The following is a 51,630-nucleotide window of genomic DNA, read 5'->3' as shown; positions in this document are numbered from 1 at the left end:
GTCACGTTACGAATCGGTTAAAATTCGGTTCGACCAGATGGTTCAAACGGAAAATCAAATTGGTTTTTTCCGGTTGGAAAGGTTATTATATAAACTATTATTATTATATTATTTAATTTATTTTCTTTCATTAGTTTTACTCTTTACTGATACAATCTCTCTTTATCTTTTTCTTTCATTTCCTGAAATAGAGAAGCTCAAAAGAAGAAAGACGACTTTTCTTAGATCTCTATAATCTTTTCCTTAACTCACCTTAGATCTAAGATTATTCTTCAGATCTTTAACTGTTCTTTAGATCTACGGTTGTTCGTTAGATTTACGGTTGTTCTTCAGCTGGAACTCATCGGTAAGTTTATCATTTTTCATAGTATTTCCGATAATGTGTTGGTTTATCATTTATGAACAACAAAAAAATCAATATAGGACTGATGTATTTGAGTTTAGAAAAGAATAAGTGCTAAGAATTAGAAATTTTCAATTAGGGTTTTTCAATTTAGTTAGGTACTATAGAATTAAGGTTCTTCAATTTGATGCATGTGTTTGAGTTTACTGATTTGCTTATTGGTTTATTGATTTACTGACTGCTGATTGGCTTCAATTTAGTAATCTAGATGACATATCTAAGTCGGATACATGTTAATTATTAATTAGTAATTTAGATGACATAACTAAGTCGGATATATGCTTATTGGTTTATTGATTGGCTTCAATTTATTAATTATTAACTGTCTGTAGCTGTTTTTCAAATCTTTAATATATGTTAATTATTTATTAATTTGTTTGTTTAATTATTGATATATCCGAATGTCAGATCTAAGTCGGATGCAACCTGGAAATATGCAATTCTACTCGAGCATATGGGTAAGAGATCAATTCAATGCACATTTTGTGAAAAAACTATTTCTGGTGGATGGATTTCTCGGTTCAAGCAACACTTAATGAGAATAAAAGGAGATGTTGCAAAATGCAAACAAGTTTCAATTAAAGTACAGGAAAATCTTATAGGCTTAAATTATGAGGATCTCAAAAAGTTGAAGGAGAAGTCGATAAATTTAAAGAGTTTTGATAGTGATGAAGTTACAATGCCTGTGTCAACTTCAAAGAAAAGAGGTGTTGACAATGTTTTTCAAACATGGTGTTTCTGATCATTCTCAACCAAGTATTTAAGTTGCATTACAAAGTAAGGAAAGATGGCATGACACTAATTTAGCTTGGGCAATGTGGTTTTATGATACTGGAATTCCATTTAATGCCTTGAACTCACATTATTTTCAAATAACGATTAATAAGAGTATTGCAATGGGTCATGGATATACACATTTAACATATCATGCTATGCGTGTTGGATTATTGAGAGATACCAAAAAATCAGTGGAGTTGATTGTTGAGGATTATAGGAAATGTTGGAATGACACGGAATGCACAATTATGACAAATGGTAGACAAAGGTCTTTGATCAATTTTTTAGTCTTTTATCCTAAAGGAATTACATTTGTCAAGTTTGTTGATGCATCGGGTTTCATCTCAGATGCTTCAACATTGTGAACTTGTTTTTTGAGATTGTTGAGTGGACGGGTGTTGAAAATGTTGTTCAACTTGTGGCTGATAATGGAGCTAACTATAAGGCAACTGATAAATGATTGAGTGAAAAGTATATGACCATTTTTTGGTCTCCATGTGCTGCACATTGCATCAATTTGATTTTTAAGGATATTTGTGAGATGCCTTTGATGAAATGACAACTAAATTGGGGTCTAAGATTACTATATTTGTGTGCAATCACAAATTGACTTTGAATTGGTTGAGAAAACATCCCGGTTGGAATGAGATTGTTAGACCCGTTGCTACACGCTTTGCTACTACTTTTATAGCACTTCAAAGTTTGAATGACCACATGGCAGACTTGGAAGTTGGAAGCTTTGGTCGTATCTCAAGATTACTCAAAGTATTTGAAGATGTCGAAGGGTATAGAAGTGAAACAAATTGTATTGGATTACAAGTTTTGGACCAATATTGTGATTGCTGTGAAATTGATGGCTCCATTGATGCGTCTATTGAGAATTTGTTACGCTGATGATAATCCTGCAATGGGATATGTTTATGAAGACATGCGTAGAGCACGTAAAACAATGAAGGATATATTTTTGAATAAAAAGTGACTTTATAAGCCTTATACTGATATCATCAAGTCTAGGTGGAGAGGTATGTTTTGTCAACCGATTCACATGTTAGCATATCAATTGAATCCCACCTTTTAGTATTATCAGGACACTTACTACAAGAAACAAATTATTATTCAACCTATACTTGATTTTGTAACCCTACAAAAGAGGATAGGTAAGATAGATGGGAAAATGTTATTTCATGAAGTTGAACACTTTAAAAAATCGTAGATTACCATCTTTTGCACATGAAATGGCGCTGGATATGTCGAAGTCTCTAAGTCTAGGTACTTATAAATTTTGCATGTAATTTATAACTTTGGTATAAATAGAAACATTTTATCTCTTATGTTTATCTATTATGGATAATTGAATATCATTTTTAACATATGCATGGTGGAAATCATTTGGAGGAAGTACCCCAACTTTGTAAATGTTCGTAATTAGATTTCTCAGTCAAACAACATCTTCATCAGGTTGTGAGCGTAATTGGAGCACATTTGATTGGACTCATTCAAAAAAGAGATACAGACTAGAGCATGAAAGACTTAATGACTTGGTCTATATTCACTATAACTTACGTTTGCAGAATATGTATGAATGCATTGTCAAAAACTTAATGACTTGATGAATATCTTATGTTATTACTAAACAGTGTTTTAAATTGTAGGTGCAAACGTACAAGACAATTATATGATCCTATTGATTATGAATCAATTGATAAGACGGAATTTTAGGTCATTGAACAAGAACCAGAAGCAGATATTGGTATAAATGAACTGGAAACAATGCTAGAGGAAGCACCCATTTGTGTTAAAGAACAAGATGAAAATGTGAGAGTAGGTTTGTTTGTGTTGAGTAACCTTTCTGTAGAGTAATATAGAATGAGGCACATGTGTTAACAATCCAAGTTGTTTCATTTGAAGACATGCTAAGACAAGAGTCTTGATATTTAGAATCATATGTTAGTTCACCATCTGAATCATAAGTAGATGTATCTGCACTCTACTTCTTCATTTCTCTAGGCTTTACCGTACCCTTTACTTTAGAATTTTTAAATTTCTAGTACTCGTTTTCCAATGACCCATTTTGCCACAATAATGGCAAGCACTGTCCTTCGGAGCTCTAGACTTGTCCCTACTCGAATCACTTCTATAATCCTTTGATCTTCCTCTATCAGTCACCAATATATCAGACTTAGAAGGTTTATTCCCCTTTCGAATATCCTCATCAAGTAAGGAACTGGTGACAAATGTCATGTTGACTTTACCATTGGTGATGTGTTGTTGAGAGTGATAATAAGTGTCTCCCAACTTGTAGGTAAAGATCCAAGAACTAAGGTGTCGTTCGGATTCATGTTATTTTAAAAACCCAAAGTAATTATTACCAACATGGTCGTACATACTATTTAATACTAAAATAATATTTTTATTAGTATATTGTATATATCTTGTTACCTTGTTTAGATTCCTAGATTAGTGGGTTACCTTGTTTAGATTCCTAGATTAGTGGTTTACCTTATTAAGAGTCTTTTGACTAGTATATATTGTAACATTGTTTATCAATAATAACCACGGGATTAATCTCTATCATGGTATCAGAGTAAAGATCCTCTCAAGATCATCAATCGAATTTTTTTTTCTCTTCCTCCCACCTTGCTGCCTCACGCACAAACTTCTAATGTCTGTCCCACCTACTAATTCAGACTCCTCCTCCAATCAAAGTCAGACGCCCACCACCATGTCTGTTTCTCAATACCACTCTGCTTTCTCTGTTAACAATCTCCGCTCCATAATTCCTATCACCCTAGAGATGGGTAGCGAGGAATATCTCTCTTGGGCAGACCTTCTCGAAAACCACTGCTTGATTCACAATGTTTACGAACATCTCAAACCAAAAACTCCCAACGCCTCCGAAACACCTTCAACATCTTCCGAGACCGACTCTCTTCTGTGGAAACGCCTTGACGCCCTTGTCAAGCAATGGATATTTGGAACAATATCCAAGGATCTACTAAACACGATCCAAAAACCTGGTATGACGGCTGCTCAGGCTTGGGAACGTTTAGCGAATATATTTCAAGATAACACAGGTTCTCGCGCTATGTATCTTGAAAATAGGTTTTCTCAAATTCGTCTCAATGATTTCCCAAACATGAGTGCTTATTGCACTGAATTGAAGATGATTGCGGATCAACTTGCTAATGTTGATTGCCCCGTTTCTGAAAATCGACTGGTGTTGCGTCTACTTGGGGGTTTGAATGAAAACTACGAAACAATCGCCACCATAATAGGTCAAAAGAAGCCTCTCCCATCTTTCTACGATGCTAGATCTGATTTGCTCCTTGTTGAAACAAGGAAGGATGAATTCGTCCACACAAACACCTCTTTTATTGCCTCGGACGATCGTAGCCAAGGCCGCGGAAACAACTCTAGCCAATCAGCCCGTGCTACCGGCCAGCAGCAGCAGCAGGGCACCTCTAGCGCGCAGGAACAGGCCGGCCAGGGCCGAGGACGCAGCCAGCGCGGCAGAGGACGCGGTCGCAACACCAGCCGCACATACCACCAGCAGCAGCAATTCTGGGCACCTCCTGGCCAACAGCAATGGGCACAGTGGGCGCCTGCGGGCTGGACAGCACCCCCTTGTCCCTACCCGACACAACCGATCTGGCCGCAACAGCAAAGCGCCCCCTGGCACGCATCTGGTCAACAGCAACAAGGCGCCTCCTGGCGCGGTTCTGGCTATCAGCAGCAACACACTCGGACAGCAGGAGCAGGCGTACTCGGTTCTCGGCCACAGCAGGCCTACATGGCTGAGACGAGCCAGCAGCAGCCCCAAAGTTACGTTGCAACCGATATCAATCAGGCGATGCACACTTTATCCCTTACTCCGCCTGACGATACTTGGTACATGGATTCGGGAGCAACTTCACACATGACACCCAACTCAGGTAGTCTCTCGCCTTATTCTAATTTAAATTGTGTTAAAAATATCATTGTTGGGAGTGGACAGGAAATCCCGATTCGCGGTATTGGTAAAACTAACTTAAAACCACCCTTACCACCCTTACTTCTGAACAATGTTCTACATGCTCCCAAACTCATTAAAAATCTTATATCTATTCGTCGGTTTACTCGTGATAACAACGTCTCTGTAGAATTTGACTCACTTGGTTTTTCTGTAAAGGATTTCCAGACGGGGAAGGTTATCATGAGGAACAATAGCTCGGGGGATCTCTACCCACTCTCTCTGTCGAGCCAAAGCCAAAAACCCCCAACTAATTCTTCGTTTACTGCAATTTCGTCAAATTTATGGCATAATAGATTAGGACACCCCGGTGTCGATATTTTGCATTCTCTCAATAAATCAAATTCTATTTCTTGTAAGCCCGTTTTAGGGTCTAAACTCTGTGAGTCTTGCATCTTTGGTAAACAAGTTAAGTTACCATTTACCAATTCTGTCTCTTATACTACTTCCCCATTCGATATTATTCATAGTGATTTGTGGACGTCGCCTGTGCTAAGTACAAATGGACATAAATACTATATTCTGTTTCTTGATGATTACACAAATTTCCTTTGGACTTTTCCAATTGGAAACAAATCCCAAGTATTCTCCGTCTTCTCTACACTTCAAAATCAAATTCAAACACAATTTCAAAAGCCCATTAAAACAATCCAATGTGACAACGGAACTGAATATAACAACAGTCAATTTCGTACATTTTGTGACAAAAATGGTCTACAATTTCGCCTCTCTTGCCCCTATACTTCTCCTCAAAATGGTAAAGCAGAAAGAAAAATACGCACCATAAATAACATGATTCGAACATTGCTTACTCATGCTTCTCTCCCGTTAAATTTTTGGCATCACGCCCTCGAAATGACCACTTATCTCCTAAATATTCTTCCAAATAAACAAATTCGAAATTTCTCACCCACTCAACTTCTATATAACCGAACTCCTTCTTACTCTCACCTAAAAATTTTCGGTTGTCTTTGCTATCCTCTTCTTCCTCCAACCACTATTCACAAACTTCATAAACGCTCTACCCCTTGTGTCTTTTTAGGATACCCCTCTAATCATCGCGGCTACAAATGCTACGACCCAGCCTCAAAAAGATTTATCATCTCTCGTCACGTCATTTTTGACGAAACAAAATTTCCCTTTTCTCTTGTCCAAAACCCAAACTCAACTCACCCATCTCAATCCGAACCAATAACCATCCCAATACACATCCAAACCCCGCCCATCACCGAGTCCATTTCCCCACCAAACAACACTCCATTACCGAGCCCATTATCAACTCAACACACTCCACCAAACCCACCATCACCCATCACCACTTCACCAGGCCCAAACCCAAACACGACCAGCCCGTCCACAAGACCAAACCGTCCAAATCATTCACCAACCATCATCAATCCAACACGGACAATACGAACCCGCGCAATGGATGGGATTGTCTGTCCAAAACGCATTTTCAATCTAAACACACTCACATCTCCATCGCCTATTCCCAAAAACCCAAAGTTAGCTTTATCAGACCCGAATTGGAAAGCCGCCATGGACGATGAGTTTAACGCTTTAATTAGTAATAAGACTTGGGACTTGGTTCCGCGTCCTCAGGGTGTTGATATTATACGATGCATGTGGATTTTTAAGCATAAAACTAACTCTGACGGCTCTTTTGAGAGGCATAAAGCCCGTCTTGTTGGTGATGGCAGGTCTCAGCAGATTGGAATCAATTGTGAAGAAACCTTTAGTCCTGTTGTCAAACCAGCCACCATACGAACTGTTCTGAGCATTGCTTTATCGAAGTCTTGGTCCATTCACCAAATGGACGTCAAGAATGCATTTTTACATGGTAATCTCAACGAAACAGTTTACATGCATCAGCCTTTCGGTTTTAGAGACAAAATCTTTCCCGACCATGTTTGTTTATTGCGCAAATCTTTATACGGCTTAAAACAAGCTCCTCGTGCTTGGTATCAAAGGTTTGCAGATTTTGTCTCTACAATCGGTTTTACACATAGCACGACTGATCATTCGCTTTTTATCTATCAACATGGGTCCGAAATTGCCTATCTACTCTTGTATGTTGATGACATTATCATTACGGCTTCGTCTGATCAGTTACGTCAGAATCTCATGAAAAGCTTAGGCGCAGAATTTGCTATGAAGGATTTAGGTAAATTAAGCTATTTCTTGGGAGTTGCTGTATCGTATACTAAGGATGGACTTTGTCTTAGTCAGAAGAAATATGCTGAAGAAATTATTGATCGTGCTGGAATGTCTACTTGCAAATCAACACAAACGCCGGTCGATACAAATGGCAAACTTGGAAAATCAACTAGTCCACCAGTCTCTGACCCCACTCATTACAGAAGTTTAGCCGGAGCACTACAGTATCTTACTTTCACACGTCCTGATATTTCATATGCAGTCCAGCAAATTTGCCTCCACATGCATGATCCGAAAGAGGCTCACTTGGCTGCCTTACACAGAATCATTCGATACTTACAGGGTACAAAGCACTATGGCCTTCATCTTTACAAATCCTCACTGTCTACACTCGTTTCATATACTGATGCAGACTGGGGAGGATGTCCAGATACCCGTCGCTCTACATCTGGCTATTGCGTCTTCCTAGGCGATAATCTTCTGTCTTGGTCGTCAAAACGGCAATCCACACTTTCTCGTTCTAGTGCTGAAGCTGAATATAGAGGAGTTGCCAATGTTGTCTCCGAATCCTGTTGGCTTCGCAATTTATTGTTAGAACTTCGTATCTCATTGGACAAAGCCACACTGGTCTACTGCGACAACATAAGTGCGATTTATCTCTCCCAAAATCCGGTCCAACATCAACGTACCAAACACATCGAAATGGACATACACTTTGTAAGGGAAAAAGTAGATAGAGGTAAAGTTCGCATTCTTCATATGCCTTCTCGTTTTCAAATCGCTGACATATTCACCAAAGGACTTCCGCGCATACTATTTGAAGATTTCAGAGACAGTCTCAGCGTCCGAGAATCTCCCGTTTCGACTGCGGGGGTGTATTAGTATATTGTATATATCTTGTTACCTTGTTTAGATTCCTAGATTAGTGGGTTACCTTGTTTAGATTCCTAGATTAGTGGTTTACCTTATTAAGAGTCTTTTGACTAGTATATATTGTAACATTGTTTATCAATAATAACCACGGGATTAATCTCTATCAATTTTCCCGTTGTTCCCTTATGTATCCCTCCTTATTAATTGCAGTTTCATTTTCCCAGATTTTCATCTTCTTCCTTCATATCATTTATTATCAATTTCTAGAATATTCTCTCTCAATCGTCTTCTCTCTCTATATCATTCATTACATATTCATCTGAATCTAAGTTTTCTCCTGTTGTTCGTTCATTCATTTAATACCTTCCATCTACCTTTATTTAAAATAGATTTGAAGATCTTAAGTCTTTATATTTTTATTCAATTTATCCACTTTTCAAAAGCTTAAGTCTGCACCGAGTCTCTGTATTTTCATTCAATTTCAACTACCTCCATCTTCAGCTTTCATTTTCATAAGATCTACTTCAAAGGTTTATAAATTACTTACATTCTACAGAAGGTTTTACTCACCACAATATTTTCTCTTTCATTATTTTCTGCCACTTGAAGATTTATCACCGCTCATTTCTTCTTTCATCTAATTCAAATCACAAACAAGGTTAGTATTTCCCTTTACTTTATCTATATTTTTTATCTTCTGCCGAAAGATGAAAGGTTTATATTATTTACAGGTTAGTATTTCCCTTTACGAAGATTTAATCACGGCTCATTTCTTCTTTCATCTGTTTCAAATCGAAAACAAGGTTAGCATTTCCCTTTACTTTATCTATATTACTCAGGATTTCTAAATTTATCTGTATTTCCCTTCACTTTATTTATATTTCAGAATTGGATATAGATATTTTTAAATGATAAATTATAGGTTTCTAAAAGTTTGTTTTATATGTTGTTCTATTTGAAATGAAACCCTCTCATGAGTGAAAACACACTCGGTTTTACAAGGTTTTTTATGTTGAAATAAATTATATTTGTGTGTACTGTTTATATTGAAATTAAATTATTATGAAAATTAAAAAACAAAACTAACTACTAATTTTTTTCATAGATTCATTGTATTTTTTTTAAATAATGTATTTGTTGATAATCATTGTTTGGATAAACTGTATTATTATTTTTTATTTAGGTTAAATATGAATTGTTTCATTGTTTGTATTAAGAAAATATCACTTTGGAAACCACCCGGGGTTAACAAATCAAACTTTGCAAGGTGGGATTCATCTCCAAAAAAACTACATTTTTTCTTGAAATATTGTGTATGGAGAAAGAAAAAATGATAGTTGGACAGCCATGGCCAACCAATCCAACGTATAATGTCTTGATTAAGGCATTTTGGGATAAATATATGATTTATCATACAAAAGAGCAATTCAAGAACCACTTTTCTACTAAAAAACATCTTTGGTCTGAATTATGATGGGCTACACTCCAAACTGGCCTAGGATGGGATCCGATACCGAATATGATTGATGCGAGTGATAGTTGGTGGGACTATGTTAGGGTAATTATTTTTTTATTAAACATTTATTGGATATGTAATTTTTTAGATTTTAATATGTTTGGTATTTTTTGTAGGAAAATAAAAAAGTTTTGTATCAATATAAAGGAAAGACAATTCCAGACTATGCTTTGTTGGAACGTCTTTTTGCTGGTGACCGTGTAAATGGTAATTATATTCATACTCCTTTTGAACCTCTTCCATTTACATCTATTGTCTAAGAGGGATCAGGTGACTCCAATAAGTCATTAGAAAATCAATTCATTGACCCTCAAGATGGAATTCGTGTTGAAGCAACATAATCTATTACTATGTCTAGTGGTAAAAAAAAGGGCAATGAGTTCATCTAGGATGAGTAAAAGAATCAAAAAAGATTCCTCAATAAAAAGACTTGAGAAAGTATTTGTAAATCTCCTAGATAGGAATAAATAAATGCAACAACAATCCTCGCCACAATATTGTCGGCCAGATTCCGATTCAAGTTCTCTCCTTCGATCATTTCACCTACTTCAATGAAAAAGTGTTTAAATATTCTGCTTGGACAACTATGCCTTCAACGTGGGTCTGAAACCTTCAATCATGTATCTCATATTTTTGCGGTGAATTCTAATTTTATTAAAACTTTCTTAGAGCTTAAAAATAATGAACAAAGATGGAGTTGGATCAAGCACGAGCTTAAAGTTGCAAATATTGTTGACTCAACTTTCGAACAAAACCACTCAAATATTGGACTTCATGATCTGAATTTTCCACCAACTCAACATTGATTTCATAGTTTATCTTGTAGTTTTTAAAACTCGTGACTTATTTTTTGTGATATATTATAATTATATTTTTGTGATATATTATAATTATATTTTTGTATTTATAAACTATATTAGCGTATTTATTTTTGTGATAACCTTTATTAGTGTAATGTAAGGTGTATATTTATTTTGTTAAATGAAGATGAATTACTTTAAGTATTATGTTATGTTAGAGTATAATTATTTGGAACTGATTTATAACAAATTAATGATGATATATTAAATGACTAATAAAATAAAACAAAAAAACTCAATTCACAAGTTATTCATTCATTGAATATATCTGTATAATACTTTGTAATTATGTACATTTCAAATAATATACATTATTTAATCACATAGACAAACAACAATACAGATATAATCATTTTATCCTATGGACTAAAAATACATAATAATTGAGATAATATTTACATTTCAAATGTTATCCAATGGACAAACAACAATAAGTACATACATTGTTTAATCCTAAGGACCAAAAGTACATAATAATTGAGATAATATGTACATTTCAAATGTTATCCAATGGACAAACAACAATAAGTACATACATTATTTAATCCTAAGGACCAAAAGTACATAATAATTGAGATAATATGTACATACATCATTTAATCCAATGGACAACAAGTACATACATTGTTTTATCTTATGGACAAATTAAAAACAATAATTGAGTTTTTACCTATAAAGAACACATTCATCCGTTTATCTTTTATGTTCATATTTTCCTCTTCACAAATCATAACACATCTCTCTCTTCTTTGTTGAGTTTTTTTTTCACGTCTTCTTTTTAGTTATTAGTATTTCTGAGTTGTTTTACAAAATTAGAAAGAATGAACAATTTAGATGAAATTAACACGAGTACTTTATCTGATGATGATTTTGTAAATTATTTGATTGCAATTTGTTTTACGACGTTTGCGGAACATTATTTATTGAATGAGCAAGTTCAACGTTTACCTAAAGATCTGTCCACTCGTGGTGCTAAAATTGTACAAGTTTTAATGAATAATGATAATTCATGTTTTCGAGCTGTAAGAATGAATTGTGAATGTGTTAGACGATTGATAAATCGTTGTGTAACACATTACAATTTAGTTGGTGGACGTAAAATTTCAATTGAAGAGGAAGTATTAATCACTTTAGTATATTTTGCCCATGGTGGAAGTATGGGAGCGGTGGGCATCTTTTTTGGTCATTCGAAGTCTACGATGTCTAAAATCGTATCAAAAGTGTTAAAATCATTAGTACAACTATACACGGATGAGATGAAACTCATTGATCAAACACAAGTACATGCTAAGTTCACCATCACTAACATTTGAAAATTATAAAAGGTAAGTATTTTTTGGTTTTTCACGTTTAATAATATTAGTTTCTTTGTTTTATATATTATTAATAAAAAATCATTTCATGTCTAGTCTTTAATAGAATTGTACTAGTGTTATTGATGGCACTCATGTACGAGTACATCCTAAGGCAAGTGAGTCACTAAATTGGCGTGGTCGAACTGGTTATACAACTACAAACGTCATAGCGATATATGACCACAATATGTTATTTACATATTTTGTCGTTGGTGCTGAGGGTTCTATGCACGATTCATCAGTCCTTAACAAAGTTCGGAATAATCCAATATATAGTTTTCCGCATCCAATACCAGGTATATTATTCACTTTATTATTTTAATTGTCAAATAAAATATGCAACATAACTTATGAATTATTTTGGTAGGTAAATATTACCTAGTTGATGCAGGCTATAAAAATATGGTTGTTTACATGGCACCATATCGTCATACCCCATATCACCTGCATCAATTCCCGTCACAACAACAACAATCATATAATGCAAAAGAGGCGTTCAATAAACAACACTCGTCCATCAAATCTGTGATTGAGAGAACTTTTAGAATTTGGAAAAACAAATGGCACATAATATTTTATTCGGGTTCTCTTCGAGGATTTTCAATTGAAAAACAATTGAATATTATTAATGCAACTGCGGGATTGCATAATTATATCCGAAGAAATATGATAGAAAAAATTCCCATTAATTTTGATAGACATCGAAATGAAGGAAAAATTGGGACTACTAATGACGATTACATGGAAGACGAGGAAGATGAAAGGTATATTGAACCAAATGATGGCATGAATACTTTTCGAGATGAAATTGCCACACAAATTTATTGTTGCATTAATGAATCTTAACATTTACTATTTTTTTTTAGTATTGTTCTCGTACAATCAAAAAGAAAATAAATAATAAAGTATTAATAATAAAATTTTGTTTCATTTTGAATTTATTTTTAAGAATTTATTAAATATAATATAATAAATAAAAACAAGATGCATTTATAATAATATAGTAAAATAAATGAAACTATGCCTTAGTAAAGAATATAATAAAAACAATATGTATTTATTAAATTAATATAGTAAAAAATAAATGAAATGAAAAGAATAATTTTTTTATTATAATTTAATATTAAAATATGTAGTATTTAAAATATAATTTTAAAATAAAAATGGTATTTTAGTATTTTGGAAATTGTTTTAAATGATGTGATGGATAAGAGGGGATTGATTTGAAAAGTGATTTGGTGGAGATTAAAAAAAAAACTTACAAGAACAAGGCCTAAAAGTGTTTGCACTTCATCAGCAAAGTTTATCTTCATACTACTCACCTAATTCAAAATATTTTGAAATTCATTAAGTGCTCAACAATTGATTAATTATCAATGTACTTCAGATTCACCAGTCTTCGTACTAGTGTTGCTTTATTCCCTACTGACCTCCCAGCGTAGAGAGTTTCAAGTTTGCTTCACACATCATACGTCGTAGTCTCGTTCTCAACATGGTGCACAAGATTTACACCAACCTAGGAACGAATAATGTTACATGCCTTTCTATTTATCTTTTTTCAATCAGCCTTTTTTGTACTCTCAAGTTTAAAACTCTCATTTTCAATTACTTCATTCAAATCATCTGATAGATCATTAATCAACCATTTCCATTTCCTATAGTTTGTACGATTCAGACTCACTATATTAGGTCTAGATTTCCCTATTATTACTGTCTTAACAATTGACGAAAACTCTAGAAAAAAACCAATTGATCTCCTCTTTGAATTTCGTCAAGTAACCAGTAGAGTACTCTGCTCCAATCTTAAAACATGTAACCAATCAATACTGCTTTGATACCACTATCGGGCAACAGGTCTTCTTAGAAATCAAACATGTAATAAATTAGTTTCCAATTCGTCTATGACGAACAACAGATTTACCAAAACTAAAATAGAACAAAACAATAATAACACAATATACGTGGTTCGGTCAAAATCGACATACGTCCACGAGAGGGATAAGTTTTACTAAATCAATGAAATGTTAATAGTAGAAACTTACATACACTACTCTCAAATGAAAGAAGTGATTACACTAAGAATGATTGGTGTTGAGTTATGGAGCCTACACTTATAATAAACTCTACATTGTTAATTAGAATTTATTGGGTTTTCTTTTTGGTTCTGGGCTTGGGCTTGACCAAAGTTATTTATGTTTATTACCTGAATGTTTACCCTTATAAATATGTGATTATTAAGGGTTTACATGGTTAAGACATAATTTTAGAGAGATAAAGTATGAGGCAAAAAACTTTGTATTCATTTTTCTTCTTCATAGTGAAATATGGTGGTGGTTGAAGTGGACGTAGCTCAATTTGAGTGAACCACTATAAATTTGTGTCTTCTTGTGTTTTTCTTTCTTGTATTTTTACAGATTGTTTCAAACAGATCAGATTTGGGAGATACAAATCCTAACAACTGGTATCAGAACAGCTAGGCTAGATCTGAGCATTAGAAATGATGGCAAGTGAGAATAGTATAGAACATGGGATTGGAAGATTCGATGGGACAGATTATGCCTTCCGGAGAATGCATATTGAAGATTATCTCTATGGAAAGAAGTTTCATGTTCCTTTAAGTGTGAAACTAGAGAAGATGGATGAAGCTGAATGGAAACTCATTGATAGACAGGTTTTGGGAGTTGTCTGATTGACGCTAGCCAAGATGGTTGCTCACAATGTAGCAAAGGAGAAGACCACCATGGGTCTGATGAAAGCTCTTTCTGATATGTATGAAAATCATCTATTAACAACAATGTACACTTAATGAAAAGACTCTTTTACTTAAGAATGGTTGATTGTACTTCTGTCACTATTCATTTGAATGAATTCAATACAATTGTGAATCAGTTGTTATCTGTTGAGATTGATTTTGGGTATAAAGTTAGTGCCATAATTTTGTTGGCATCTCTACCAAATAGTTGGGAACCTATGAGGGCAGCAATTAGTAATTCAGTTGGTAATGCTAAACTGAAATTTGTATTCTTGTTGAAGAGGTTCATAAAATTGATTCTCGTGAAACATTCAAAAGTTCTACTCTGGATGTGGAAAACAGGAGTAGATGTAATGATAGAAATTTCAACCGAGGTAAGAGCAGATCTATGTCAAAGAGCAGGAGGAGTCAGTCCAAGTCTAGGCGGACATTTGAGTGCTGGAATTGTGGTAAACAGGGTCATTTAAAGAGGAACTGTAAAGCACCGAAGAAAAACAGTGATGATAAAAATGATGTAGCCAATATTGTTACAGAATATTTCACTAATGCATTACTTTTGTCTGTTTATAGCCCAATAGATTCATGGGTTTTGGACTCAAGAGCGTCTTTCCACACCACTACTCACAAAGAATTAATGGAGAATTATGTGGCTGGAAACTATGGGAAAGTATATATTGCAAATGGTGAGTCACTGGATATTGTTGGCATTGAGAACATCAAATTGAAGATGGCAAATGGTTCTGTTTGAAAGATTAATAAGGTGAGACACATTCCAGGTTTAATGCGCAATCTAATTTCTATTACACATCTTGATGAAGAAGGTCACAATTTCATTTATGGAAATGGTGCATGGAAGGTGATTAAAGGAGCAATAGTTGTTACTCGAGGTCACAAAACTGGAACGTTATACACGACTTCAACTTGTAGAGAAACGGTTGCTGATGTAGTTGATGACTCGAAGAACAGTAAGTTGTGGCATTGTAGGTTGGGCCATATGAACAAAAATGGATGAAAATTCTTTTGAAGAATGGACAGATTCCAGAACTGAAGTCTGTTGAACATCAGTTATGTGAAAACTGCATTCTTGAAAAACAGAAACACGTGAGTTTCTTAAAGATTGGGAAGGAGCTCAAGAAAGAAAGACTAGAGTTGGTACACACTGATGTGTGGGGACCTGCACATGTTTTTTCTATTGGCGGATCACAATACTACGTGATGTTATAGATGATTCGACAAGAAAGATATGGGTATATTTTATGAAGCACAAGTCTGAAGTATTTGTTATTTTCAAGAAATTGAAGGCTTTGATTGAAAATGAAACAAATACGAAAGTTAAGTGTTTGAGATCTGACAACGGAGGTGAATATATCAATTCAGATTTCAAAGAGTATTGTGTTGTGAATGAGATCAGTATGGTGAAGATTGTTCCTCGAACGCCTCAAGAGAATAGAGTAGCTGAACGAATGAATCGAACATTGAACGAGCGTGCTAGAAGCATGAGATTGCATGCAGGGTTGCCTAAAACCTTCTGGGAAGAAGCTATAAATATTCCTACCTACTTGATAAATAGAGGACCCTCTATTCCTCTTGAATTCAGAATTCTTGAAGAAGCCTGGAGCAATAAAAAGGTAAACCTTTCTTATTTGAAATTGTTTGGTTGTTTATCATATGGTCATATTAATGAATGTGATAGGAGCAAGCTTGATCCAAAGTCTAATAAAAAAATTCATTGGTTATGGTGATATCGAGTTTGGTTATCGTTTCTGGGATAATCAAATTTGGAAGATCATTCGTAGCAAAAATGTTATCTTCAATGAACATGTTCTCTATAAAGATTGTGTTGGGAAGACATCAGATAGTGATTCCAAGTTGGAAGAGACCGGTACAGTCGATTTGAGAGAATTTTTAGATTAATATATATTGACTGTTGAAGAAGAACAATGTGTTGATGAAGATGAAATCGTTGAGAACGTGGCCCTAGAGGCAAATCAGCAAACACCGGTTATACAGTTGAGAAGATCATCAAAGAATTGAAACCTAGTCGAAAGGTGGTCTCCATCTCTGAACTATATATTGTTGACAGATAGAGGTGAACCTGAATGCTATGAGGAAGTAATACAATCTGATGATTCGGTTAAGTAGGAGTCTGCGATGAAAGATGAGATGCACTCTTTGACGTTGAATCAGACTTGGGAGCTCACTGAGCTACCAAAGGGAAAGAAAGCACTTCACAACAAATGGATATTCAGGATTAAAGAAGAACATGATAAAATCATGAGGTACAAGGCAAGATTGGTTGTGAAAAGATTTCAACAGAAAGAAGGTATTGACTATAATAAGATCTTCTCTTCAATAGTTAAATTGATGACAATCAGAACTATTTTGAGTTTGGTTGTGAAAGAAGACCTTCATCTTCAACAAATGGATGTCAAAACTTCTTTTCTTCATGGTGATATAGATGAAGAGATTTACATGCGACAACTAGAAGGATTTGAAATCAAAGGAAAAGATTAGCTTGTGTGTAAACTTCAAAAAAGTCTGTAGGGTTTGAAACAGGCTCCAAGGCAATGGTACAAGAAGTTTGATAGCTTCATGAAAAGTAACAATTTTCTAAGGTGTGAAGTTGATCATTGTTGTTATATCAAGAGGTTTGATAAATCGACATTATTCTACTCATCTACGTTGATGACATGTTGATTGCTGGAGAAAGCTTGTGTGAGATTAACAAGCTCAAGAAAGAGTTGTCTGAAAAGTTTGCAATGAAGGATTTAGGTGCTGCAAAACAAATCCTTGGGATGAGAATTTTCAGAGATGAAGAAGTTCTCAAGTTTTCACAAGAAGAATATGTGAAGAAAGTTCTTAGCATGTTTAACTTGTATGATGCAAAACCAGTTACTACCCCTTTAGTTAGTCACTTCAGACTATCTAAAGATCAGTCGCCTTCAATAGAGGAGGAGAAAAATTACATGGTCACTTTTCGATATACCTTTGTTATTGAATGTATTATGTATGCGATAGTTTGCACAAGACCAAATATAGCACATGCAGTGGGAGTTGTTAGCAGGTTCATGAGCAACCCGGGTAGACAACATAGGAAAATAGTAAAGTGGATACTACGATACTTAACCGGAAGTACATGTCTCGCTTTGTGTTTTCAAAAGACTAATATGGGTTTGGAAGGATATGTTGATGCTGACAATGGTGGTGATGTTGATAGTAGGAAGAGCACAACAGGGTACATTTATACTCTGGGAGGTACTACAATCAGTTGGGTTTTAAAATTGTAGAAGATTGTTGCTCTTTCTAGTTGTGAGACAGAGTATATTGTTGTGACAAAGGCTGCTAAGGAGATGATGTGGTTACAACCCTTTTTACTAGAATTGGGTCAAGACTACGAGGGAAGTGTGTTGCGATGCGACAGTCAGAGTGTCATTCATTTGGAAAAGAATTTTGTTTATCATGGAAGGACGAAGCATATACAGGTTCATTATCATTTCATTCGGTCAGCTTTAGAAGATGAAGTATGAGCTCTTAAGAAGATTCCCGGGAGTGAGAATTCAGCTGATATGTTAACGAAAGCTATGACAAATGAGAAACTGAAGTTGTGTGCAACTTCAGTTGGTCTTCTTCGTTAAGACACCGAATGGAAAGCCACTACCGATCGAGAGATGATGAAGTTAGTCTCCAAGTGGGAGATTGTTGAGTTATGGAGCCTACACTTATAATAAACTCTACATTGTTAATTAGAGTTTATTGAGTTTTCTTTTTGGTTTTGGGCTTGGGCCTGACCAAAGTTATTTAGGTTTATTACCTGAATGTTTACCCTATAAATATGTGATTATTAAGGGTTTACATGGTTAAGATAAAATTCTAGAGAGATAAAGTGTGAGGCAAAAAACTCCGTATTCCTTCTTTTTATTCATAGTGAAATCTGGTGGTGGCTGAAGTGGAGCTCAATTTGAGTGAACCACTATAAATCTGTGTCTTCTTGTGTTCTTCTTTCTTGCATTTTTACAGATTGTTTCAAACAGATCGGATTTAGGAGATACAAATCTTAACAATTGGAATACTCCACAATCAAAAGATTCATCAACCTCTCTCTCTAGATTAGCCAAAGAACAAAGAAGGAATTATAAAACCCTAAATCTATTCACTCTCTCTCAACCTTAATGTATTAAGAGAAAAATACCAAAAAATATATATTTATACCCTAACCCGTTTTCATAACAGAAAACTCTAACCCGTTTACTTACCCGAAAGTTAAAACTCAACCCAATGACAAGGAACACCTCAACAATAACTCCATGTCCCAAGACCACGACTACATCTTTAACTCTAGAACAATTCTTATGGAAAAGAAGCTCAACATCTACTCAAGCTAGTCAGTCAAACATTCAAGGTAAATCATGGAAGACGGTGAAATACCTCCCGAAAAACCTGAGCACAAAATTAGGACATGATCTCTTGATCATAAGCAATGATCTAGGTCCCAAGAATGCAACTAAAGCTCAAAGTCAAGGACGATGCTCATGGAAGAAGAATTGCAACGTCTACTTGAGCTAGTGAGTCAAACATCCAAAGTAAATCATAGAAGAATATGAAGGATCTCCCGAACAACCTAAGCGCAAAATTTCTTCTCATACTTGATTGATGGTATAATTAGAAGTCTAAAATGCCATGAATGGAGAATTTGGAGACGATTAACCCTTCGTAGGATTGCATTTGCATATATACATTAACACCATTTGTATCGAAAATTTAAAAATTTAGCATTAACAAACATAAAAAAAATGATAACAACATCAACAAAATTAAACTCTAATTTTACACTAAAGACACTAAAAAAGATTATGAATGAAAAATAACTAAAAAAAAAAAAAAAAAGAAAATCATCAAAATAATAAATGACAATACTACAGCTTTCATACTAAGTGGTTTTCTAATAAAATGAAATGCTAGTTCATACTCTTTGACATCTTTAAAATAAAAACTAATAAAAATGAAAATCTGAACAAAAACAAATAATTAATAACCACGAACTACGTCAATGACCTAATCCTTTGTTAAAAGATACATAGACAGCTTATTCACTAAGCCTGGTCTAATCGTCATTTTTATTTGTAAAAAAACATAAATTCCTATGTCAAGATCATAAGCATTTTTCAGAAAACATTAATAAAATATGAGTTATAGGTCTCGACTATTGAGTAACAAAAATCTCTTCTCAAGGATGGTTGGTTTTTTAGGTTATAGATATATTTATTAAAATTTGAATTTCTAAAATAGGTAAGAATTATTAAAAAAAATTCTTCCCCATTTCCTTCCCACAAATTCATTTGTAGTTCATTAATTTTTTTTAATTAGTGACAAATTTAAATATATTACAAAAACATAAACTGCTATTGAATTCTCACAATTTCCCGCTATTTCAATCTTCCCTCCTTCCTTCCTTAGAACAACTGTTCATTTCCAAATCTCGCCCAAATTGGATAGAAGAGAGCTCAAAAACCACGACTATTCAAATGGCGCAAGCGGCAAGACTCAGCCTCCGAATGCAGAAAGAGCTCAAACTTCTAATCACCGATCCTCCTCCGGGCGCCTCTTTCCCTCTTCTCTCTTCCTCATCTTCCGCCGCCGCCGCTCCCTCTCTCACCTCAATCGATGCTCGTTCGTCTCTCTACCCCTGTTCTATGTTCATTTTCATCTTTTTATATAAATTCTCATCAAGTAATTTTCTATTTACTGTTTAGAGATCCAAGGTCCCGAGGGAACGGTTTATGAGAAAGGGCTATTTAAGCTTCAGATTCGCATTCCAGAAAGGTATCCTTGTTTTTCTTTAACTGCTAGGGTTTTTATCTACTTTATCTGTAGACGTGCAAATTATGTTATCGATCGAATTGAGGTTATTTATTCTTGCCAGGTACCCCTTTCAGCCTCCAATTGTTACCTTTCTCACACCGATCTATCATCCGAATATCGATGGTGGAGGGAGAATTTGTCTTGACATTCTCAACTTACCTCCCAAAGTTAGTCACTTCTTTCTCACTAAGTTTGATAAACCTAAAGTTCATCATTCTTGCTCACTTGTTATTTCTCTGCCTTTATTGCTTTGATAATTATCAATAATAATCTTATCAATTCTATCATACAGCCTTTGATAGTAAACCCCCATGTTAACAATGTTTATATGACGAGTAATTTGTTTATACTCAACATTATTGATCCTTTTAAACCCTTAAAATTATAATCTTGATATTGCAAGAACAGGGAGCGTGGCAGCCATCATTGAACATTTCAACTGTGCTAACAAGCATAGGGTTGTTACTGAGTGAACCCAATCCTGATGACGGGCTGATGTGTGATGCAGTAAGTGATCTTTACATAACAGTTTGATAAAATGGCTAATGGGAACAAAAACGGTGATCTACATAGTAATGATGTGCAGAGCAGGGAGTACAAATATAACAAACATATATTCGACCAAAAGGCCCGGGATATGACTCAGAAACATGCTATGGCTGGAGGAAGTGGAAGCGGCTGTAGTGGCGTTACAAGCATTAAATCAAATGCAAGTTCTCTATTATCTTGTTTCAACTCAGATGATTATGTCTATATCTGATTATTAAACTAAACTAATTTATGCGGTTGCAGATAGAACCTATCAATACAGAAATTCAGAAGTCCAATGATTTCAGTAAGAAGTGCTCTTCTGGTTTGGAAATAGTTATAGAGAACAATACAGATGTTAAAAGACCGACAGAAGGATCATCAGAGAAGTTTTCGGATTATAGAACAAAGAGGAAGCTATCTCTGCATGCATCATCATGTTCATCTTCCGAAGACTTTCCTCTTCCCGAGTCTTGCAATACTGAACAAAAAGTGTCTGAAAAAGGTTATGGTTATGGAATAGGGAATTATTGTGTAAATACTGCAAAACCCAATAGGCTAAGCTTGGGTGGTAGGAATAAGACCTTTTTAGCAGAAATAGGGTTTTCTGAAGATTGTAAAAATGACTATAAAGAGAATATTACAGCAGTTCTTCCACTTACACACATCAAGAGCCTCTATGGAGAATCATCAACAACTTCGTCTATGGTGTCAAAGGACGATAAGAAGCGGATGCATATAGCTAGTGATGAAGATGACTGCATTCCTCTGCAGAATAATGAATCAGTGATTGTTTTGGACAGTGAAGACAGTGAAGAGGAACAAGATAATGTCCCTTCCAGGACTAGATTGTGTCTTGCACGGAAGCCCTTGAAAAAGAAGGGTAAGCGAACAAAATCCTAAGAGTAGAATATCCATTTCATACATGTTTATTCAGATCTTGACATAAACTGATAAACCTGAATGCTCTTAGCTGTTTTTGAGACTTTGTTTTTGCAAGTTGATGTTGAAACATATAGAAAAACATGTGCAAATGATGATTTACAACTTAATATGTCTACATCCCACGTTTTTTTATGCTAATCTCCCTAATGGGTGGTTTGCGGAATGACATTTAGATGGTTTCTCACTCGGGTGTGGAACTGGGTATTGAAATATTGATTTCAGATAAATTTCAAGTTCTTTTTGGAATTTAACTATTGAATTGCAAATTTGCAATTATGCTCGATGTTTTTCATCTAAATGAACTCAACTCATATATATAATAATTTTCTGTTTATTGTTATATCTCAGTGTGAATGAATTTATACTCTGTTAATGCTTCATTTGGTTAGATCAAGTTTGTAATGTACCATTATTTATTGTTTAATTTTTATAAGAAGGTATCTTGCATTATTTCTTTCTTTCAAAGTTTGGCATTGATTTAACTTCTTTCTACTATCAGATATTTGTAGCATTTTTAATTGTAAACTTTTCACTTTTTTTTAAAATAATGGTAGAACTGTTTCAAACATGATTGTGTCATCTGTCAATTTCAAAAATAGGTAACTGAATTGAGATATGTCATTTGCCAAATTGAAAAGTCTGTGTTTAGCTGAAACCAAACAAACCCTTAGAACTGCCTAATAAACAATTATGTGACCTATATCTAGTTTAAAAAAATAATAAAAATATTAGTTAGTTAGAGCTAAAGTGTGGGGTTAATTGGTGTCATACCTTCTTCATTATTTCTATTTGGTTTACACCCATTTTAGGATATATATATATATATATATATATATATATATATATATATATATATAATTTGCAAGTAAAAATAAGGTAACATGTGCTTGCTTGCACTTCAATATTGTTTGTATTCAGTAATGATAATAATGATGTTTCTACCATAATATTCCCTTTCCCTGTTTAGCATTGGATTTACTCTTACATATTTGATTGATTTTGAGACATGGAATTCATTGCCGTGAAGATATTTGATTTATGACAAAATAGTATAGATCTCTCTCATCATAACATCGTCAACACTTATGAATTGTTTAATTCGTTGGAAAATACCTAATATTACTGAATAATTATTTTCCTTACATACATCAATTTTAGCGTGAAATATAGAAAAAAATAAATCCACAAAACTTTCGAGTCTTTACAAAGTATATTAATACAAAATTTTCACCGTTAATGGTGGAATAAAAGAACAATAACAAATCTTATGGAAGTAAAATACTCAAACAAGTATCTAAAAGAAGTCCAAACAAAAATCTTGACGAATCGGATGGTAAAGAACGTCGCGAGAATTTACCCTTGTGATTCGAGCAAAAATCGATATTGTTCGACTATCTCATCGTCTCGCTGAAACTCTAAATATATAAGCATAATCTATCGTTTTACATTATTTTGTTCGATTCATGTAGTTTTTAGTAGGGGTGAGTAAATCGGTAAAATCAATCCGTTTTGTCCGATCCGTATTAAATTCAAACTAAATTTATCCAATCCGTAATTCAAACCATTTTACTAATTAATACGGATTTGATTAAAAATGGTTTGGATAATCCAAACTAAAAAATATTTATATATATAAACTTGAAGTTAGTCAACAATTTTTTAAAAAAGATTTTTTTTTTAAAAAAAATTAATTTTTTATTATTATTAAATTTGAATCTGAAAAAAGTAATGATAAAAAAAATAAAAATAAATATCATTGTCAAAGTGATGATAAGTAAAATATATATTATATTGAGATAAAATTTAATTTTAAAAAAATAAATTAAAAAATATATTTTTATTTAGATAGTTTGGATAATCCTAATCCAATCCGATTTAATTCAATTCGATCCGATCACAATCTAATCCGAAATATCCAATCCGAATTAGTATTTAGAATTCGGATTAGATTAGATTTCGGATTAATCCACCCAATGCTCACCCCTAGATTTTAGTGTAGTTTTCTCAAAACAAAGAGAGTTGTTTAAAAATATTTTTATTTAACTTGAATTTCACTTCATAATCTATGTCTATTAGATTAGCTCGATGGTGAACCATTCAACCCGACTTAAATCGTTCAAGATCTAATTCAAGGCGAAAAACATCTTATTTGTTAATTATAAAGTCTCGATATATATTGATCGTATTTAAGATTTATTCAAATAATCAAATTGTTATGCAAAATATAATTAACTAATATTATGACTAATAAAATTATATTTATCTATATTCTAATTTTATTTTTATTTATTTGTTTAATAAGATAAATTGTATTTTTATATTTTAAAATATTTTAATTTGTTAAAAAAATATTCAATATAAATCCACATAAAAAAAATATTATATATATATATAATACTTAATTTTTAAAGTGTACCGATTGTCGAATCTAAAGTTGTGGTTAATTTAGATATATATGTGAGAGTAAATATATACTTTGGTCGGATTGTGGTTTGACTTGTCCATAAAATTAAAACAATTAAAAATAAAATAAAAAATGTTATATGTATCTTTCGAATTTGCAACATAAAATACAAGTACACCCCTTTAACCAAGTGTGATTGAGATGCGGTTTGTCGAGAGATAATATGCTGGTATAAATTGAAAGTGGCTAAAAAATATGAATCAAATTTTTTATTGACCAATATGTGAAGTCACGATGCTAAATGTTAAAAATATAAATTAAATATTTGATTGATTAAAGTAAAATGTAAGATCACAAGATGATATGTGAGAAAATAAGTTTATCAAAATGAATAAAATGTGAAATAGAGTGTTCTATTTTTTATTTTAATATATTATTATTATTTTTTTATTTATATTTTTATCCGAGAATCTTTTGAAATATTTAACCTACCATTCTTTAGTCCTCACTCACCTCCAAAATTACTTATTTATCTCTATCACTTTTATATATTTATCTTCCTTATTTTATTTATTTTATTTTATTTAATTATTAAGTTTTTTTTATCATTAAATATAATTAATTAATTTTTAATATATTTTTTTTCTATTTTATTTATTTATTAAAAATACAAAATATTTTTATTATATTATAATTGTTTAAAATATATTAAATATTGAAGTGTGTCCTAATTTAATAAAATATTAATATTTTATTATATTAACTATATATTAAAATACTTATAAAAAATAATAGTTGAATGATTTAATTTTTTCTTAATAATAGTATATTTGATTCTTTAGTGAGTTATAAAAAAAAAACAGATTTAGATTTGATTTGGTTAATTGGCAGTCACTATGATAAAAAAAAACCTATTATTAAAAATGTTATGCTTAATATATACTAATTATTAATATATTATATTATTAAATAAAATATTATATTTATTTGACTAATTATTAATATATAATATTTTAAAATTTTTATAGATAATTTTATTTATAAAAAAAATTGAATCATCCAACTATTATTTTTATAAATATTTTAATATATATATATAATTAATATAATAAAATATTAAATATTTATATTTTATTAAATTAGGACAAACTTCAATATTTTATATATTTTAAACAATTATAATATATAAATAATAATATTTTGTATTTTTAATTAAATAAATAAAGTAGAAAAAATATATTAAAAATTAATTAATTAATTATATTTAAGGATAAAAAACTTAATAATTAAATAAAATAAAATAAATAAAATAAGAAAGATAAATATATAAAAATGATAAAAATAAATAAGTAATTTTGAAGATAACGAGAAATTAGATAAATATGAAAATATCTGTAGAGGGAGAAAAACCATTTGAAAAAAAAATTAATATGATATAATAATGAAATATTAAAATAAATTAATTAATTTTCATAGACTGACTTAAATTAAACTTAAAAAGAGATTATTTAACAAGTAGCAATAATTATCTAGTAAATACTGGTGCTTTTATAATAGGAGCATTAAAGAGAGTTCTAAATTCAAATCGGCTGATCGCCCCCATCTCTCTCTCTTTCTCATCTCACTTTAATGCGGCTTTTCTTCAAGTGTACAGTGCAGTGTAATGGTGGATCTTAGCTCTTGTCTTATCAACTTCAGAATTTGATCCACCGGAGAACTTGGATCGGATTATAATATGTTGGACGGATTCCTAGGACGCGGATTTAGCTCCAAGTGGTTTGTAACGCACATCTCATTCCTACTCTTTCTTTCTTTCTTTCTGTGTTTTGTTTGTGATATGATTGTTGATGTTGTTTGTTTGGTGCTGACAGTAAATCGTTGGTTAAGCCGACCAAGGCTCGCATCGCTGTGTTACGGAAGAGGCAGGATGCCACGCAGAAGTTTCTCAAGGGAAACCTTGCTCAGCTTTTGTCCAACGGCCTCGACATTAACGCATATGGCAGGGTCAGAGAATTTCACTTTATTCTTGCACTTTTGCACTTTTTCCTTTTTCTTTCTAGATCATCTATTCAGTTACCGCCGCTTACAATTGAATGAATTCATCTTCTGTGGTATGTCATTTTGTTTCTCTCAGGAAGCTAACATTGTCAATTTTTATGTTCTGGATTCTGGAACATTGAATTCTACTTAGGACTAAGTGTCTGCCCTAGCTAGTAAAAAATTAGATTCTTCTTTTGAAGAGTAACTTTACTGGAAATGTTGTGTCTAATTTAACACTCTTAGTAACCAAAGAACAACTAAGAATAGGATATGATGCAGGATAGAAAGAATGGATAAGGTTGAAGATTCAATTGTATTTCACAGAGAGTTATTACAATTCAATTGTCTACTTTATCCATACCCCTTTCTAGATTTTTTATTAACAGAATTGTAATTGTTATTAATTATCTTCTTCTCCCATTAGCTACTACTATTTTCATCATATTCTCTCCCCCATAAATTTTCCTTGTCCTCAAGGAATGAGGTTGACAATGAAATTGTTTAGAATTCGGGAAATTGAGTTTTGAGAAAAAGTTCAATCCTCTTCCCAAGTGATTTTTCCACTATATAAAGGCTTGAGCCACAATTCTCCCAAGTCTGCGTACCAATCACCTTTGTAAGACTGCTTCATGTGCATCAGAAGACACCACTGGCAAATGTGTTTGAAAAGTTTGTGAAGTCCCTAATTTAAGTCTTAACAGAGACTACAATTTTAGTCTTCCTGAAAATCTCCTTAAGACACATTTGAATCCAGTAATTTATGTTACTTGATATATGATCCATAAACATGATCATAATATGGTAGGCCTGCCTAATATAGATGTGTCAGTTCAATGAAATAGTCCATACTTTGTCATTGATCAATCACAACTAAGATAATGGTGCAGCCTTCCCATATTGGCTGGCTCTCGATGAAAAGAGTCAACGGCCGTTCAGGGTCTGGAGTAATCTTGTATTTTCTGTCTTGAACCTGTCGCATGTACCACGATTCTTGACCCACCCTGTACCATAACTTTCATTTTGGGCCAAAAGAATCATAATATAAGATGGTGTTTTATAAGACAACTTATCATTTGAACTAAATGATTAAGTGCTTATTTGAAATATGTTAATTTGATAAGTGTTACTTAAAATTACTTGACTATTTTAATTCTATTCAAATTAAGTTAGAATATCTGGCTTAATTCGGTAAGCTATTGATGACTTAACTGGATAATGTAGTAAGTCCCTTCAAAAAAGACAACATTAACACCTTAAATTAATCAAATTATGTAGCTATAAGGGTAAAATAGTCTTTAAGTATGCATATTTGTCAAATCAACTTATATATGTAGTACTTAAGACTAGATATTTTCATTTTGTTTATTATAACATTTATTTATCAATCATTTAACTCATTCAGCAGTTAAAATTTTATTCAGCATTCAACACTTAATTTTCAGATTTATCAAGCACATCCTAACACTTTGATAAGTGGCCTTCGTACCTAAGTGCCTTACTTCAATAATTTGTTGTACAGCTCATTACCCCCACACACAGACCAACCTGTGCAGTTTCAGAATTTTCCTCTTACACTGGAAATGCAGTTAACTTCAAATTCAAGTGTCTTTATATCATGTTGGAAGACATTACTTCATTAAATACCCTCTATTCAAATTCACGACGTCTTTACTTAAAAAACATTACCTCCTAGCTGTAGCTTCTCTAAGATTCTAAAAGATGGAGCTGGAAGGTCTTCCTAGATACCACCATTTGTGTTTTATAGTTTATATCATGTTGTTGAGTCTCTTTTCCCCTTGTAAGATTCTTGAGCTCCTTCACATCTTATGGTAAAACAGAATCCCAGTAGAAGATGCTTTCAGAAACAAAAGTATCAACAGTTTTACATAGAAGGGGGAATTTTATTATCATCATTTGTATGAGAGATCTGAGAGGCAAAAGGTTCATTTGTATTATGCTATTCGGCTTTATATTGCATGCTTACAGAACTTCTCATTTCTGCAAGGAGGTTTACAGACAGAAGAATTTATTGCTGGACAAAATGTATTGTCATGCTACGACTTTATAGAACAGTGCTGTGAATACATCTTGAAGCAGCTTTCTCTCATGCAAAAACAAAGGTAAAATCCATTTGTAGCTGTTCATGTAGATAGAAAACCACTTTGCTTTCAAAATTTCATCTTCTTGATAATATGCAATGGAAATGGAATCTTGTTTTGCTCAATTATTCTGAGACAATTGATCTACTGATGTACCATTGATTGCACACAATTTGAAATCTGGAAAGATAAGATCACTGTGTCTGCATATGCAAACAACGGATTCTTAGCATTATGTGTTTCCAGGGAATGCCCTGAAGAATGCAGAGAACCTGTTGGATCGTTGACATTTGCTGCAGCAAGGTTTCCTGATATGCCTGAGCTTCGGGACCTCAGGGATCTATTTCAGGAGAGATATGGAACCGGGTTGGAACACTTTGTTAACCATGAGGTGAGCATCTAGAAATTGGAAGCCCCAATGCCCAATGCCCAATGCTTATAACGCTGATCGATACAATCTTTCTTTCACTGCTTTCATTGGTCTAAATCAGTACTCGTCATTTTAGTTTGTAGAGAAAATAGCATCAAACTCTCCAACAAAAGAGAAAAAACTCCAGTTATTGCAAGACATTGCTTTGGAGTTTACTATAAATTGGGATTGCAGAGGCTTCCAACGAACAATGATTGATCCGTCCACATTTTCTCCGGTATATCACTTTCAGTCTATTTGAAAACTAATATTTTGTCACAATCATGATATCATTGAAAAATCGCCAAATTAAGATTCGGTTTGGTATAAGATTTTGTTTTGGGTCTTAGATTATGATCCGGATTATAACGTGACATTTGTTGCTTCATTTGGTATACAAATTATAGTATAATATTTTTGCCTCATTTTGTAAGAAAATGATGATCAGGTTATTAACATTTTATCATGATCAAATTATTTTCTAGGGCCTTGTTCAGTTTGTGTTATTTGAGATTAATCTCAAATAACCCAATATCAATCACATAACTCAAATTATCAACCAAAATAAATACCCTTTACATTTTTTTTTAAATCATTATATACTTTTACCCAAATAACCTAATTTTCAATAACCTACATCAAACAAGATTATTTCAAAATAACCAATTGGTTATTCAAATAACCCAAGATCGAACAAGCCCATGATCATTGTAATTTTTAAAAAACATAACAATTGTAGATTTTTTTGCATCATGATCAACACTGATTATTTTATAATCAGTTTTTCCACATTTTGCATATATTTCCTAGTATAAGAAGAGAAGGAACATAATAACCATTTCCCAATATATTGACAAGTGCCTTTGCTTGTGCAGAACATACAGGACCAACATAAAAGATTGAATCCGATCTCTGATCCAGATAAATACAAGTTGTCCATTGACAAAGACAAGCCCTCAAATTCAGAGAGAAAATACAATTCAAATAAAGAATACAGTCACCTCAATCATGACAGAAATAGATTGCATAATAGCAGTCACAAGTCTCAAGGCAGCAGCAAACAAAGTACTCCAACAAGAGATAATCCTGTTCCATCCAACTTCAATGGCTATATCACTTCGGAAAGTACGAGAAAGTCATCTCGTGGAAAAGAGCCAGACGTACAAGATGGTAAGCAAAAGCCATTTTACGACAGAACTAGTGGCGTCTCTTTAAAAGATAGAGCTACTAGAGATGGCAAAGATGTTGTCTCATCATCCTCAGCACATAACAAATTTGGTGAAATGAATATGAAAGAAGAAGCTTACAATAATGCTGGCCCTCCACCCTATATGAAGCCAAGAGATAATCCTATGATCCCCCCACCTTACATCAAACCGAAAGAAAGCAAGCATGCGAGTTCTGGCTCGGATGGAGCTTTCCCAGAAAAATTGACCAATCATGGTCATGAGAAAGGTTCATCTCATTACGACGATGTACCTCTGCCAAGAGATAATCCTATGATCCCCCCACCTTACATCAAACCGAAAGAAAGCAAGCATGCAAGTTCTGACTCGGACGGAGCATTACCAGAAAAATTGACCAGTCATGTTCATGAGAAAGGTTTATCTTATTACGACGACGTACCTCTTCCAAGACCAAGATCAATGAGGAAGAAACACTCAAGGTCTTCTAACGGTGCTGAAGTGGCCAAAGAAAGTTCAAGCAGTAGGAGAAGGAACGGTTCAAAGAGAGGCTTACAAATATTATTCGAAGACGAACACCAACAAAGAGACGATGAGGAAAGAGTGATCGATAAATTACTGTTACATTACAGCCGAAAACCATCAAACTTTGACCAAGAAAAACTGATAAGAAAGCCAACTAACTCCAATGAAGCTGCAACCAATCATTCAACTGCCCCCACGAGATCCACTTCGCTACCACGCGAGCAAACCGGTGGAAAAGAGTCTGTGAAAGTGTTTGCGCGTGCAAACTCCTTTCAACCAGATAAACCGGCTAGCCATGTGCATCCTAAGCTACCTGATTACGATGAATTGGCTGCACGATTTGCAGCTTTTAAAGGACGTTGAAGGTAATAAAAACGTATTCATCTTTCTATTGGCTTATTGTTTTATTTCATTTGCAAACTGTATTGGAATTTGGATGTGTAATATATAGTAATAGTGAGTGGTATGTTCATAAGCTTGACCATATTTATGAAGTAAGTTTATTTTTTTACTTTCAGTTTAATAATAGTGTGTTTTCTCCTAGAATTTGTACTCATTTTGATATCCTGTTATATTTTATTGAAAAGTTTGAAATTCCTTTTTATACAATAAAATGTTAATAATAATAATAATAATATTTGGGCGGTGATGGGTTTTCTTCAATCCCTTTCAAAAGGAAAATAATAATTTTATTTAAAACAAACATTCCACTATCTTTTTTTGTTTGTTTCTTCAAATGGATCAGATTCGTGCCAAAATGTCTTGGGATGCTACCCATCTAGATTAATTTTCAATTTTATCTATTTTATCTAATGTTAGATAGAAACTGTCACAATTGATTATATAAATAAATATAGATATAGAAAAAAGAAAAATAAAAAACTTTACTCTCCTTCAGTTATCTTCTCTCTAGGATGGCTTCCTCCAATGGAATGATCGTGAAGACGGACGCCGCCGCCGACACAATCGTCTCTCCGAAGAGTGGTAGCGGCGGTGGCGGCGGAGGTCAGTGTCTTTGTTCCCCGACCACGCACCAGGGATCGTTCCGATGCCGGTTTCATCGGTCGGATGTTAAAACCGCCTGGTTCAAGAGATCCAAATCTATGCCTGTCAAAAGAGCCGCCGCCACCGCCGCCGCCGACGATTCCGTTACACTCAAGTCAGTTGACTCTACTACATAGAAAATAAATAGTAATAATAATAATAATAAAAGAATTCAGTTTTATGAATCGAGTTTATATATATATATATATATATATATATATATATATATATATATATATATATATATGCAAACTTATGTTATATGATTGATCATCTTTGTTGATCAGTAAAACTCTAAAAAGTACATAAAGGAAGTTTTATAATTATTTGTATCTTGATTTCAAATATTAATTCATGAATCTGATGATCTCTGAATTAATTATATATCAATAGACTACTACTATTTAACTGTTTGATCTTATTATATATATATTTATAATTAATCTGCTAATGACAATAATCCCTTTAAGTTTGATTATCTGATTTTAGATTGTATTTCCAGTCTTGCATCTAGATCTTTCCCAATTATCTATATATCTACTTTGTAATGTTTCAAAAGAGTTAAATAATTCTTACTACAGATATATATATATGTTTGAATAATTTGTAACATGCATATATATGAATGATTTAAATCAGTTAATTAAAAAAATGTCATTTGCATGTGGCCAAGAGAATATGAGGCATTATTTTAATGCAGATAACTTCAATATTCCAATGAGATAACCTCAATATTCCAATCCATGTGCCCAAGAATATAATTATTTTATTATAACATTACCATTAGTTATTTGACACTGTATAGAATGGGATTTTTCTTCTTATATTGGTTAAGGTTGTTGAGCTTTTATTAAAATTTTGGAGGAGCTTCGTCACCCTTTTATCTTCTTCTTTGAATTTCTATAGTATGAATTTATAAGTAAAATGACTGATCAAGTTTTGGGTTGATAATAATGATTATTTTTTCTATGAATAAATTGAAAGAATGTTTATAATTGTTTTCTGATTAATTTGAGTGGGATGATTTATAATCCACCTTTTGTATAGATAGATAGAAGAATATGCTCAATCTAGATTAAAAATATTGAAATGTAAAATATCAAGAAGAAAAAGAAGATACCAGACATTGGTCAGTTCAAAACCACGACCAACCTCGGACCTAAAACCTGGCAGTTGGTGCTATCAGACAAAAACATCACCGAATCAATTAATTATACCAGTCTAAATAAAGCACCGCTTTAATATTATTAAAAATAATAATAAGATATATTATTATGTCAAATTATTATTTTTTATAATAATGTTTATGGCATCCCATACATACAATCCCCTTTCTTTATTTATATTTATTTAGTGGGTTTGTCACAGCTGTCTTTATATCTAATGTCTTTATATCTAAAGCCTTGTCGTCATTTTCTACACTTACAAATGATTATTCAAAAGCTTAATCCAAAATTATAATACTATTAACAAATATTTTTTTTAAGCAAAAGGAAAAGGAATAATCAAGCCAGCTCTAGTAGTTTCTTTTTTCTTTTCAAAAAGAAGTTAATTTATTTATTTATTGAAAATCAGTACATGAGTAATGAGAATCAACACAATCAATTAAAATCTCATTTTACAATTTATATACATTATTCATTGAAAGAATAATTGACAACACTAATGATGATTCAATGTGTTGGGAAACAATATCATTTATTAATTGGCAGATCCTTTATAGGTGTTGACGTTTCCTTGGGAATGAATGAGATTTATGTTTTCTAGTCTCCTTGGAATGTAAAAGGGCATCCTTATCTTTAACTAGCTAACTAACATGTATCATGTGCATTTGCACGAGTAATAATAATATAAAAAACCGTGAAAAAATATTACGGTAAAAATTTTATGGGCGGGTCAACGCACAATCCGACCCAAGTATTCATTTACTCTCACATATATCCAAATTAACCACAGCTCTCGACCCGGCAATCCGGACACTTTAAAAATTAAGCATCATTATATATATATATAGATTAGTTAGTTAAAAAGTTGAACTTATATTGTTAAAATGTCACGCGTTTATCAAAATTTGGGTTGAATTTAAAATATAAAATGTTATTAGCCTAGTTGGTTAAAAAGTTGTATTTGTTTTGTTATGTTGCAAGTTCGAACCATACCTATAGCATTTTTAATTTTATTTTTAACCGTTTTAAATTTATGGGCGAGTCAACCCACAATCCGACCCAAGTATCCATTTACTCTCACATATATCCAAATTAACCACAGCTCTCAACCCGACAATCCGGACACTTTAAAAATTAAGCATCATTATATATATATATATATGTATATATATAGATAACCTCCATATCTTTAATACCCTCCCGCAAGCGAAACGGGGAGGCACACACCGTGAGCTTGTCATGGAGAAAAATGAACCGAGGTGATGACAATTCTTTTGCAAATATGACAACAATTTGATCGTGAGTCGAGACACACTAAATAAGTAAAGATTTTCGAGTCACTTTCTCCCTAACAAAGTGGAAATCAATCTCAATATGTTTTGTACGAACGTGAAACACTGGATTTGCAAAGAGAAATGTTGCGCCGATATTATCACACCACAAAGTCGGTGGATAGATTGATGAAATTCGTAATTCACTCAAAAGAGATTGAAGACAACAAAGTTCGGCAGTGGCATGAGCTAAGGCTCGAAATTCAGATTCAGTACTTGATCAAGCAACAACATGCTGCTTTTTGGAGTTCCACGAGATGAGGTTATTACCAAGAAAGATATAATATCATGTAGTGGATCGACGATCATCAGGACAACCTGCCCAATCAACATCAGAATAGGCTTCAAGGATGAGGGATGCCGATGGACAAAAGACAAGCCCATGGTGTGGAGTATGAAGAAGATATCGTAATATACGTTTGACCGCAACCCAATGGGTGGGTGTTGGAGCATGCATGAATTGACAAGCACGATTGACCGCAAATGCTAATTCAGGACAAGTGAAAGTAAAATATTGTAGAGCTCCCACAATACTTGTATATAAGAAGGAATCAGAAAGAGGATCACCATCATATCTAGAAAGTGAAGAACCAGTAGAGACGGGAGAATTAAGTGGTTTGGAGTATTGCATGTCAGCCCTAATAAGAAGGTCCTGAATATATTGTGACTGACTCAGAAAGAGCCCATCAGATGAGCGAGAAGCTTCAACACCGAGAAAATAATGGAGTTGTCCAAGGTCTTTAAGTGAGAAGTTGTCTTGTAGGCGAGAAATGATTGTAGACAGATGTGAGGTTGAGTTTCCCGTAAAGATAATGTCATCTACATACACAAGGATATGCAGTGATTGTAGATGTATGATAGAGGAATAAGGAGGAGTCAGACTTAGCTTCAAAGAATCCAAGCCACAAGAGTGAGGATCGTAGCGTAGAGTACCATTCACGAGGTGCTTGTTTTAGACCATATAGGGATTTATGAAGCTGACACACGTGATTAGGGAATTCAGGATGAACAAAATCAGGAGGTTGAGTCATATATACCTCGTTGTGTAATTTTCCATGAAGAAAGGCGTTGCTAACATCAAGTTGGTGAATAGGCCAATTTCGGAACATAACAAGTGCAAGAATGGTCCTTATGGTTGTTGGCTTAATAACTAGACTAAAAGTCTCAACATAGTCAACACCAAGTTGTTGATGAAAGCCTTTCGCCACAAGACGAGCTTTATGACGCTCAATTGAGCCATCTGCTTTCCGTTTGAGTTTGTAATCCCATTTTCAACCCACAATATTTTATCCAGATTTAGGAGGAACTAGAGACCATGTTTGATTCTGAATAAGAGCATTATATTCGGAGGTCATGGCTAAACGTCAAGATGGATCTTTATTGGCAGAGGAGAAGCATGTCAACTCAGGGGTGATGGCTGTGAAAAGGGTGGAAGAAAAAGGGAGACGAGACTTGGCACAGGTGCGCATAAGATGATTGGAGCAAGTATGGGCTTTAATAATTGGAGTATGACGTTTATTGATGATGGGTGTGGGGGTAGGAGGGGGTAGTGGGTGGTGAAGAATATGGAGTGAGTGATGAAACATTTGAAGTAGAGGGTGAACTACTTGGGTTAGGTGAAGGTGGAGGTGATGAAGAGGGTGAACCGCTTGGGTTAGGTGAAGGTGGAGGTGATGAAAAAGGAGATGTGGTTTCAGGTGGACTAGGGATAGTAGATGTGATAGGTAATAAAGAATGAGGATTTATTGTTGGTGATGTATATATATGTTGTGGGTTTTGTGGGGGAAAGGATGAGTTGTAGGGAAATGTAGTTTCATAAAAAATGACATGGCGTGAAATAAAAATGCGTTCCGTGGGGATGTGAAAACATCGATAGCCTTTATGTGATGGACTATAGCCCAAAAATAAGCACTTTTGGGATCGAAAGTCAAGTTTGTACTTGTTGTAAGCTCGAATAAGAGGATAGCAATGACATCCAAAAGTGCGCAAAAAGTTGTAATTGGGAGTTTGATTGAACAATACTTCATAAGGAGATCGATTACCCAAGACAAGAGTAGGTAATCGATTGATAAGATAGGTTCTTGTGGAGAAGGCTTCATCCCCAAAATACAGGGGCATAGATGCATGAGCAAGTAGAGTAAGAAATGTTTCAGTAAGATGACGAATTTTCCGCTCAGCTACCCCATTTTGCTCGCTTGTATGAGGGCATGAGAGTCTATGATGTATATCATTAAGAGAGGTAATATGTCCAAAGGTACGATATTCGCCTCCCCCATCAGTTTGTAGAGTTTTTATCTTTTTACTGAACTGGTTTTCAACTAATGCTTTAAATTGAATAAATACTATCAACACATCAGATTTGCGTTTGAGTGGATAGAGCCAAGTAAATCGACTATAATCATCGATAAAAATAACAAAGTACCGAAAATCATTAGAGGAAAAAATTGGAGCATGTCCCTAAACATCTGAGTGAATAAGCTCTAAAGGTGCAGAAGAACATGTTTTGGATGATACAAAAGTAAGTTTATGAGCTTTACCAAATTGACAAGCATCACAAAATTCAGTATGCATATTACCTAACAAAGGTAACTTAAAATGAGACATAACATAAGTAGAAGTTGTAGGAGATGGGTGACCCAATCGAGAGTGCCAAACTGATGTAGTTGATCGGGAACTAATGAATGCTTGTTTGGGTGCACTCTTTGGACTGAGTAGTCGATATAATCCATTATGCAAGGTTCCTCGAAGAATTTCCTTCTTCGTGACCTGATCATTCACAACACAAAAGCTTGGATAAAATTCAAAGAATACATTATTGTCGGTTGTAAATCGAGCCACACTAAGCAAGTTCTTCGTAATCATGGGAACATGCAAAATATTTTTAAGATGCATAGATCTGTGCGTATCAGTAAATGACGAATGTCCAATATTAGAAATATTTAGCCCATTTCTATTCCCAACTAGAATTTGTTGTTCACCATTGTAAGGAGAATGAATGGAGAGATTGCCCAAGTTAGCGGTCAAATGATCAGTTTCTCCAGAATCAGGATACCAAGTTGAGTCAGATACAATAGATGGAGTTGCCATCATAGCTGCCGATGAGGAAGATGAACAAAAATTCTGGTCGAATTTGCATCGACAAGTTCCTACATAATGTCCTAGAATATTACAAAGTTGACAAATTAAATCAGAGTGACACATATTAGAGAGATGTCCAAAACGACCACATGTTTGACATTTAGGCCGATTTTGATTTTGAGGACCACGATAGGGACGATGAGGGCGAGATGGGCCAGTCCTTGAATTAAAGAAATTTGATTGCTGGCTTAAAATAGAAGATGTAGTAGAGACACTCTGTTGTGAGTGAAAAGAGTCACCTGGTATCGATGGACGAGTAGCAGATTCAAAAGAGGGAGAAAATACACCTTTATCCGTATGATTCGTAGTCGCTGAAGTTCTGTGACGGGTATATACAACATTAGCAGTTGGCGAGTTGGCATAGAGAGACTTAAGTCTGATTTCATGTGTGAGAAGTAATCTAGAAAGATCGTCGACATTAATAAAATCTGGACGTGTAGTAACTGCGACTAGAAGGGATTCATACTCGGGGCCAAGGCCGCCAAGAACGTAAAGAATAAGATCTTCGTCTGCAACTTTCTGCCTGGAAGCTGCAAGGTTATCAGTTATGACCTTGATAGCTTGAAGATAAGACTCCATGGATGATTCTCCTTTTTTGATAGTTTGAATTTGAAGGCGGATTTGCATTAGTCTAGCTTTGGATTGAGTAGCGAAACGTCGCTCAAGTGTTTCCTAGAGGTATTGAGATGAAATATATTTTTCACATGCGACCTGTGCAAACACTGATTTAGATAGTGTTCCGAGGAGCCAGCTTAACAAACGTTGATCTTGTTGTTCTCAGGCCTGAAGCTTAGTGGAAGTTGATGCTTCTTCGGTTTTAATAGGAGCTGGGAGATCTCCATTGAAAAATCCAAAGAATCCATACCCTTTGAGAGCAGGTATAACTTGAGAACGCCAAAGAACAAAATTCTTTTGGTCGAGTTTGATAATAGATGTATGTTGAAGAGAGTAGACATTATTTTGAGCCATTTGAGAAGGGGATCGATGTAAGAGGGGTTTCCCTGTTGATTGTTCTGATACCAAGTTAGAGAGGATAGAATAAATGATAAGTAGAGATGAGTGAATGAGAGAGAAAGAGACAATATGAATAATGATAGAAGGGAGAATATATTTTCTATATATGTATTTGATATTACATCAGCACTATTTATATACATTACAGTATTCATTGAAAGATTAAAAAAAATGACAACACTAATGATATACAAGATTCAATGTGTTGGGAAACAACATCATTTATTAATTGGCAGACGTAGGTGTTGACGTTTCTTTGGGAATGAATAAGACTTTATGTTTTCTAGTCTCGTTGGAATGTAAAAGGGCATCCTTATCTTTAATAGCCTCCATATCTTTAATATCAAACTCTAGTAGTTTCTTTTTTCTTTTAAAAAAAAGTTAATACGAATGCTAAAATCACGAGTTTCAATTTATTTATTTATTTATTGAAAATTAATATATGAGTAATGAGAATCAATACAATTAATTAAAATCTCTTTTTATAATTTCTTATTATTAAAGTTATAAAAAAAAAACAAGTGTATTAATAAAGCTTATTAGTAGTTTTAAATGGGTTAACTTATTACTAGTATTTATAAATAGATAAAATATTTATTTAACTGATTTAACTATCAAATTTAAGAGAATTAAGTATTTTTACTACCGATTTTTTTTAAATTAATTAATAATATTTTGGCCTAAATTTTAATTATTTTAATTTTATTGATTCAAAACAACATTTTTTTAAATTTATAAATTTGATAACTAAAATTTTAGTGCTTATATATAGTGTCTTTCTCGAATCGAGTTTGATTACAACAAATGAATTTTTAAAAATATGGACTCGAGTATGACATCTAACACTACGTTTTCTTGTCCAATTTACATCATTAAGGGTGACGAAAAGATATAACCTAAAGTGAGTCGACATTGGAGTGACTAAGCCCAATCGAAAGGTAATGCAACATATGCAATTGCACAGGGCCCTCCATTTTTCAGGGCCCCAAATTTTTAGTATATAATATTATTAATTTTATATTATAAAATATCTATTATAACCCATAGGATCACACAACAACGTGTGTGGTCGACACGTGGCATGCAAGCCTAGAGTGGCTCGAGGTTTGATAGTTTCAACCTTGATTTGCGTGCTATACATCTTTTTAAAACAAAACATTATTTTTAAAAGATTTTGATAGTACCTGCTGCTTTAAAATCAATTGTGTAAAATAATTAATTTATTCAAATTTTAATAATCTGGGGATTTACTGTAATCAAATGACGATTTGATTTTTTATGAAATCCGATTTAAATTAATTAAACATAATTAATTTAAGAAAAGATTATTTATTTGTATACATAGTCACCAATTTGTTTTAGAAAAATCAATAAAAAAAAAGTGCACATGTATAAACGTATTTTATACTATTATATGTTTATCATGAAAGTTGATAAACTTGTCATGGAAGTTACTAACAAGTAACACGTTGGACGATCATATATAAATGGTCGTGATACTATCAACATATAAGTTTATCGTGAAAGTTGATAAACTTGTCACAGAAGTTATTAACAAGTAACACGTTGGAACGATTATATATAAATGGTCGTGATATTATCAACATATATGTTTGTCGTGAATTGGGAGAAATACATATTGAGAGATATTGTTTTTGTACCTATCAAGAGATTGGGTTTTTGTAGATCATGTATGTATGATCGCGACTACTCATCGTGAGATAAGGTTTTAATACTTATTGAGGGACATTGTTTTGATACCTATCGAGAGAGGGGGTTTTTGGTATCTATCGAGAGATTGGGTTTGTTGGTACATATCTAGATATTGAGTTTTTGGTACTTATCAAGAGATAAGCTATTTAGTTCCTTATCGAGAGATAGGGTTTTGTGAATCATTAACATATGATCGTTGTTACCTATTTGTTGAAAAGAGTTTTAATACCTATCGAGAGATAGAGTTTTAATAACTATCGAGCGATAAAGTTTTTTTACTTATCGAGAGATAGAGTTTTTGTGGATCATGTTCGTATGATCGCATTATTTATTAACAAATAAGGTTTTAGATCTATCGACAAATAGGATTTTGGCGAATCATGTACGAATTATCGTGATACTTATCAACATATAAGGTTTTAAACATATTGACATATATGGTTTTGGCAGATCATGTATGAATGATCGCGACACTTATCGACATATAAGGTTTTAGACCTATCGACAGATAGGGTTTTGACGGATCATGTACGAATGATCGTGGTACTTATCAACATATAAGATTTTATACTTGTCGATAAATAGGGTTTTGGAGGATCATGTACGAATGATCGCGTTAATTATCTACAAATAAGGTTTTAGACCTATCGATATATATGGTTTTTGGCAAATCTTGTACAAATGATCGCGGTACTTATCGACATATAAGGTTTTAGACCTATCGACAAATAGGGTTTTGGCAGATCATGTACAAATGATCGTGGTACTTATCGATAGATAATGTTTTAGACTTATCGATATATAGGGTTTTGGAGGATCATGTATGAATGATCGCGATACTTATCGACATATAGGGTTTTGGCGAATCATGTATGAATGATCACGGTACATATTGACATATAAGATTTTAGACCTATCGAGAGATAGGGTTTTGGAGGATCATGTTTGAATGATCGTGGTACTTATCGACATATAATATTTTAGACATATTGAGAGATAGAATTTGGAAGGATCATGTACAAATGATCGCGATACTTGTCGGTAGATAAGGTTTTAAGCCTATCGACAGATATGGTTTGGGCATATCATGTAAGAATGATTGTGGTACTTATCAACATATAAAGTTGTAGACTTATCGACAAATAGGATTTTGGAGGATCATGTATGAATGATCGCAATACTTATCGACAAATAAAGTTTTGTGTCTATCGATAGATATGGCTTTTGTGTTGACTCAATTGCTTATTTAGATTTTGTAGTATCGGTCTTGGCCTTTTTTTTTCTTTAAGGAAATATTTCAACAAAATATTATTTTCCTTCTTTTTTTCAAAGTGACATTCATAGCTAGTTGAAATCCATCAGTTAGCGGCTTGAAGTTTTATGAACATGCGACTCATGTTTTTGGATAAATTGACATTTTTCTACTTCCCATTTCCTATTTTTTTTAGATTGGTAAGAACCTTGATTCTTGTAAACGAATCATGAGGTTTCGGATTCGAAACATGTTTGGGGTTGGCTCCAAACATCTTTTTATGTCCTTTTGTGATCCTTATAAGGAAATCAAATTTCTTTTTCCCCGATTCTTGAGATATCGATTATAAATTCGATCTTGTATAAACGATTATCCAGAATCATAACTCTCAAAGAAGATGATCGAAACTCTAATATTTTGATGGAGGTACAACTGTTTTTGTTTGCTTGTCTTTGTACCACATTTCCTTGAAAGTTCACTCATTTTGAAACATCTTCTAGAGAGGTTTAACAACTTTCTGCTTTGGGGTTTTCCTTTGCCATATATATATATATATTCTTTTGTTGACTATGGGTATATCTTGTATAATTGACACATTCTTGCCTTTGTCATAGCAATCAAGACTAGAGTATGAGTGAGAAATGAATGGTGATTTTAATATATCAACCTCTTTGAGTCGTTTTTTGGTTTAGAGGGTATATCTGGTAGAATCAATACATTATGTTCTTACCATAGCAATCAAGACTAGAGTCCAAGTGAACAACAAATGGTGATTTCAATACCTCAACCAACACATAAACATTTTTCCTCTTTTTGTAGAGATTTTCGGTGTTTATTTTGTTTTCTCCTTTAGACATTTTTGTTTTTATTTTTATTTTTTCTTCACAAAGCGTCGATTTCTAAACCTCTATTTTCTCTAACAAATGAGTGATGAGGTGTTCTTTCTCGATTTGTGATTCTCGACATTGCTTTTATGTGGGTTTATTTTGGTTCTTTTTTCAAAAACCTTCTTTGGAGAGTTATTTTTAGATAATCGTTCACGACAAAAAAGAGTTTATGACAGATATTCTTTAAATCATATTCATTATGAAATCCTCAAGTTCTGTTTTGTGAGAATATCACTTTGGGTAGGAAACGATGCTCTTTACTTTTTCCCATACTTGTTTCCTATAATCTGCCGCATTTGATAATGGTAGTGATCAAGGTTTTCCTCATTTCTCAAATATTTTCTTTTTGTGAAAAGGACTGAGAATCTTTATTTATTTAAGATTGGGCTAAAAAAATGTAGGTTACCTACGTATCTTCTCTTTTAATTTTTTTTTAAAAACTTTTGCCCATACTTGTTTCCTATAATCTATCGCATTTGATAATGGCAGGGATCCAGGTTTTCCTCATTTCTCAAAGATTTTCTTTTTGTGGAAAAGACTGGGAATCTTTATTTATTTAAGACTGAACCTACAAAAATGTAGGTTGTCTACGTATCTTCTCCTCTCTTACTTTTATTTTTTACTAAGAAGAATCAGGTCTATCGTAGTTCGGACTTGAGTTCTTTAATCCATGGTGCAAGTTTTACAAAACTTGAGGTTTGATTCTGTTAAAAATAAGTTTCTTTCAATGTTGAGCTCAAAAACGGTCTACGTGTATCTCGTTATTATACAAAATATATCTTTTAAGCGCGTCGAGATTGTTCGGGGCAATAAATTATTCGCCTTCTATGGTAGATAGACGAACGACTCCTCTAAAGAGTATTTTCTTGATTGGGAGGGGTCTTTCCCATTGGAGACGAAACTTGCCCCTAGGGTCTAGGAGCTCCCGAGTTTGTTTGAGAACCACATCACCTTCTTTAAAGTTTTTGAGTTTCATCTTTCTGTTGAAGGTGTCTAACATTCGTTTTTGGTAGGTTTGAGTTTTACACAGAGCGTTTAATCTCTTATTCTCCATCAATGTCAGTTGATCATATTGAGATTTGAGACAATCCTTTTCAATAACGTGGCTTTCTAAGAGTATTTTAAAGTTGGAATCTCGATTTTAATTGGTTGTACGCCATCCATTCCGTAAACTAGTGAGTAGGGGGTTTCGTCCGTCGAAGTTTGAGCGATGATACGATATCCCCATAAGGCGTATGGTAGTTTTTCGTGTCAATCCTTATACGTGTTGGTCATTTTCTTGATAATCTTAATCACATTTTTATTTGCCGCTTCAACTGCACCGTTGGTTTGGGGTCTATAGGGGCAATGACTTATGATGCTCGATTTTAAATTTTTCGATCAATTGCAACACTTTTCCTTTAAAGTGTCGACCATTGTTTGAAATCACAGCGTGAGGGACTCTATCTAGCGATGATGCTAGTGCGGATGAATTGCACCATTTACAATGGTTTCAGGACTTTGTAGGAAGTTGTTTCAACCCGTTTGTTGAAGTAGTCTATGGCTACGAGTATGAACTCGTGTCCGTTTGAAGCATTAGTATAAAAAAAAAACTTTAAATTATAAGGTTTAAAAGAAAACATCCGAAATTTTAATCCAATAAGACGTATCGAAAACTCAAACACTAAGAGTGTTTTAATTTGACAATTCAGTCATCTAAGTACAATTTATTCCGCTCTTTTTATGTGATTTTTCTTTTAAATTTTATTTAAAAATTAACCATTTTATTAATATACATTTGACTTATTCACTAATTAAACTACTTTTATTTTATTTGTATAAAATTTTTTAATAAATTTTCATCTTTTGTTATGCTTAGACGGTACGGTAGCTCTTCATTCCTAAAAAACACTATTTGGCGAAGTAAAGTCAGCGATCCGCATAAAAGAGTTTAAATCACAATGACAACAAAGGACGAAACAGTCCTATACGCCCCTATTCCCTCGCCGGACATTCACTCCGACCACCAAAACTACGTCGTTTTACCAGTCTACCGTCGCCGCCGACCTCCTCTCACCGACAACTGCAGCTTGTATCTCCGTCGTGGCATCGGCCTATCAGCTTCCGTTCTCCTATGTGCTGCCGTCGTCTGGATCCTCTTCCCCTCCGACCCTTATCTCTCCCTTGTCCGTCTCCGTCTTAATCAAATCAAGGTCCGTTCTTCTCCTCACATATCCCTCGATCTGTCTCTCTCGCTGACTCTTAGAGTCCGCAATCGCGACCTCTTCTCTCTCGATTATTCCTCTCTCGATGTTTCCATTGGCTACCGGGGACGGCAACTCGGCATTGTTACCTCCGATGGGGGACATGTTAAGGCCAGGGCTTCGTCCTATGTTAATGCCACGCTTGTTCTCGACGGGTTTGAGGTGATTCATGACGCTTTCTATTTGATTGAAGACTTGGCAAGAGGTTCAATTCCTTTTGATTCTATTTCGGAGGTGAAAGGGACTGTGGGTTTGTTTTTCCTTAAGATTCCGATTAAGGTAAATTGATTCTCTTTGAATTTGACATAAGTTAGATAAAATCCAAAACTAGGGTTCTACAAAGTGCGAGATTTAATCAAATGTTTGGTGATTTCGTTGGTTGACATGGGTTTTATCCAATATCAAGAATAGTTTGCTATGAACTTGTATGCATTATATATAATTAGCCTGCCTAAAGTTATTCACTGAACTAACACTTGAGAAGATAATCCAAGAAGTTGAATATCTTGGCGTGAATTAAACATGCATATTCATTTCTCTTCTAATTTTCCAACACGTTTCCATCTTCCCAGGCTAAAGTGTCATGTGAAGTATGTGTAAACACAAGCAGCCAGACAATTGTTCGTCAAGATTGCTATCCAGAGGTAAGTCTTTGCACTTCCTTTTGTTGCACTAATGTTCCATTTTATTGCCTGTTAGAATTCTTAGATGACATTGTGCAATTGGTGAATCCTTGTCCTGTAATCCGTTAGAGAGATTGTGTCATTATAATGAACTAGGTTTTTCAACGAACTTCCCAGTCTTTCTCACACGAGGGAAGTGAGAACAGTTATTATTATCCTGTCCTATTTCATTGTAGAGTGGTAGAATCTATGTGTGATCATGCGAGGTTTTTCAGTGGCAAGAGGATTGCCAGTTGCGATTTTCATTGAAAGTACTAGATTAACATCGGAGGTCATGATGACGGTGTGATGTTGTGGTAGCCTCCTACAAGGATTAGTCCGAACACCCTATGTACTGAAAAGAAGAAAACAAAATCTATGCCCCCAAATAAAAAGACTTCCTAAATTGAATTTTGCAGTGAATTTGAAGAAAGTATGTCAGATAGATGATGCAATTTCAGAAATCAATGAAGCAGAAAACATGAACATCCCTCGTGAATGTAGATGTGAATCGGGGGCCAAATACGTTGTGATTATGGTTTGGGTGGTGATTTGTACCTAGATGCCTTTTTTTATGTAAACATGATGGAACTTTACATTGCAAGAGAAATGGAATATTGTTATTCTGCATAATAATTGACTGTATTGGATTCTATGTTATTCTCCAGTTCCTTGTGAACAAAGTAAACAAATCATTCATTTATGGGTCTTCTGGGTTTGTTTAGATTGTGAAGTTTATATGATAAATCATTCTAAAGGTTCATTATATCTACCCATGAAAATATTATCTTGTAGTATTTTCCCTTTTCTTTCTTTTTGTATGATAGAAATATTATCTATTTTATGACCCTGGTGACATTAGTGTTCTTGGAGATCTAAACATATCGATATTGACTTTCACTCTATTCGAGAATGGGTTACTACATAGTGTATCATTATTAGATAATTTCTCATTGAAGATCAGGTTATTAACATTGTTACTTAAATATTGTCTTCTCTCCATGGAAACTAACTTAAAGCATAATACAAATATCATTTTCTATAATATAATCTATATCAAATTTCTTTTAACTAATTATTGGTAATGTGAAACATACCTTTGAATTTGATTTGTGATGATTATTGAAATCACCTGGATAGGAAAGTGACATGGCACCCTGTTAATAAAATAATAATAAAGAAAAACATACACATGGAAGAAGAAGAAACAGACAAATTCACAAAATACAAAGGAAAGGACATGACAGTAAAGCTGAAGTTTCGTGCATGTTCTTCTTCTTCATCCTCCCTAGTCCCAAATCAAACCAACCAGTTGTCAAAGAATCCAATCAATCCTCCATTACTGTATTCATCAAGATTCTCACTACAAAACCCACTGCCCCATTAAACTGTCTTTCCACACACACACTACTAGAGTCTAGAACTGTGATAGCAATGAAAGTAATCGGAAATTGGTGTATGAACTCAAGGGGAATGAGGTCAATCCGTGGGTACGACAAGCTGGAGTCAGTAAACGGAGATAAGAGCAAGCCGATATGGAAGTGGGTGTGGAAGAAGGTATTGAGAAAGATGTTTGTTCATAATAATTATCTGCATTCATGGAATTACAGAAGGAATTTTCACGTCCCATATGACGAATGTAGTTATGCCAAGAACTTTGATCAGGATTTGGGGTTGTACAACAGATACATTAATGATAATGAAGGAGATGCGGCCGGATCTGGTCCGATCTCTTCAGTTCAAATTATTCATGAGTAGATCATATTGTATGCACTTTTTTCATCTAGACATCGAAAAGAGCTCTCTGTGCTCATTTTTCTCCTCCTTACTTTATCTTTTTCATTCTTCATCACAAGCAATCTGTTTAATTTATTCGATTCCATAATTTTATTTGTTGGATGGTTGTAGACACAGACGTAGATGGATGTATATGAGTGCGTAGATCATTGATCTGCACTCTGCTGCTAATTTGTTCTCCATTGACGTTTAACAGACATCTCTGGTTGGGAAGCAAGTGTTAGTTGCTCTGTGTTTTTGTATACTCATTGAACCTAGGGTTATAAACGAGCCAAGTCAAGCTGAACAGTTGTAGGCAACTCGGCTCGTTTAGTATATATTTGAGCTCGGTTTAAACTTTTATATTAGAGTAGACCCGTTAGTCTCTTTTATATTAGAGTAGACTCGTTAAAACTAACAAAGAAATGCAACTTTTAGTTTTTACCCACTTTGAACTCTCCGGAAACAAGGCCTGCCAGTACTTTTTTTTAATAACAAACCATTGAATTTATTATTCATTTGACTGTAGATTACTATTTGATTGGTAAATATTTTTTTAATCTAAATTTTTATTAAAATATTCCTATTTTTTAAGTATAAACAAAATTTTAACTATCTTACAAACTTATTGTTCAATTTTACATTACAAATTTTTCCCAAATTTGGACTTAAAAAGGATATTAGATATTAGAAGTTAGCATTTAAATCCATCTGGAAAATATTTTATCAGTATTATAATAAAAGTTGATATATTATAATTATGTATGGTTTTAAATCGAAATATATTAATTAACCATAAATTTTGATATATGTTAATTTGATTTTTTTATTTTTTTTTGTGTGTTTAATAAGAATATAAGACTATTTGTTTCAAATTGTTATTATGTTTGTAATTTTATAATTTGTTTGATCAATTATTTTAAAATTGATTTACAAACCTGTCAGAATATGATTATATAAATGGTGGATGGATATAAAAAATTATTAAATCATTCAATCTGTCATAATAATATATATATATATATATATATATATATATATATATATATATATATATATAAAAGGTCTTAATAAAGTAAGGGGAAATTTGCCCCAAGGCCTGAAAATTAAATTGTGCGGGTGATCACTTAAATTTTTTTTACGAAATTATTCCTATTGTGTAACACGGAAGGAAAGTTTGTGAAATTACCCCCATTGCGTAATGCGGGCACGGTCCTCACGCGAAGGGCACGATTATTCTGGACTTTTCATAAGTTTTTCCTTCGCGAGACGATTCTGTCCTTTACGTTACGCGATAGATGTATTTTCATCAAAATATTTTGAAATGATCATTTGCGCACTTAAATTGCGAGCACATTTAAGGGAATTTTTAGGGTCATTTCATCCAATTTTCCAAAATAAGATCTGATTTAAATTTATCTAAAAAAAATTAATCAAATTCAGTAGTCAGCAATCACGTTTCTCCATATGAATAGATCCATAAAGAATAGATGTTAACTAAAATAGAAAAAAATGTCTTGTAGCTTAGGCTAGATTTTTATTAAATAAATTGTCAATAGAATTAAAACTGATAGCTATACAACCAATATTAATATAAAAAAAAATACCAAAATTTTATATATTTAAGAATGAAAAAAATATGTAAACTTACAGATAAGATATGGCCGGAGTGTTTTTAACAAAAATACAAACTTCATAAATGCGTTGGGCTCCCCATATAGCAAAATTACAAGATATAATTATATATAAATATCATATGGACCCAAAACGATACGATTCTCAATTTCTTCTTCCAAAATCCAGAATCATTCATTCCCTACAATATCTTTAATCTGTTTTTAATCTTGATCAAATAGGAAACACTTAGGTTTTCATATAAAATTGCGGATTTTGAAACATTTCAAACAATACAAACAATTATTTTAGAACGGGGAGCTTGACAGAGTTTTGAAACAAACAAAATGTTACATGTTCAATTCGAATGAAAACAGCTAAAATTGAAGTGCATTACGAACACATTATTTAAATAAAAAAGGTAATGAGGCAGGCCAGCTAGTCTGGACATTATTTATTTGCCGTCCAACATGCATTAATTAACTATAAGAGGCTAATGTGCTGATATAACAACATAATTATATTTGATACAAAAGTATATAAATGTATAATTTAATAATTGGATTGCTGATATTATTTAAATACAAAATAAAAACACAATAATGAGAACTGAAAATCTTTCTAAGATCTCGTTATTTAATGCAATGCCACAAATTATTGGTATTTTAACATAAGATTGTCTTCCCGTGAGAAGTACTATTATCTTGGTGAATCATTGTTGCATTTATTTCACATTTGAAGACCATGCCTTTCATATCATTCTTCAATGTCCTTATGTCAAACTCATCCAGCCTTGTTTGGATTCCCGGTTATTTAAATAATTGATTCTAAGAATATAGAAAGAAATTTTATTAAATGATTTTTCAATTACATAATGGAGACATCAAATTAAGGTCTTGTTCTCTTTGGGTTTTTTAAAAAACTCAACCCAAATAAATTTTCCAATCAATCACTTCTCAACAATCACATCACTCATTTCATTAACCAAAATACTAAAATACCTTCTATTTTAAATTATTATTTTTTATTTTATTAATATATATCAATAACCTTTAAGTCTTTTTACCAAAAATAATCACCATCTCTTCAAAATCATCACCAATCATTACCTTTTTCCCTCTCTAGGTTTTTTCAAAAACCCCAATCCGAACAAGGCCTAAACTTATAAGAAAACTAATATAATATAATATAATATCGATAAGAAAACTAATATAATATAATATAATATAATATCGATATTATATCTTACAGATATATTATATTTTCAATATATTATATTGATTATATTATTATTGATACTGATTTATTATATTTTCAATATATTATATTGATTATATTATTATTGATAATGATTTTGATGTGGGTATATTTTTTTAGTAATTAAAAAGACTTAAATGATATTAATATATAATAATAAATAAAAAACAATAATTTAAAATAAAACTATTTTAATATTTCTGTTAATAAATTGAGTGATGTGATGGAGGAGAAGAAAAATGATGTGTGATATATTTTGGTTATGATTATTCAAATAACCACAACTGAACACGCCCTAGATTTGTTGTGGATGCACCCTCTGGATCCTTCAAAATTCATTGCCAAGCATAGACTAGTGCTCTCAGTAGATTACATCTTGAATTTGTTAAATGAGGTCCGAAAATTTTATTTAGGTTCAATTGTTTAATGACACCCTTGTTTTTTTTTTTTGTGTGTGTTTTCTTTAACTTAAACGACTTCTTTTAGAATGATACAAACTTTTGTTAAAATATATATTTAATTCATTAGAATAGTTGTATGATAAAATTGTTTGGATGTCCAACCAGATTTTTGCGAAATGATGTCATTTTTGCTTGTTGAGTTTTTGGACAAGCTAGAAATTGTGTGTGGCATTACACAAAGGGTATATCGGATTATCAAACTAAGTCAAAGTCAAATGAATACCAGGTTAACCATGGTGAAACATCAAGGGACGAGGGGTCACGAGGCGATGTTTGATCACTGGCTCAAGAGATGTGTTATGGGTAAACTTTTTCGAAAAAGGTTAATTGTTTTGTATTTAATTGAGTGTTTTTTTCAGGTTTACATGAATATCCTCGTGTTTGGTCTGTTTTTGCTTAGGGTAGTAAATGTTTATGTTACGAGTTAAAGGTACAATAATAATTTTTAGTTGAGATTAAACAATACTAATAAACTGATAAATATGTCTCACGTTATTTTAGAAAAAAGAAAACAAAAAAATAAATTGAACAAAACCCATCTATATTTAGCTCACCCCACTTTAGTGGGTGTGATTTGGCCGTTACAAAAACTATTTGTTCCATTTTTAATCTATTTTAGTTATTTATATCTTTGAGAAAATTATAAACCCTTTTTTTTATGTAAGAAATAATTATTTTTTATGAAGTTTTCACCCCTTAATTGGAATATGAGTATTAATTTGATTAATAAATAAGTTGCATCATTTTATTTTTTATTCAACAACAAATGTTAATTGTATTCTATTATTTTCTGTGTCTTTTTATTTTTTAATTCAGATCAATTTCATCCATATTAATTCAGTCAGAATCAGAAGTAGATAACTTTATTAAATAAAATAAGCAAATATTGCAGGATTAAAAAAATGAGAAGCCACCTCGCACTAGGCGATGCAAAATCATCTTTTATAATCATTAATAGATTTTTATTTTTAAATATATATATAATAAGATAAATATAAATAAAAGTGGTCAAAAAGTTAATTAGCTTAATATATTTATCTCGTCCAATTTAGACGACGGGAGTTAAGAACTTCAACTTGTTAATGATCTCCCACTATATATGCCACGTGAAAGATCGAACATTTGACCCTCTTTCTATGGTTTTATATTATTTATTTTTTAAATAGTCATGGGTGCATATTAATATTATTATTATCATTAATAAAAAATTAAGAACCAAAATTGTAATTATAGATGATTTTTTTTTTTTATGTACACAAAATGTCTTGTTATAGTATTACACATTCCGTAAGATGCCAATTTAAAACTATATCGTGATAATTTAACCGAATTGTCTCATTTGAGGCGGTTTTTCTTCGGTTTGACCGTAGGATGGGG

General features: G+C 33.1%; 3 protein-coding genes across 4 annotated transcripts; all 3 read left to right on the top strand.

Moving 5' to 3' along the window:
- The first annotated feature begins 20,133 nt into the window (after positions 1–20,133).
- LOC124926595 (probable ubiquitin-conjugating enzyme E2 37) lies at positions 20,134–22,186 on the top strand. The gene is made up of 6 exons (XM_047466846.1): positions 20,134–20,369; positions 20,453–20,522; positions 20,623–20,728; positions 20,970–21,068; positions 21,148–21,270; positions 21,354–22,186. Exons 1-6 carry the CDS (start codon positions 20,225–20,227, stop codon positions 21,990–21,992), a joined length of 1,182 nt encoding a protein of 393 aa, XP_047322802.1. The 5' UTR covers positions 20,134–20,224; the 3' UTR covers positions 21,993–22,186.
- A 3,842-nt stretch (positions 22,187–26,028) lies between these two features.
- On the top strand, positions 26,029–31,212 carry LOC124927521. Its single transcript, XM_047467951.1, has 6 exons — positions 26,029–26,214; positions 26,310–26,442; positions 28,495–28,598; positions 28,824–28,968; positions 29,084–29,224; positions 29,862–31,212. Exons 1-6 carry the CDS (start codon positions 26,174–26,176, stop codon positions 31,056–31,058), a joined length of 1,761 nt encoding a protein of 586 aa, XP_047323907.1. The 5' UTR covers positions 26,029–26,173; the 3' UTR covers positions 31,059–31,212.
- A 12,936-nt stretch (positions 31,213–44,148) lies between these two features.
- LOC124927986 lies at positions 44,149–47,113 on the top strand. Of its 2 annotated transcripts, none has more exons than XM_047468501.1 (3): positions 44,149–44,762; positions 45,056–45,127; positions 46,615–47,113. In XM_047468501.1, exons 1-3 carry the CDS (start codon positions 44,181–44,183, stop codon positions 46,666–46,668), a joined length of 708 nt encoding a protein of 235 aa, XP_047324457.1. In that variant the 5' UTR covers positions 44,149–44,180; the 3' UTR covers positions 46,669–47,113. The 2 variants fall into 2 exon arrangements, with proteins under 2 accessions (XP_047324457.1, XP_047324458.1); XM_047468502.1 differs by lacking the exon at positions 46,615–47,113 and adding an exon at positions 45,565–45,912 and having other exon boundaries at positions 44,151–44,762.
- The last annotated feature ends 4,517 nt before the right edge of the window (positions 47,114–51,630 follow it).

Source organism: Impatiens glandulifera, chromosome 2, assembly GCF_907164915.1.
Source record: "Impatiens glandulifera chromosome 2, dImpGla2.1, whole genome shotgun sequence".
NCBI lineage: Eukaryota > Viridiplantae > Streptophyta > Magnoliopsida > Ericales > Balsaminaceae > Impatiens > Impatiens glandulifera.
Note: the sequence above shows the minus strand (reverse complement) of the source record. Positions and strands in the feature narration are given on the sequence as shown.

Excerpts from the sequence above, each read along its gene's own strand:
- LOC124926595 (XM_047466846.1), top strand. The coding sequence starts at position 20,225 with ATGGCGCAAGCGGCAAGACTCAGCCTCCGAATGCAGAAAGAGCTCAAA. Across the intron at positions 20,523-20,622 it reads CAGATTCGCATTCCAGAAAG|GTACCCCTTTCAGCCTCCAA; the intron begins GTATCCTTGTTT and ends TATTCTTGCCAG. Across the intron at positions 20,729-20,969 it reads TTCTCAACTTACCTCCCAAA|GGAGCGTGGCAGCCATCATT; the intron begins GTTAGTCACTTC and ends TTGCAAGAACAG.
- LOC124927521 (XM_047467951.1), top strand. The coding sequence starts at position 26,174 with ATGTTGGACGGATTCCTAGGACGCGGATTTAGCTCCAAGTG. Across the intron at positions 26,443-28,494 it reads ACATTAACGCATATGGCAGG|ACAGAAGAATTTATTGCTGG; the intron begins GTCAGAGAATTT and ends GGAGGTTTACAG. Across the intron at positions 29,225-29,861 it reads ATCCGTCCACATTTTCTCCG|AACATACAGGACCAACATAA; the intron begins GTATATCACTTT and ends TTGCTTGTGCAG.
- LOC124927986 (XM_047468501.1), top strand. The coding sequence starts at position 44,181 with ATGACAACAAAGGACGAAACAGTCCTATACGCCCCTATTCCCTCGCCG. Across the intron at positions 44,763-45,055 it reads TCCTTAAGATTCCGATTAAG|GCTAAAGTGTCATGTGAAGT; the intron begins GTAAATTGATTC and ends CCATCTTCCCAG. Across the intron at positions 45,128-46,614 it reads GTCAAGATTGCTATCCAGAG|GGGAATGAGGTCAATCCGTG; the intron begins GTAAGTCTTTGC and ends TATGAACTCAAG.